Genomic DNA, 72,089 nt, shown 5'->3' with positions numbered 1-72,089 from the left:
GGAGGTTTAGAATGATCATCATCTTCCAGACACTCCAGTGACGAAGACAATATCGCCGTATTTTCTCGAAAATAGTGAGAGAGAAAATAAAGATATGATGTCAACGTATCTCCTTGTTCTTCCTTTCCTCAGACTAAATATTTTTCTCCACGTCAAGTGGGCATGTGAGCAGCACTTTGAGCAGAAATTTGAGAAGGAGATGAGTGTGTGGCCCCACCCCTGCTTATGTAGGTAAGCGGATGGGAGTGTGGCCAGATGAATGCTGGCATGTAAAGGTACATGGTGGAATTTTTTATTCAGTGTATATACGCTGAAGCGAGATATATGCAGACAGGTGCTGAGCGAAGCCATAACGCTACAGAACAAGATTACAAACATCACAAAACAAACTGGTCAGACTACTGCTTGACCTTACTCCTAAAACCCACCTCACCCCTGCCCATTTTGACAACCTAGGATGGCTTAGAGTAGACGACTTGCAATGGGCCTGGTCTACAAGATACACTACACCACGGTACCCATGTACATGTCGAAATACTTCCCAAAGGTCAGTGAATACCACGACCACAACACTTTGTATATCTTGTATGTCATAAATGTCTGGATGTAACAGTACTGTATATCTGTATGTTGTGTATGTCATAAATGTTATGAATTGAAAATGGGGGACCCTGATGTAAACAAGACGAAAGTCTTTCTCTGGTCTGCATCCCCTTAACAATTGTGTGTATTGAGCCGTACTGTATTGTACCCATTCTGCAATCTGTTAATAAAATTTCCAATCAATCAGCATTCTAGTCTTTGGATTACACACGCGCACGCACGCACACACGCACGCACGCACACACACACACACACAGACACACACACACACACACACACACACACACACACACACACACACACACACACACACACACACACACACACACACAGCTAGATAACTTGAGAACTGTTGGACTCTTACTGAACCCTGCATGGACGGTGGCGCAGTGTGTTATTATTAACCTCTATACTGATCTTTTTATTCTCTATTTTATTGTCATTTATATCACTCTGGCTGTACCTCCCCTCCCCCTCCCCTCCCCCGTGCTGCTACAGTGTGACTCCTGATTTTCCCCAAGGGGAATAATAAAGGAACATCTTATCTTATCTTATCTTTAGAGGGGGAGCTGAGGTGAAACCAGTTCAGATAGGAACCTAAACGTCTTCGCACCCCATTGTTGTGCTTCAACACACAGTGTATTTATGCCAGGTGCTGCAGAGAACATCCAAATTGCAAATTGGGTCAGTTTATTTGTCGAGACCAGGAAAAACACCTTCATAAAAGTGTCAGATGGAGTGACATGCTAACTCAAAGGTCACCCAGGTTGCCTACGAATCACAAAACACTCAAAGCCTCTTATAAGTCAGTGTTTTGTAATAATAATGATAATAATAATAATAAATTGTACTTATATAGCGGTTTTCTAGAACTCAAAGTCACGTGTAGTAAGTTCTCATTTGAAATGTCACTCATGCCCTGGAGGACTGTAATTTGTCTTTGGTTTGAGAGGTTGTCTCTTTTGTAAAATACATTTTCAAGAGCTCATGTCAACCATTTAGTCACTGAAACCTGGATGCACTGTTTCTTTTTTATCCACTTTTTTCTCCTTATTTTCTATTTTTCTCCCATCCCAATTTCGTGTTTCCAATTCTCCCCTCCCCTGTCTTGAACGTTGCTTGCATATGCCCCCCACTGGTCGGTTGTAGGGAGGATAGAAGCCTTGCATCACGTGTCCCCTCCGGTACACGAGGAGGCAGCCTGTCACATCTTTTCACCTGCCAGCGCGGACTCTCATTGGTAAGGTGTAACGTGTGGGAGGCTCACACTACCCCCACCATTTTTTGTCTCTGCTGTGCAGGCGTCCCCCAACCGACCTGTAGGAGTCGCTGTCCACAACGTCTAGATTACCACCCATCGACTTCCACCCGCTGACTCTGCCAATTGAGCCAGTATGACGGCCGGCCCAAGCCGGAGGCAGCGCCGACAGCCGGATTCGAACCCGGTGTCTCTTGCGTTGGTGACGAGCGCAATGTCCGCTGCGCCACCCAGCCGCCCCTGGATGCAAATCAAAATCAAATAAAATGTATTTGTAAGGCCCGACAACACACGTTAATGTCCCCATGGGCCGTACATGTCTTCTTTAAACAAGTCAAGAAGAAACATAACAATAAGTCAAGAACAGAACAAGAACACCATAAGGTCCAACAAATTTAAAATAAATGCAAATAAATGAAAGAATGAAAGAATGCACGCACTCACAGACATACCCCACGCGAAGGTAAGGAAAAACTCACTAAGACCTAACAATAGGGCAAAATGCTCCACAGGCAGTGTGGAGAAGAGAACCCTTAGAAGGGTGTTACGATGGGGTAGGTTAGAACACAGTTTGCAGAAATGGAACGGAATGGAGGAGGCAGAGACGAGGATTGAAGCTTGGAGAAGGGAGTTTACTGTAGAACCAAGGGCAATACAAAGAACATACAGAAACTACTTAACATACTTCTCAAAACAAAACAACAAACACTAACACTTACTAGAGGATGACAGCACAATACGGCGTGGACAGGAAACAGGGAGGGAGACAGGAGGAATGTCGCCACAAGGAAGGGAGGACAGACAGACACCTAAATACCCCAACTAATTAACAATCAAGAACACCTGGCCAACACAGAATCACAACACAACCTAGACAATAAGCAATGACAACTAAACACAACTAAACACAAAAGCAACTCATAACAACCCAAAACAGTGCACCACATCACACCAGGGAAGGGAAAGTCAATGACAGCACACACCAGGACACCACATTGATCACACTATTAATTAAGGTTAAAACAGTAGTCAGGATGTCCAGTGTACTGGACCGCACCGTCTGCGGATGGCCACCAGAGGGTAGGAGACCAATGTTAGGTAGAGAGCCACTGTTGGGTGGAGGGCACTGCCCAATGTTAGGTGGAGGGCACTGCCCAATGTTACCATCCTGCCCAGTCCAGCCAGGACCGGGCCTAGGAACGTGACAGTACCCCCCCCCTCAATGGTGGGCTTCCAGACCCCCGAAAACAACGTCCATAAGAGAGGAGAGGACCCAGGGAGATGACCCGAAGACCAGGGACCGGGAGGCCGAGCGAAAACCCCAGGAGGGGCATAGCAGCCATGTTGGTTGAAAACGGGCGCAGATGCCCGGAGAGGGGGGGTGGGGACGGGAACAGAGGCCCGGAGAGGGGAGGCGGGGAAAGAAACAGGGAGCTGGAGAGGGAAGCCGGAGCTGGGAGCAGAGGCCCGACGAGGGGGGGTGGGGATGGGCACCGAGACCCGACGAGGGGGACTGGACCTGGGAACCGAGGCCCGACGAGGGGGACTGGACCTGGGAACAGGTGTAGAAGCCCGGAAAGGGGAGCTGGACCCCGGAGCCGGATCCCGGACGAGAGGCCCTCCAGCCGCCGGACTAGGGACCGGTTCGAGAGAGCCGGAACGGAGGTGCGGCGGCGACGACCCCCAGAGCAGGATCCCACGCAGGCCACGGCGAAGACCACGGCGAAGACCACGGCGAAGACCATGGCGAAGACCACAGTGAGGACCAGGACGCCGATCACGGCGCAGAGCTGGACCAGACGGGGAGCCAGGATCCGTCGAGGAGCCGGGAGCCAGCACAGCAGCCGGACCAGGTGTAGAGGCCGGGCAGGGCGTGGAGACCGGACCGGTCTCGGCAGCGAAGCGTGGTGTAGGATCCGGGGATGAGGAGTCAGGACCCAGAGGAGAAGCTGGACTGGGCGTGGAAGCTGGACCAGCTGTGGAGGCCTTGTTAGCCATACTAGCCTCAGGGGCTAGGCTAACTGTGGGCCCTGGACTCACTGTGGGAACTGTGCTAGCTGGGGAGGCCTGGCTAGCTGCCGAGGCTAAGCTAACAGTCGGGGAGAGCCTAGCAGCTCCTGTCCTGATAGCCCTCCTAGGCCTGCTAGCTGAAGAGACCTGACTAGCTGCAGGGACAATGCTAGCTTGGGACATCTGGTCCGTCTCAGTTACTAGGCTCACCCTGAACCTGGAGCCTAGTTTAGCAGTGGAGACTGTGCTAGCTGGGGACATCTGGTCCGTCTCAGGTACCAGACTCACCGTGAACCTGGAGCTAAGGTTAGCAGTGGGCGTCTGGTTAGCTATAGTAGCGGGGCTAACATGCGGAGCTGTGCTAACTGGGGACGGCCGGTTAGCTATAGGGACGGAGCTAACGGGCGGAGCTGTGTTAGCTGTGGACGTCTGGTTAGCTGTATGGGCGGAGCTAACGGGCGGAGCTGTGCCAACTGGAGACGTCAGGCCATCTATAGTGGCGGAGCTAACAGGCGGAGCTGTGTTAGCTGTGGACGTCTGGTTAGCTGTATGAGCGGAGCTAACGGGTGGAGCTGTGCTAACTGGGGACGGCCGGTTAGCTATAGGCACTGAGTTAACGGGCGGGTCTGTGTTAGCTGTGGACGTCTGAACAGCGATGGACATCTGAACAGCCTCAACGGCTGTGGGGGGCTCTACGCTGGCCATGAGCCTGAGAACAGTCGGCAGGCTAGCTACCCTAGCCTCCGGCTTATACTCCTCCATGAGGGCAGTAATACGTTCAGCCATCTCCCACATCGCTGGATCCAGTGTCGGATTCTCCGTGGCGACCTGGTCGATCTTCTGGAGCAGGAACACCCACTTGGCCGGTGAGTAACGCTTCATGTCACCGGCCATCAGGCTCAGGACGACCCGAATGGTATCGCTTGCCCTTCCTGCTGCATTCGTTACTGGTGGCGACATTCTGTTACGATGGGGTAGGTTAGAACACAGTTTGCAGAAAGGGAACGGAATGGAGGAGGCAGAGACGAGGATTGAAGCTTGGAGAAGGGAGTTTACTGTAGAACCATGGGCAATACAAAGAACATACAGAAACTACTTAACATACTTCTCAAAACAACAAACACTAACACTTACTAGAGGATGACAGCACAATACGGCGTGGACAGGAAACGGGGAGGGAGACAGGAGGAATGTCGCCACAAGGAAGGGAGGACAGACAGACACCTAAATACCCCAACTAATTAACAATCAAGAACACCTGGCCAACACAGAATCACAACACAACCTAGACAATAAGCAATGACAACTAAACACAACTAAACACAAAAGCAACTCATAACAACCCAAAACAGTGCACCACATCACACCAGGGAAGGGAAAGTCAATGACAGCACAAACCAGGACACCACATTGATCACACTATTAATTAAGGTTAAAACAGTAGTCAGGATGTCCAGTGTACTGGACCGCACCGTCTGCGGATGGCCACCAGAGGGTAGGAGACCAATGTTAGGCAGAGAGCCAATGTTAGGTAGAGAGCCACTGTTGGGTGGAGGGCACCATCCTGTTACCATCCTGCCCAGTCCAGCCAGGACCGGGCCTAGGAACGTGACAGAAGGGCCATTCAAGGGGGGATCTCCCTTCTTAGATGTCGGTGATAGTAGTGTTGCAGACTAACAGTTGGTAAGCATGCACTCAAGTGTGTAGTGAAACACAGATGAGTGCATGCAATAGCAACTGAACATTTTGAAAGATTAAAGATAGAGCTGATAGCGATACCAACTGAACATTTTGAAAGATTAAAGATAGAGCTGATAGCGAATCTATTTGAGGCACAGGGGCGGCGAAAAGAGGGTTGCGTCCTCCCCGTCTTAATCACGGGACATTCAACACTCCGGTCATTGCTCCGAGACAGCCGGAGACAGGGAGATAGGGGGCGGCGCAGAGAGGGTCGCAACCTCCCCGACATCATCGCGGGACGTCCAGCACTCCGGTCACCACTACAAGACCACCGGAGACAGGGAGACAGGAGGGCACGCAGAGAGGGTCGCATCCTCCCGGCCTTCATCACGGGACGTCCGACACTCCGGTCAGCACTCCAGGACAGCAACTCACAGGGAGACAGGGAGACGGGACAGGCGTTAGACAGCTCGCGTGATTGTAGTGGGCGGACATAGCAATAGATACAAGTGGTAAGCATATATGTGAATAGAGTAGATATATGACGTAAGCATATTATGTGAATAGAATAGAAGTACTTAACCCAGCAATGAAACCGCGTCGACGGACCAGTTGACAAGACCACGGACAGACGACGGTAAGTAGCTGATCCATGGCCTCGGTGGTGTATGTAGAGCAATCACTGCAATCTTGGCCAAGACCCCGAGGCATCCATCACCTTAGTCAGCACTAGGAGACAGGCACTCAGAGAGATGGGGGAGGGAGGGGGGGGGGTAGGGGGGGGAGGGGGGAGAGGAGTTAGAGAGTTCCCATGTTTGTGGTGCTGCAAAAAAGCAGACATGGGGAAAATAGACATCCTAACTAAACTAGACAGATTAATCTAAAGGTCAGTCCCCGACCAGGTGAGATCAGGGTAGGTTGAAGGAGAGAGAGAAAAGATGGGTCTTAAGCAGGGATTTAGGGCAGACAGTGTAGGGCGGACAAAACTGGTGTGATGTGATCAAATTGTCTAGTTCTAGTTAGTATCCGTGCAGCTGCATTTTGCACGAGTTGAAGATTTTTGATGCTTGAATTAGGTAGGCCTGAAAAAAGTGCATTACAGTAGTCCAAACGTGATGAGACAAAAGCATGAATCAGGGTTTCAGCAGCAGCCAGAGTTAAAATGGGGCGTATTTTTGCGATATTACGAAGATGGAAGAATGCAATTTTGGTGAAATTTTTTATATGTGCATTAAATGAGAGGGAGGAATAAAAAATGACTCAGAGGTTTTTTATGGTGGAGCTCTGGGATACATGACAAGTATCAAAGTTGAGGTAGATGTCCAATACATACATATGCTCTTGCTCGCTCTACCCCCCCGGACCCCCATTTGGATAATCCATCCATTTTCATTTGTTTCTAACCAGGAACTACAATTCATATGCTAGCTTTTATTCTCTCCACCACTTCTAACCAAATTGCAATGTTAGTTTCACTGATACCTAAAATTCTTGCTGTAGATATCTCTAGATAAATCACATCGAGATAGGTAAGAATCCATACCTTCCGGCAAATTTTTTCCGGTTGAATCCATCGTGAAGCTATCAGCTTTTTAGCAGCTGTAAGACCGGATAAAACTAGTCTCTTTAGCTGTATACGGGCTGCATACTGAAAGACATCATTCAACAGCAATACAGAGGGATGTACAGGTATATTCAGAAGTAAGAATTCTGATAATTTCAGGGTCACTTCTTCCCAGAATTTCTTAACAGGTGGGCAATCCCAATACATATGCATAAATGTACCCTCATCACCATTTGTACATAAAGAACATATAGAATCTTGTCTAAGTCCCATTCTGTTCAATCTTATAGGAGTCAGGTATGTCCTGTGAATATAATTAAGATTAATTTGTTGATGATCCGGGTTGCGTGATGCAATTTGAACGTTTGCCCAGACTTCTTGCCAATCAAAATCTACTTCCAAATCGGGTATATCCCTCCTCCATACTAAGTCTAGGGGAAGGATTTCATACGAAGACGTTAGTAAGTGATGATAAAAATCAGATACGAATCCTCTCGATGTCTCTCTTTCATAGAAGAATTTGTGATATCTGTGATGCTCAATTGGTATTTTTAATGGGACTCCATGAGCCTTCAAACATTTTAATAACTGTGCGTAGAAATAATATGTGGAACTGGTGAGGTAAAATTTTTTATGTATATCATGATAGCTACAAAAACCCCGTTTGTTGAAAACATCTCCCAATGTATGTATGCCCTGCTTTTCCCATTTGGGGTATCTGATAGGTCGTTTCCCAATAAGGAGTTCATTGTTATTGAATAGGGGAGTATGGCTATGCCAATTATGTTGGTTAGTATATTTTTTTTGTGTTTCTCGCCATAACCGAATCACATGTGTAATAAGAGGGCCAAATTTCACTTCGCATTGCTTAATTGATAGTTTGGTGTATACTATGTCCTGCAGTCTATGTGGTGCTACTATCTTTTCTTCTAAGTTTCTCCAGGATACTGATGCTTGGGAGTCAAACCAGGTTGTCAGTGGTCTTAAAGAGTACGCTTTAAAATAGTGGTAAAAGTCTGGGAATGCTAATCCACCGTCGGCTTTGTTTCTCTGTGCGGTGAATCTTTTTATTCTTGGAGGTTTATTATTCCAAACAAATTTATATGCGGTGGAGTGTAATTTTTTCCAGTAACCATCAGGAGGGGGTAGCGGTAACATTGAGCTAATGAAGTTGATTCTAGGTAAGACATTCATCTTAACTATTGATACTCTGGCCTGTACTGATTTTTTAAGTTTGGACCACCTGTCAAAGTCGTAATTGATCTTATCTTGGACTTTTGTGTAATTGTACTTCACCGTTTGGTTTATAGTAGGGAATACCTCAACTCCTAAACATCTGAAGTGTTTTACCATTGGTATTTTTCCTGGAAGGAGTATATTCTTTGCAAGGGCGTTAAGTGGTAGGAAGGCCGACTTTGGCCAATTTATCCTAAATCCCGATAGATTGCCAAAGTCATCAATCAACTTGAGAAGATGAGGCATTGAGGTGGTAGGGTTTCCCATGAACAATATTACGTCGTCCGCATATAAACTAATATGATGTTGTGTGCCCTTGATTGAGATTGGTTCTATGGATTGGGATTGTCTTATATACTGTGCTAAAGGCTCTAATGATAAAGCGAATAGTCCGGGACTAAGAGGGCAACCCTGTCTGTGCACCCTCCTTTCCAATAGAGAGCACATATCCAATGTGTGTCCACCTCCGCAAAACCAACAAGTCGTTGTACTAGATGAGCTTCTCTCCATCTTTGTTCCAGGTTCCTCTTTCCTTTCAATTGTTGCAATGGTGGTAGCATAGCTACTTTCCTTTGCCCTTGTATATGGTTGATTGCTGGACTTCCTCACATCCTTAGGTGCTGCTGCTGATGGTGTGTCCTGTATATTGCCAAACACTGGATCACTTGCAATTTTCACCTGTCGTTCAACGAAGTCAACAATGTCAGGAAATCTAGCTCTATGGCCACGCCTTTCCTGCAGGTCACAGGCCACAGTTCTCCATATGTCCCTGTGCTTGTAAGGTAATTTTCTAATGATGGCTAGCATGTTGGCAGACATGTCCAACTCGTACATCATTTCCACTTCTTCCATGGCATTGCAGCATCTTCTCAAAAAGAGACTGTATGCTTGCAGAGCTCTGACGTCTTCTGATTTTATTGGTGGCCATGAAAGAGCCTTTCCCATGTAGGCAGAAGCAATTCTATGTCCATTCCCAAAGTGCTCATGTAGCAAAGCCATATGAGCCATATGCTGACAGCTTCTGACAAGCTCACGAGGCTGCCCCCTAGTGAACTGTTCAAGGAAGTACAGGCAGTCCATATGGTTGTCAGTCTTCTGTTCAATACTGTGCTCGAATGACTTTATGAAGGTGTGAAAATGTAAAGGGTCACCATCGTAAATTTGAATGTCTCTTTTAGGCAAGAATGAAAGAGACTGTTGTTGGACTAGCAAAGCTGTTATTTCATTCTGTTTCTCTAAAACAGTGATTATGTTGCTGCTGCTGATTGCTTGTTGTGGTGCAGGGTGAACGCTTTGGTGCTGAATCCGTGGCTGTGCTTGAGGGCACTGTAACGTCCTTTGTCCCTTGACCCCTGTGTGTCTTGACAATTCGGGTTGTGGTTTTAGATTTTGATCTGTGGTTGTAGCGGTTTGTGCTTCAGTACTGAGAGTCTGAACATTCCTTTGTCCTCTTCGGAAATAAGAGCTCATGCCATCAGATACAACAGACATATTAGTTGAAATACGAGATCCTCCAGAGCCTCTTAGCACATTGACTTTAGCCGCTGCTGAGGCTATTTCCATGTCAAGTTCAAGTTGCTCCTTCTTCTTTCTTAGTTCCTCCTTTTTCTTCCTTAGCTGTTCCTCTTGCTCTTCTTCCTCTTTCCTTCTTTGCTCCTTTTGCTTCCTTAGCTGTTCCTCTTGCTCTTCTTCCTGCGTTCTTAATTGTACCCTTTTCTTCCTTAGCAGCTCCTCTTCTTCTTCTTCCTCTTGCTCTATTGCGTGCTTATCTTTTAATAGCCTTTGTTTTGCAATTAGAGCGGCCATGTCAGATTCAGCTTTGCGTGCGGAAGACGTGGTTGAGATGTTAGACCTAGGCCCAGCAGAGCTTCGATAGGCTGAACCTCTGCTTCCAGAATTTGACACACTGTCACTTGGTTTGATTTCATCATCATCAGCTTTAATTACATCACAGTGTTCATCGGGTATTTCAACAGGAGTTACTTGCTGTGTTACAGGTATGGGGAAATCATGTACACAAACATTGGCACTTGTACTGTATTTTTGTCTCCCAGTTTCAGAAAGCCACTGCCTTACATCATCCGTGAATCCCTTTTTGCATTTTAATATTGTTTCAAACCATTCGTTTTGTTTTTCATGTTCCTCTTCAGAAATTAAAGAGATTACGGATTTGTGTAACAGAGTGGTATCTTCAACCATTTGGTTCAAATTGTCCAATTCAGACTGCACCTGTGAAGCATTGTCATTATCGTCCATAAGCTGCTTTAATACCTTCATAAGACCTTTCATTTTGCGAACATTTGCGTGACGTTCACTATGAAGTGTCTCCAATTTATAGGCCATGCCTTTGGCAGTGAGTTTAATTTCTCTTTTCTTCCCATCCGTTTTTGATGAGCCATTAGTATCAACAATTGATCCTCCCGATGCCATTTTTCAATGTGCTCAGGTGCAATTATTCAATAATCCACAGTCCTCTTTAATGAACAATCAATCCATCAATCAATTAGCTGCCGCTTAGGCCGCGCAACGTCCATGAGCGCAAGACGACGCAGCCAGTCAACAAACCGATCCCCAATGGACGAGCAAAGTAACTAATTCACACTGTGTTCTTTAACACGAAAGGCTTCACAGTTGAATAAAACAATTTACTTAGCTTCTTATTGCTGGTCTGCGTGTCAGGCATTCAGAAGTGATGGCGCGCTCCTCCAATGCAGCGATGATCCGAGCGTCTCAGTGATGCCCTCAAGATCAGCGCCCCGAGGCAACTCGAGGAATCCGTAATGTCAATATTGTTGATTTCCTTTTATCAACGCTTTTGTTTGCTTGCTTAAGTATCTTTTGACTATGTTGCGGCAGTAGACTGTCATAGACAGATAGTGCCGAGGGGCTGAGCGATGGAGTTCAAACAATTGACGCGCGACATGAAATAACTCCGTTCCACGTCCAGGAAATACTTTTAAGGCATTTATTCTTTCGCTTCATCATGAGACAAACAAAATACAATTTGCACTTTGCGGTATTGCGTTATTGCGGTCAAAAGATAATATGCTCTCCTAACTCTCACCCCCTCTCTCCGTGAGCTGTCAACCTCTGTGAACTGTCAACGTGAAAAGGTGAATGAAATTCCATAAGACGCTCCCATTAGCGCCACACCCCCGTGAGCACGCCCACCACCTAAAGTGACCGTACAACTAATAATACAACAAAACTAGAATACTGAATCATAATAAAGAGACCTCCATTACGGCGCCTACAGCGGCGTTAACGTTCGCCGCTTGTATTCTATTTACCTCGTCGTGGAGTCTGGAGAGCGCGACGTTGTTACTGGCTTGCGGTGGAATATACACTCCGATCAGGACGATCGCCGTTAACTCCCTCGGGAGGAAGAAAGGACGACACTTGATGGTTATATATTCCAGGTCTGGGCAGCAGTGGTTGGATAATTCCTTCACGTTAGTTGGATCGCTCCAATTGTTGTTAAACATGAAGGCGATACCTCCTCCACGTTGTTTACCGGACTCTGCTGTACGATCCTTGCGGTGGATAAAGAAGTGTTCGGCCGGTTGGATAGCGTGGTCTGGGACGTCCGGCGCCAGCCACGTCTCAGTGAAGCAGAGAACGTTGCAGTCTCTGACGTCTTGAAGGTATTGAATCCTTGCTCGGATATCGTCCAGTTTATTGTCAATTGATTGTACATTGGCTAGCAATATACTGGGTAATGGCGTTCGGTGTCGTCTGGATCTCAGCCTGTTACGGATCCCAGCTCTTTTCCCTCGCCGCCTGGATCCTTTGTTCCTGGGATCAGGATCTGGTCCCATTTTCCTGAGAATCTCCTCAGGCCATTGTTGCGGTTCATTTACAGGTCATTTACACCTGTATTATTAGACCAATCCTTTAGTGCATTAGATGCTTTTTTCTGCTCATTGGAAATAGTGGGATAAGATCTATCCATCCCGGGATCCCAAATGGCATTAAAACCCGCGCCTATTATAAATGAGTATTCAGGAAGGTCTAACATTTTTCTAGTGAGTGTAGCGTAGAAGTTAGCCTTGTAAAGATTTGGGGCATATGCCGCTACCAGCGCTATTTTCCTGCTTCTGTATATAATTTTAGCTATGGTTATCCGACCATCTGTCTCAGACCATACGTCCTGCAATTCAATATTCAACTTCCTTTTCACGACTATAGCAACTCCACGGGATCTCGTTCCAAAGGAAGAGTGGCTAATGTTATGGTATATGTTGTCTGCTAGCCTTACTTTATCTTCCACTAAAAGGTGCGTTTTGCTTAAAAGAGCCACATCCACCTGTTTTGTTTTTCATCAGTGTGAGCACGCTTTTGCGTTTATTTCGGTTGTTTATACCCCCAGTGTTCCAAATCATTATATTCAAACTAGCCATAATCTATACAAGTTGTTGTGTATTTGTTTGTAATTCGTCTGGAGTACAAATTCACTATGGATATATATCCAATCATTGAGGTCCTGTTGAGCGCCGAGCTTAAAAACATACATATATATATATATAATCCCCTGATCCCCCCTCCCTTAAAGAGCCATACAAGGTACCTATTTGATACCTCCTTCGCGTACAACTCCATCCTATCTTGCACCTCCGGTCAGCCCAGAATGAGCAATTTATCCTAAACTTTCCTATGTAAATTACCATAGAATCTAAACTTTTAATTCTAATTTAATAGAATGTCACCTGTGGCCAAGCCACTCTCCCGTTAATGTAATTAAACAAAATGAAAAATATACCTCAATTAGTATACTCATTTAAACCTCCTTTTTTTTTTAAACCTTCTACTAACATGTATTGGTTAGAACATTTCAGAAATAAAGAAAAAGAAAGAACGATGTTTAGAATTAGATTATCGAAATCCAAAAAATCAGGGAATAACTACTTAATTTTTTTTTTAAATAACTTTGCATGTTTACACATCTAGATAACAAGGAGGTTTTTAAATACTTGTATGCAGATCGTCCCCCGTCAAGAGTGGTCATTAATCTGTTATGGTGGTCGCTGTTCTTCACATCTATTTCATGTACAAGTCTCATATCGTTGTTAGTTTCTAGGGCCATCATTGAAAAAGGCATTGTATTCCAGAATGCTGTCAGCCGATCATGACTTGCAGATTGTTGTTGTAATGATCAAGTACATTCCTCGTGTCATAGAACAATATCAATCCAGTGTATTCCAGTATATTCCATTATGACACATAGCCTTCAAGAAAAAAAAGAAAATAGAAAATTCTAGAATGTTCCAAAAAGTCGGTATCAAATCATGACCTGCATATTACCATGAATCTATATATATAGTGTTTAGCGTTTTATATTAAATTATTTATACCTCAATGTTGTCAAAAGCTTGTATGATGCCGTTTTTGATGTCCGTGCGATTGCAAAGTTATCCAAAAAAGATGAATCTTGTCATCCACTTTTTGTATTCTTCATGTAATCTTCTGCCGCCTCAAGCGAACGTAGCACGAATCTTTTTCCATCTCCCTCCACAATGGAAAGATTAGCTGGATAACGTAGGATGGGATGGAGACCTTTCTCATAGAGCTGATGCACCACATCCTTGTAACGGGCATGTAGAGTTATATAGCATCCTTGCACATGTCCTCATAGAACGACACTTTTTTCCCTTTATATATCAGTTTTCCCCATTTCTTGCGTGCTTCTGATGATCGTTTCTCTTGTTTCAGTTTCACGTAGGCTAGCAATGATCACTCTTTCTTTGTTGTTGTTGTAGTTTACGGTGCCTATTCTGTAGCGTTTGTCCACTATCGGTTCTGTAGGTAGGATTTCAGAACCTAGAATTTCGACTAGCACTGCAGCAAACCCACCCACTCATCCAAACCCACTATACGGATATTAAATCTGCGGGAGTGACGTTCGATTTCGAGCAATCTGACCGTGTTTTTCTCGTGGTTGTCATGTATCATCTGCCAAAGCTGTTTGTCCCCCACTTGCATCTCCTTCGATACTCCGGCGATATTATCATATAGATCCTTATTCTTCTCCTCTTGTTTCAGTAAGTATTCGTTCACAGTATTTTCAACTGCCGTTATGCGATCGGTTTGTACTACAGCCTCTGCCCTGAGGTCTTCAAATTTAGCTTCTATAGCTAACTTAAATGCGTTAGCATTAGCTTCGGCTCTCTCAACAGCCCTATCCGCTCTGTCAGCTATATTACCAGCCCTGGCGTCAGCATTATCAACCTTGTCGGTTAAGATCTTTATCAGAGTGGTCAGCGTTTTGAAATCGGGTGAAGTATTCTCCATGTCTGTCTCGGATGAGGTCGTAGGATCATTGGATGCGATGGTATTGTCGGGCGCTTTATTCTCAATCTCGTCCGCTCTCTCCTTCACGGAGCGCGTCACCGCAGCGTCTACCGTTAGAGTGTCTGCTTCACGTCTCTTTGTAGGATCTTTCTTTGCTGGCATGTTGATTCTTTCTGTTGATATAGTTAGTTGAAGGTCTTAGTTAATATATACGTCGAGGTTTAAACACATTAGTGTTGTAAAAAGTAGGTTTTTAAGCGAAATTAACAGAAACGGGAGCGGAGCGTGTGACCAATGCGACCGTCACATGCCGTTGTCAAACCGGCGGCTCATGTAGGATTCTACACTGTCTGGGCGAGAAACCGTCAGATCAATTTGAAATTTGATAACGTAGTGGTCTGAGAGAGCAGGAACATAGGGGGAAACGGTCAAATTTGACACAGTGAGACCACGGGCTAGGACTAGGTCAAGGGTGTTCCCACCACTGTGAGTGGGTTGGTCAACGATTTGAACGAGACCGACAGAGTCAATGATGTCGGTAAAAGCCTTATTTAGGGGATCTAGAGTTTTGTTGGAATGAATGTTAAAATCACCAACAATTAAAATGTTATCTGAGCGCGTAACAAGCTCAGAGATGAAAGTTGAAAACTCATCTAGGAAGAGGGTGTAAGGGCCTGGGGGGCCGTAAAGGACAGCCATTACAAAGGATGCAGTGGAGGTAGGAATCAGACCGCCACACTTTCTGTTGGGTGGAGAGGGACGCAACAGGAGCACCTCAAACGAGGAAAACTTACAGTTTGCGTCGGATGTAAAGTTGTGCTTAGAGTCGTAAATTAGAGCAACTCCGCCTCCTTTCTTGGAGGTGCGTGCGATATGGGAGCTACTAAAATTAGGGGGTGAAGCCTCGTTTAAGGGCAGAAAGTCATTAGGTTTAAGCCATGTCTCAGTGAGGCCCAATAGATCGAGACTATGGTCTGTTATCAGTTCATTTACCAAAAGAGCTTTGGTTGGCAGAGAGCGGATGTTGATAAGGCCAACCTTCACGCACTCTGTATACTTAACAGCGTGATTTTCAGCCATGCGGGTAGGTTTAATTGCAATTAAGTTGCCATGGTTTATCGCACAAGGACGAGCTGGGTAAAGCGGAGCGTAACGAGATATTCTAGTTTTGATTGGATATACCGGATTAAGGATAGAGAAAGAGAGTGGGGAGCCTGCACTGTTTCTAGAGAGTGGGGAGCCTGCACTGTTTCAAGTTTCTTTATTAGTTGTCATACAGAAATACAGGATACTTTTGTATGAAATGCTTCTTTCTGTTTTGCTCCTGAGAATGTGCTAGGTAAAATAGATAATTATAAAATAAGTATAATAAGTATAAAATAGAAAGTCAAGTACTTAAACAGTGTAAACAAGACAAAATTTTCAATATACATATGTACAACATATGATTAACAGACTGTTAACAGATTAACAGTCAACGCGGTTTCATTGCTGGGTTAAGTACTTCTATTCTATTCACATAATACGCTTACTTCATATATCTACTCCATTCACATATATGCCTACCACTTGTATCTATTGCTATGTCCGCCTACTACAATCTCATGAGCTGTCTAACGCCTGTCCCGTCTCCCTGTCTTCCTATGACTTGCTGTCCTGGAGTGTTGACCGGAGTGTTGGACGTCCCGTGACGAAGGCCGGGAGATTGCGACCCCCTCTGCGTGCCCCCCTGTCTTCGGAGGTCTCGTAGTGGTGACCGGAGTGCCGGATGTCCCGCGATGATGTCGGGGAGTTCGCGACCCTCTCTGCGCCACCCCCCTTCCCCCTGTCTCCGGCTGTCCCTGAGCAACGACCGGAGTGTTGAATGTCCCGTGACTAAGACGGGGAGGACGTGACCCTCTTGCGCCGCCCCTGTGCCTCAAATAGATCCGCTATCAACTCTATCTTTAATCTTTCAAAATGTTCAGTTGCTATCGCTATTAGCTCTATCTTTAATTTTTCAAAATGTACAGTTGCTATTGCATGCACTCATCTGTGTTTCACCACACACATGAGTGCATGCTTACCAACTGTCCGTCTGCAACACTACTATCACCGACATCTAAGAAGGGAGATCCCCCCTTGAACGGCCCTTCTAAGGTTTCTCTCCTCCACATTGCCTGTGGAGCTTTTTTTCCCTATTGTTAGGTTTTAGTGAGTTTTTCCTTACCTTCGCGTGGGGTATGTCTGGGAGTGCTTGCATTCTTTCATTTATTTGCATTCATCTAAAAAATGTTTGGACCCTATGGTGTTCTTGTTCTGTTCTTGACTTATTGTTATGTTGTCTTCTTGACTTGTTTAAAGAAGACCTGTACGGCCCATGGGGACATTAACGTGTGTTGTCGGGCCCTATAAATAAATTTGATTTGATTTTGATTTGATTTTGATTTACAATATACAATGCAGAGTAGTTATAATACAATATAAATGGGATGAGGTAGCTTGTGGTGCCACCTTGTGGTGGTAAGGTAAGGTGCAAGGCTTGGCTGTGTGCAATGAGGTATGAGTTGCCAATAAATATAAAGTATGTTAGTGTCTAAAGTGTGTAAAGTGGGTGCTACAGTGAGTTGTCCATTTAAAGTGGGTGTGTACGTGTGGGTGTGTGTGCTGTGAGTGTGTTTGATGGTTTGTTACATAGTGTTAATTGTCATTGAGCATCCTGATGGCCTGGGGATAGAAGCTCTTTCTGAGTCTCTCTGTGCTTGCCATGAGACTCCGGTATCACTTGCCTGACCGCAGCAGTTCAAAGAGACAGTTGTTTGGGTGGCTAGAGTCTTTTATTATTCTCTTAGCCTTATTCTTGCAACGCTTGTTGTAAATGTCTTGGAGAGTGGGAAGCCCACCTCCAATTGTGCGTTCGGCTGAACGGGCCACTCTTTGTAGTCTGCTACGGTCTTGTGCGGTGCTATTCCCAAACCAGGAGGTGATATTGCCAGTCAGGATGCTCTCTATTGTGCATGAGTAGAAGTTCTTAAGGATCTTCTGACTCACGTTGAACTTCCTTAGGCGCCTAAGGAAGTAAAGGCATTGTCGTGCTTTCTTGACTACACTGTCAATGTGTGTGGTCCATGTCAAGTCCTCGGATATGTGGACTCCAAGGTACTTAAAACTGTTCACTCTCTCGACCGGTGCCCCGTCGATGCTGAGGGGGCTGTAGTCCCTGACCCCCGACCTCCCTGACTCCCCGAAGTCCACTGTTGTCATAACCAGTGTATAAAGTAAACCATACTTTTTTTTTTGTCACTTTCTTTTTTTAACGAGACCATGGCACTGCCTCAATGGGACTATTCAGTCAATAAGATTAATTGCAAGGCACTCTTTTGTTATGCAATTTCAGCCTTGCATATGTCATCACATTTCCTCTGCATGATTAAAAAACAAGTACCTTGCACCTTGTTAGAAGTGACACTCACATTAGAGAAATGCAAATGCTTAATCAGTGCTGTTTCAAGGTCAGCCACTGGGGTAATTTACATTTCACATAACTGTTGCCGAAACCAATCAATTCCCGGGCCTCAGCCTTCACCGTAGCTCAATGTGACAGCAGGTGCCAAGAGAAGAGCAAGACTTCTTTATTTTGGTGTCAGACTGACTCGCTAGGTATTGTTGTGAGGTCATACTTCCCCACAGTGTTGCCTCCAGATCAGATACACACAATGAACTCGGAACACTCTCCTGGGTCAGTGTCATCTATAAAATATTGTCTATAGCAGCTTCAGACTTTATACTTGATTACATCACAGGTTTGGGTTTTAGCGTTCTACTAGTCTTTGGATTAGACACACACACACACACACACGCACGCACGCACGCACGCACGCACGCACGCACGCACGCACGCACGCACGCACGCACGCACACACACACACACACACACACACACACACACACACACACACACACACACACACACACACATGTTTAATTATGTCCACATGAACAGAAGTACAAGGAAGGCTCATACAAAGGACATAAACACAGTCAGAAAGTATGAAAGAACAGCCAGTTACAAAGTGCATGGACGGCAGAACGCTGTTACATACAGTATGGCTGAACTACTTGTCAGACACATCGGACACAAATCATGGGTAAAGGAAACAATGCCTCCTCCAAATTGAGTGGTTTCCTATAATAGCTGATACTGAGCAGTACCTTGCTAACTGCTTGGCCTTCCTTTTGGGGAGACCGGCTATTTGTAGGCCCCTCACACACACGCATGCACGCGGCACGCACACACACACACACACACACACACACACACACACACACACACACACACACACACACACACACACACACACACACACACACACACACACACACACACACACACACAGTAAAAAAAACTTAAAACCAGGTTCTCAAACATAAACATAAAGACGGACAACACGCTCATCACAGACAAGCTGGATGTAGCCAATTACTTAAACACTTTCTTCACAAACATAGCCACAACACTGGTAAACAAACTACCCTCCCACTCAGGGCAGTATGGGGTAGAACACATAGTAGCATACTACAAGAACCTAGGCGTCCACAAAGACGACTTCAAACTGGAAATGGTAACTACAAAAACTGAGCGCCCTCCAACCGAACAAGGCCACTGGCCATGACAACATCCCCTCCAAATTCCTCAGAGACTCAGCAGCCGCCATCACCCCAGTCATCACACACATAATAAACCTCTCCATAAAACAGGGACACGTCCCCAAGGACTTCAAATTGCGAGAGTAACACCCCTGCACAAAAAGGGGAGCAAATTAGACCCATGCAACTACCGCCCTGTTTTTTTTTTTTTTTTTTTTTTTTTTTTTTATTATTATCTTTCTTCCCCTCCTTTTTCCCGATTTTTTCTCCCATCCCACCCTTCCTGGTTGTTGCGTACTTTCCCCTACTGTTGGTCCGGGAGACCGGAGACTGTCACATGCTTTCCTCCGACGCATGTGCAGCCTGGGGCAGGCCAACCTGGCCGCGCAGGTTCTCACCGGGGAGAGTGTAGCGTGTGGGAGGCCACACTATCTCTCCTCAGATCCAACCCTCGCTGAGCAGGCGCCCCGACCGAACTGTAGGGGTCGCTGTCCACAACGCCCAGGACCCACCCTTCAGCTTCCCACCCCCTGATACAGCCAATTGTATCAGCGTGAGAGGACAGCCAAGCTGATAGCAACGCCGGGAGCTGGATTCGAACAGGCGAATCCTAGTGTCTCCCGGTGTTGGTGACGAACGTAATCTCCGTGCGCCACCTGCCCCCCCCTGTTTCTATTCTTACATCCATCTCGAAAGTCATGGAAAAAATAGTATACGAACAGGTCGAAAAGTACCTCGCGGAACAAAATCTAATCTACTAATCCCAATCTGGTTTCAGAACATCCCACTCCACTGACACATGCCTTCTCTATTTGAACGACCACATCAAACAAGAGGTGGACGCGGACCTTTTGGTCATGCTGGAGCTACAAAAGGCCTTCGACACTGTCAATCACACCATTCTGATTGACAAGCTAAAAGCAATTGGTTTTGATAGTCTATCAGTGAGCTGGATACAATCCTACCTGGAGGGGAGAGAACAGATGGTGGAGGTAAACAGTACCCTATCCCCCCCCCCCTCACAGTGAGCTGTGGTGTTCCACAAGGAAGCATACTAGGACCGCTACTATTCCTAATTTATGCAAATGACATGTCGTCAGCTTGTGACTGCAACTTGTTCCTGTTTGCGGACGACTCAGCCCTGCTGGTCTCTGACAAGAACAAGTTACAGGTTGAAAAAGCCCTCAGCTCGGAACTAGCTAAAATCTGCATATGGCTCGCCGACAACAAACTATCATTACACATGGGCAAAACAGAGTCCATTCTCTTCGGTTCAAATAACAAACTCAGCAAGACCGACGGCTTCTCAGTTACAGTGGGTGACAATATTGTCACAAGGAAAGATGAAATTACCTACCTGGGTTCCATCCTAGAGGCTAATCTTTCCTGTGACAAAATGGCATCCAATGTAATAAAAAAAGTCAACCAACGAACTCGATTCTTGTACCGGATCTCCTCTCTGGTAAACAAGAATACCCTGAAGACTCTGGCAGGAGCACTCATTCAAGGGCACTACAACTATGCTTGCACCTCATGGTACCAAAGCACCTCAAAGGCACTAAAAAACAAATTACAAACATCTCAAAACAAACTAGTCAGACTACTGCTTGACCTGACTCCTAGAACCCACCTCACCCCTGCCCACTTTGACAACCTAGGATGGCTTAGAGTAGACAACAGAGTACAGCAACTTGCAATGGGCCTGGTCTACAAGATACACGACTACACGACCAAGGTACCCATGTACATGTCAAAATACTTCCCAAAGGTCAGTGAATATCACGATCACAACATCAGAGGGAGCTCCACAAATCATGTTAAACCCAGATTCGGCTCAAACAAGGGACTAAACACGTTTCTCAATTTTGCCACATCAATGTGGAACGCCCTACCCAAAGCTGTAAAGGAATGTGAATCACTACCCACTTTCAAAAGCACTCTCAAAGAACACCTACGGGAGACTGCAAATCGAAACTGGCCCCTACAAATGTCCTAACCCAGTTGTACAGATAATTACCAAGTATGGCTTTGTCAGTATTCCAATGTACAGTGTACAGTGTCGTCGTCCCCCCTACCCAACCCCCCCCCCCCCCCCCCCCCCACCTCCAATGTACAGCCCCCCACCCACCCCACCTACCCAACCTCCTCCAATGTACAGTTTCTACGTCAAATGTATATACACTCTTTTTCTGGACACTTTTTGTATCACAAACAGTACTGTATTTACAAATCTGGTATGTCATAAATGTATAGATGTAGCAGTACTGTCTATCTGTATGTCGTGTGTGTCATATATGTTATGATGAATTGAAAATGGGGGACCCTGATGTAAACAAGACGAAAGTCTTTCTCTGGTCTGCATCCCCTTAACAATTGTATGTATTGAGCTGTACTGTATTGTACCCATTCTGCAATCTGTTAATAAACTTTTCAATCAATCAATCAATCAATCAATCAATCAATCAATCACACACACACACGCACGCACACAACTCTGTCAGTCCTTTGTGCCAGTAGCCAACAGGCTCCACAACCATGGGCTGGCTAGGTATGGTCGTGAGGTCACACCTTCCCACAGTGTTGCCTGAAGACCATCTACTCCATCTATGGGGAGTCAAATATCCAAAATATAAAACAGATATAGAGCACTGGATATATAACAAACCCACCCCCACCACCACTGAAACAGGTGCCAGGTGATGCTGGTAAATGTCTGCTCCCATCAAGCCTCGAATGCTATTTACCGTTAGCCCCCCCCTCCCTCTCCTCCTCCCCGTCTGGCAGCCACTGTGTGACCTCCCAGCTGAGGCTCTGGCAACCAATATGGAGCATCAGGTGTGAAATGGAGATCAAATATTAATTTTGTACAAGGTCTGTTTTTTTTTGGTATGGCAGTCTGAGACAGAGACCTGTTGCACAAGTAGCTCAGGCGTGTGGTCTATAGGGACAGGGTTGAGTTGGACTCAAGAACGTCTGCATGGATAGAGGTAGGCTATACTGGGGCCCACCGGCATGGACTCCTCATGGGGCCTTGGAATCACAAGCAGTGCCCCCTGCTACTAGTCACAGAGGATGTCCACACCAGCTCTTTTGGGGGGAGAGATACAGTATATTCAGTATATCAACAAACCAGGGATGTCTTTGACACATGTTTGCTGTCAAAAAATGTGCTTATCCTCAGCTGTGCTATGTGTGTTGAGTTAAAACGGCAATAATTCTGTTTAGAGTTTGGATTTAGGAACACCTTGAAGAAAGGATCTACGGACATAGCAAAAACACTCCCAACTCAGCAAATTTAGTCAGTGGAGATAAGGGAAGGGGTTGGTGCAGTTTTATAGTTTAGAATGAAAAGGTATTATATGCTGACATGGCAAAATGTTGAGCTCCTGTTCCTCTCTATTATACATGTTTTCTAGGCCTGCTATGCCTCCCCCCAAACTCTTCTATTTATCAAACAATAGAATAACTTCCCATTATTGGCAAAAAGGCATAATGGTACATTCTGAGGGGAAAAGACCAATCCACTGCATCAATTTCTTAACTTTTCCTCAATAAAAACAATTGTTTACTCCCCCCCCCCCCCCCCCCCCCCCCCAGAATCTCCACACACAGGCTGGCAGAGAAGAGTATATAGCTTAATTGAAAAACCTGAAATAGAGGCTCTCTATTAAAACCTCCTTGCTCCAGCAGCCTATCAGGAGCTAGAATCCTCTGGCTCTGTTCCTCATATATACCCACTGGATAGCCGAAGGAGGGACAGGGACACAATTATCCAACTGCACAAAGATGCTGCATAATCATGGATCTGATTGAATGGGGACTTGAGTATATTAATAGGCAAGCACACAAGTGGTGAGTGTATCCTTGGCTCAATGATCCTTGAGTGTTTTTAAAGCACAGTAATGATGTGTGTTACAATTCCCCACAGTATGCTTGTCTTGCGGTGTGTTCATACCCAGATTGTATGTAGTTCAAATTCCTGCATTTTGCACAGTTTTGTCTTTATACTGTAGGCCTTTAGTGACAGCTAAAATCACAGAGCATTACCAGCTTTTATTTGTGGCCCAGCATTGCTCTCTACTGGTTGCTGTCATGCATTACAACAGGGAATAGTCAAGTCAAGTCAAGTCAAGAGTTTTATTTGTCACGGCATACAAGTACACAATGAAATGCGGGTGGTCTTGCCCGCAACGATGTGCAATACAATAGTAATAACATATAATAGAATCCAATAGAACAACATTGTGCAATAAAACAAGTAAACAGAGTAGGGCATATCGGTATATGTACATAAGTTATTTACAGAGCACGGTAGGACATGCTAGGTCCTGTGATAATGCAATACACTGTTAGCTACGGATGAGGCACTGGGTCTTTCTGTACATGCTATTTTTATACAATCTCAGGTTATACTATACTATTCTTAAAGTGACCTTTCCTTAGTGGCCATAAGTGTGGGCGTGTGCAGCATGAGTGTGTGCTTGCTCATGTTAAAGTGGCTGCTAGTGTGTGAGCGTGTACAGTGTGTGTGTCGTGTGTGTGCTCATGTGTGCTTGTGTGTGGAGAGTTCAGTGTTCAAGGCTCTGATGGCCTGGGGGAAGAAGCTGAGCCGAAGTCTCTCTGTCCTAGTAGCTGGTGTTCGCAGGCGTCTGCCTGACCTCAGCAGCATGAACAGGCTGTTGTTGGGGTGGTGAGGGTCTTTCATTATTCTGCAGGCTCTGGATTTGCACCTCTTGTTGTATAGAACCTGCAGGGGTGGTAGTGCAATACCCGTGGTACGCTCGGCTGAGCGCACCACTCTCTGTAGGGCCTTCTTGTCCTGTGCCGTGCTGTTTCCATACCAGGCAGTGATGTTTCCAGTCAAGATGCTCTCTACAGCTCCGGAGTAGAAGGACTGGAGTATCTTCCCAGATACTCTGAACTTCCTTAACTGTCTCAGGTGGTAGAGGCGCTGCTTCGCCTTCTTTATGACTGAGTCTATGTGTGTTGTCCATGTCAGGTCCTCTGATATGTGGACCCCCAGGTACTTAAAGCTGCTCACCCTGTCCACGGTAGCCCCGTTTATCCTCAGTGGTGTGTGTGTCTCCTGCTGTCCTCTCCTATAATCCACGATCAGCTCCTTGGTTTTACCAAGCCTTTCTTTTTAGGTTTCCAGTGCAGTGACAGTGAGTACACCTCAGTAAATCTATCATAAACATAATACAAATCTGTATCTCTCTGTCTGATAGTTTACAGCTGGCATTTGATCACATTCCCTATAACACGTCTCATTTGAATCAGGAGCAACTTCACACAGTCAGTGAAGTTTCTGTTGTCAAAGGTGTCATCTACCAATTGTTGTGACAAAATGGCATCCAATGTAATAAAAAAAAGTCAACCAACAAACTCGATTCTTGTACCGGATCTCCTCTCTGGTAAACAAGAATACCCTGAAGACTCTGGCAGGAGCACTCATTCAAGGGTACTAAGACTATGCTTGCACCTCATGGTACCAAAGCACCTCAAAGGCACTAAAAACCTAATTACAAACATCTCAAAACAAACTACTACTGCTTGACCTGACTCCTAGAACCCACCTCACCCCTGCACACTTTGACAACCTAGGATGGCTTAGAGTAGACGACAGAGTACAGCAACTTGCAATGGGCCTGGTCTACAAGATACACTACACGACCAAGGTACCCATGTACATGTCAAAATACTTCCCAAAGTTCAGTGAATACCACGATCACAACACCAGAGGGAGCTCCACAAATCATGTTAAACCCAGATTCGGCTCAAACAAGGGACTAAACATGTTTCGCAATTATGCCACATCAATGTGGAACGCCCTACCCAAAGCTGTAAAGGAATGTGAATCACTACCCACTTTCAAAAACACTCTCAAAGAACACCTACGGAAGACTGCAATTCGAAACTGGCCCCTACAAATGTCCTAAACCATTTGTACAGTAAATGACCAAGTATGGCTTTGTCAGTATTCCAATGTACAGTGTACAGTGTCCCCCACCCACCCCCTACCCCCCCCCCCCCCCCACCTCCAATGTACAGTACGCCCCCCCCCCAACCCCACCCCACCCACCCAACCTCCTCCAATGTACAGTTTCTACGTCAAATGTATATACACTATTTTCTGGACACTTTTGTATCACAAACAGTACTGTATTTGCAAATCTGGTATGTCATAAACGTATAGATGTAGCAGTACTGTCTATCTGTATGTTGTGTGTGTTATGATGAATTGAAAATGGGGGACTGTGATGTAAACAAGACTAAAGTCTTTCTCTGGTCTGCATTCCCTTAACAATTGTATGTATTGAGCTGTACTGTACTGTAGCCTACCCATTCTGCAATCTGTTAATAAACTTTTCAATCAATCAATCAATCAATCAACCAAGCCCCTTTCGTGACTGTGATGCACGCCAACAAGGTTTGGCCGAGTGAATCCACAGTCCCTTGCTCCACCATAGGAAACTATGTGGATTCACTAGAATTGATTGATTGATGTCCGTAGATCCTTTCTTCAAGGTGTTCCTAAATCCAAACTCTAAACAGATTTATTGCAGTTTTAACTCAACACACATAGCACAGCTGAGGATAAGCACATTTTTGACAGCAAACATGTGTCAAAGACATCCCTGGTTTGTTGATATACTGAATATACTGTATCTCTCCCCCCAAAAGAGCTGGTGTGGACATCCTCTGTGACTAGTAGCAGGGGGCACTGCTTGTGATTCCAAGGCCCCATGAGGAGTCCATGCCGGTGGGCCCCAGTATAGCCTACCTCTATCCATGCAGACGTTCTTGAGTCCAACTCAACCCTGTCCCTATAGACCACACGCCTGAGCTACTTGTGCAACAGGTCTCTGTCTCAGGCTGCCATACCAAAAAAAAACAGACCTTGTACAAAATTAATATTTGATCTCCATTTCACACCTGATGCTCCATACTGGTTGCCAGAGCCTCAGCTGGGAGGTCACACAGTGGCTGCCAGACGGGGAGGAGGAGAGGGAGGGGGGGGGGCTAACGGTAAATAGCATTCGAGGCTTGATGGGAGCAGACATTTACCAGCATCACCTGGCACCTGTTTCAGTGGTGGTGGGGGTGGGTTTGTTATATATCCAGTGCTCTATATCTGTTTTATATTTTGGATATCTGACTCCCCATAGATGGAGTAGATGGTCTGCAGGCAACACTGTGGGAAGGTGTGACCTCACGACCATACCTAGCCAGCCCATGGTTGTGGAGCCTGTTGGCTACTGGCACAAAGGACTGACAGAGTTGTGTGCGTGCGTGTGTGTGTGATTGATTGATTGAAAACTTTATTAACAGATTGCAGAATGGATACAGTACAGTACAGCTCAATACATACAATTGTTAAGGGGATGCAGACCAGAGAAAGACTTTCGTCTTGTTTACATCAGGGTCCCCCATTTTCAATTAATCATAACTGAAAAATAATTCAGGCAATCTTGTGAGATAGCTGTCATCAGCATAGGCTATGCTGCATAGCCATCAAACTGCTGCTGCAGTGCTGAGTAATGCCAAGGAAGGTGTGAGGACTCACTACCTGCGTTTCTGAGGGGAAACAACAGGGCAAGTCAATACCTGCACCTGCTTTTGTTTCTAAGCTCTTTGTTCTGTCTCAGTGACACTGGGTATAGGAATGATGACGTCTTTCAATTCCCCAGACACGGAGGACACCACAGCTCTCAGACGCCTTTACTAGTTTACTCCATTATGTGCGTATTGGTGTTTTCTTCTATGATTGAGTTGAGTTGCCAGTAGAAATGCCTACTGCTTCCAATAACTAAGCTGCAGTGTAGACTATTCGAGCAGCTCACGTACTGTGATTATGCCACCAGGCTGCAGTGTCACAGACAACGTTAAGAAAGAGAGGGATATGGAGGTTGCGAATTATAGGTCTAATGTGTATTATGAAGTGATACTTGTAGTGGGTGTTAGTAGGCAGGCAGGGGAGGAACAAAATCATACAAACTCTCTGTTCATTGAATAGGTTAAAAGATTAGACGTGAATTGCAAGCGATTGAGCTTTTTTCAGAACTGCTCACTAGCATTCTGTCTAGCAATTCAATCGAATAAAGCAAGGAATGCAAGCCTGCCTTGCCACTGAGAAATTCTTTAGTAAGAGCAGGGATTGAGAAAAAAACCTAAACAAAGAAATCCATCCAAAATCCACCAGACGGGACAACCTCCTTTCCCAGCCCTTTTGGCCGAGGCAAGTCTGTCATTGGTCAATGCTTCAGGGTCGGCCTTAACTACTGGCTGAATCACGTGTCAGTTACAATACAGGCCAGCCCATTTGTTCCGCTGTGTCGGGATCTGAAGAAGCGAATCAAGTCAAGCAAATTATCTGACAGAAGAAAAGTTCATGTTGGAGTGTATGAAGACTTCAGAAGGACATATGAAGGTAAATGTTTTGCACATGTTGTTTCTATGTTAGCTATGCAAAGCCCGATCATCTAATCTGCATAGTTGTATCGTTGTTCATCCACTTTTTGATCTAATATATATATATGTAGTAAGGCTGTTGTAGGCCTGACAAAAAAAATCCATCTACTTCTACTGGAATTGCCTGAATGATGCAAAGTGATGTTTAAATAGTTTTTCTTTGAAGTATTTTCTTACATCGTGATTTGTCCACACTTGACGCATTTTCACAGACAAAACTACTCAAAGTTACATGCTGAGGATACAGGGTATGTCATCTTCTGTTCTGAAACCTTTTGGCTGTTAAATAAATATGTTTATATACTGCGCATCTTAATGTGGGATTCCAATTCCAATCGGACGGAGATACATTTGGGTATAGTCTAGCCTAAAAAAACACATTCACATGTGGTCTCTCTGTTATGTTTTGTTGTTATCTTAGTTAAACTATTGTAACACTGGAAGAACTTGTGGTTGTTTTCTGTAACTTTTTTTGTTAATATTTTGTTTTGTTTGTTTGTTTGCTTTTGTTTGTTGATCATGATGCAATTCTGTAACTGGTAGTGGTGTTTTTCTTCGTTGTTGTTGTTGCTGTTGTTGTTGTTGTTGTTGTTGTTGTTGTTGTTGTTATTGTTAGGATCACATAACAAGTTGGAGGCTGTAATCCAGGCATACTGTATGCATACATACACTGTGGTCACCCGTTGTGATTAACAGTAGGCTATAAGGAAGTAGATGAGATCTGACTGACCTGTATCCTACCTGGTCCCCCTGGTGTCCCCTCATAGCATTGTAAAAGGGGTTTTATAGCCCGTGACATTTGTCTACATGCAGTGACTGAAGGAGGGGTTTGTTTTGACGTTGCACTGCCTGTTTGCAACTGTTTGCAACAAGGGTGGTCTAGAAGAGCACGTTGAAATGATCCTACAATTTGAATGTTGCTGTGCAGTTTGATATGCTACATAGTGTTGAAACAAATTAATTACCATCTGTAATGGCCTATACCGTTCCACAGACATTACAGTAGGCATAACTGTCCTGTGTAGCCAAGTGGGTGCAGCGTGACATTCACACTGCCAAGGGGAGGGCTTTGAAGACCACTATGCATAACATTGGCCATCAAGTGGCATGCTAATGGCTTAAGGTCTTCATGGACAGCGCCAGTGAGATTTATTAGGGACAGAATTATAAGGAAAATGTTTAGGCTATAGGGACATTTTTACATAATTGTACTGTTTAGAAATAACTCATTCACTATGGAAAAAAACCGACTAACAGATTCTTGGTCAACTAAGACCAAACCGATCTGTTAATAGAAGTATGAGGGGGTCGGGCAGCCCTAGTGCTGTTAGTTGGAGAAAGGAACTTGCATAAACTCGTAATCTGGGTGCACATGGCCGTATACAGGGTAGTATCTGTGGTTAGGGCATGCTGTTAAGTGTTTTTAATGAGTTTACAATGTTGCAAGCTAAAGACACATGGCTGACTAGGCTTAAAACAAACAGGGATAAGGGGATTATACACACAAGCCTCTCGTCATAGGAAGTGAAGCTAAGAGAATGTGTGGGAATATTTGGACTTCCCATTCTATGGCTTGGTGTGTGTTCTTTCAAGTTTAGGGCATCTCACTCAGGGATTATGTGAAATAGCCTGTACAAAAAAGTAGCATGGTATTGTATGAGGGTACCATGATATTACCGTCAAATCGGAATCACATTATTGACGTCATTAAAAGGTGTTAAATCACGCATTCCTTGTGGCTCCGCAGAGCATCATATTACACATTATGTTCAGTCAGGAGCCCTTGTTGAGTAGGCGGATGGCCTCCAGGAAGAAGCTGTCCTGGTGGCAGGAGGTTCTGGTGCGTACAGCTCTCCATCTCCTGCCAGAGGGGAGGTTCTGGTGCGTACAGCTCTCCATCTCCTGCCAGAGGGGAGGTTCTGGTGCGTACGGTCCTCCATCTCCTGCCAGAGGGGAGGTTCTGGTGCGTACGGTCCTCCATCTCCTGCCAGAGGGGCGGTTCTGGTGCGTACAGCTCTCCATCTCCTGCCAGAGGGGCGGTTCTGGTGCGTACGGTCCTCCATCTCCTGCCAGAGGGGAGTTTAGTGAAGAGGTGGTGACCAGGGTGTGTCTGGTCGGAAGCAAACTTACCACCAGCCCTCCTTTAGTCTCTCAGGGTGTAACTGATATGATGATAGATGTGATCTTCTCAGCCAAGTGGATCACACACTGCAGCCTGGTCCTGGAGGAGACTGAGGGGAACCAGCCAGTAATGGAGGTAGTGATGGTGATTTCAATGATCGCTCTGTAGAACTGAACCAGGATACGAGGGGAGATGTTCAGCTTGTTGAGTTGTTTCAAAAAGTACATCCTCTGTTGGGCTTTTAAAAATGTTCGTTATTGCGGCGATGTTGTCGTCCCTTTTGAGGGAGTTGGATATGGTGGCCCACAGGCACTTAAATGACTCAAACAGTTCCAAAGCTGACACATTCATTTCCAGGGGGAGCGAGCAGACTGTCTCTTCTCATCTCCACTGTCTTTTGAGCATCCAGCATCAAGACGCCAGCTGGGCCCTCTTTCATCATTGTTGGTGATGAGGCCCACTACCAGGGCCGTTTCTAGATTTTTGGGGGCCCTATGCAAAATGTTGTTTGGGGGCCCCTATCTTGTGAAACTATGGTGGGGGGATTCCAAACCCTCTAAGGTGGGCATGTATTTAACATTTAAATGCATCAATCTGGTTCACTTTAAGAGGAAAAGAGGCTAGATCCGTGATTTTTTCCCCCCTTAAATTTCGGAGTTACAATATTGAAATTTAAATGGAACTATTTAAGATAAAGTTAAAGTTAAATAAAGTTTGAAAATGCAACTACATCTTTGTCAGTAAGCTACTTAGTTTTTTGTTTTGTTTTTTATTATAAAGAAACGCCCACTTGCGGTCATAAGCAGTAGCCTATCGGTAAAATGTTTGTAAATTATTTGTTACATCCCTACAGGATATATATACAGTATATTATAAATATTTTTCCTTGAGCATATAGGTGCTTTGACTCAACGCACGAGAGTGAGAGACTGGTCATAAATTTTTTTTTATTAAAAAAGGCAAAAATGGCAACTTCGGGGGCCCTATGCAACCGCAAGTCTGCATACAGCAAGAAACGGCTTTGCCCACTACTAGGGTGTTTTCTGCCACCTTAAAGCGGAAATACCACAGCTAAAGCAACATAAAACTCATTTACCAGATTGAGGCATAACTGATTAATTCTCTCTTATGTGGCCAAAGTGATCTCTGCTCAGAAACATTGGCCACAGAATTGTAATTATCATGCTAATTTAGTATTTGACATCATAATGACCCATCATGGCTTAACCCTCACTCAAAATGGGTGGGTCATTTGAATTTCCCGATACTTCGATCATCTCTCTCAATCAGCTTTCCACTCTCTCTCACTAGGTAACAGAGTAACCAGAAGTAAATACTCACCCCTTCCTCTCCTTGAGTGTGTCTGGTAGGAGTGGCAACTTTGTCAGACACCCGCGGTGTGGTCCTTCGTAAAGCTGGAAGCTGGAGCATGCACGCACAGTAGTTTAGGGCTATTTCTCTGGTCTGACGATATGTAGCTAGCTGTGAGCAAATTTTACTCTGTAGTAAAAACGATGGTAAATAAATACAAGAGAGACCTAGAGTGGAATTCCCCTTAAAAACAACTTGATGGAGGGTTCATTGTCAGCACGGCCATTAATGTACAGTGAGTACAGCAGGGGAGGCGGCACAGGAGTGGTACGGGCCTAGTCGAACAATCTGGAAGGAAGTCAGAGATCCAATGACTTAATGGAAAGCAGAGTTCGGCTAGTTTGCTGTGGAGCAGCTCCGTTACGATGGCGTTGAAAGCTGAGGTGAAGTCTGCAAACAGAACCCAGGCGTAGCTGTAGTGGTTTGGGCTCGTCCAGGTGTTCGTAGTGGAGACACAGGTTTAACTGCATCATCCATCAATGAGGAAGGTCTTAACGAGCGTGACGATGACACACATTCATGTAGGCCTACTCTGGCCCTGGCGTGCTAACAACACAGCACACACACACACACTCTCACACAGTGATTACAGTAGTGAAATTAGCAGCAAGCCTGTAAAGCTAAACCAAGGGAGGTGTGTGTGCTGTATTTTAATTAGCGTTTACCCATGTGGTCAGGCCACAAACCATGGATGCTGGTGGTAAAGGCACTAAAGGCAGAGCACTGAATGTCTCATTTCTGTGAGAAGGCTACTACACTACAGGGATACGGCTATAGAAAAGATTTTGAGGAAGGAAAATCTTTTGGCGATCCCACATTAATCTCATTTCCTTGTCTGTTGTGGTTGCGTCACTGTAACTGTTCACTACACGCAAATGGCGTTTTGATCATAATTAAGAAAAATCAACGTCTCGCCCGTCTCAACCATTTCTGTGCCAGCGTCGAAGAGGCGTTCACATTCAGAGCTCTCGGGTTGTTGATGTTATCACAGATGCCTGTGTGGGAAAGAGTAGGGTCCAGTAGCTACGGCTCAGATATGAAATCCACACACAGCTCCCATCTCTCATTATGTAACCAAACCAACCCCTCCAGATGACTGCATGATGTGGAAACTTGTGGCCACCGCAGACTGAGAGCTCCAAGCAGAATCCAGCGTAGGCCTGCGCCGAAGACGACGGCTAGTTAAAGCACGGATCACAACCCCAACAAACGTAGAGTAGAGGGAGGACGCAGAAGCCGGGGCACGTGACACAGAACGGCTCTGGTGTTTAGACCGAAACGACATCTTAACAGATTGTTTGTAACTGTTTTAGCGCTGAGATCATCTCTCCATTTCAGCAGTGGAGTGGAGTTCCATCTACAGACCCTCTGCCCTACAGTAGTTAAAGGCCCTCTGCCTACACTAGTTAAAGACTAGAGCCATATGAAATCCGTTTTATTATTTTCCAAATTCCATTTTATTTTTTCCCAAATTCCGTTTTTTCCGTTTTAATATTGCAGAATTCTGTATTTTGCTTTTTACGCTCATTTTACCATCAGAAATTGTGTCTAATAAGTGGGAATGAATAAATGTCCACAATTCAATAAGATATAACAGTCTTTTTTAATGTTTTTAAGTGCTGCAACTCAGAAACACAGTTCAATTTTACACAATATTTTTCAATTAATATTGTGACAAAATAAAAATACATATTTCAAGTGTAAACAATAGATACAGCTAGCTACTACTGACATTATCACAATGACAACGTCAGTAACCTAGCTATATCTATTATATTGTGATGAAATATAGTAATGCATAATTTAGGCACCTTTAGTTTAGTTTATTTCGATTATAAAGGACGGTGTATAATGACAATCGTTTGCATTAAACAAATGGATGGGTGCACTAGATTTAGCAAGAAGCTATCATTTCCATCTATAGTCCTATGTACTGTAACGTTTCATAGCTATTTAAGTTTATTTAGATTGTAAAGGGCAGTGTATAATGACAATCGTTTGCATTAAACAAATGGATGAGTGCACCAGATTTAGCAAGAAGCTATAATTTCCATCTATAGTCCTATGTACTGTAACGTTTCATAGCTATTTAAGTTTATTTAGATTATAAAGGGCAGTGTATAATGACAATCGTTTGCATTAAACAAATGGATGAGTGCACCAGATTTAGCAAGAAGCTATCATTTCCATCTATAGTCCTATGTACTGTAACGTTTCATAGCTATTTAAGTTTATTTAGATTATAAAGGGCAGTGTATAATGACAATCGTTTGCATTAAACAAATGGATGGGTGCACCAGATTTAGCTAGAACTTCTAGAAGCTATCATTTCCATCTATAGTGTTTTGGGAAGCACGGTGTTTCCCCTTGTTTTTGACATGCCCTTTCGAGACCAAATGATCATCGCACGTATTTTTGCGGGTCCAATCACAGTATGTTGACAATATTTACAAAACAACTTATCGCCGGAGGCATAAAAATCATTCGGATACTGCTCTGCTCTGAATTTAGGGTTTAGTGTGGTATTTCGTAGCTTTTTGGATGCTGTTAATACCGGAGCAGCTACACGCTTGGACATTGCTGTGTTGTTGTGAAGCAGTGTGGAAGTGACGCGCGCGGTGTAACACGCTTTAGCGTCCCGGTCATGTTTGCTTTGCACCAAACGTTCCACCGTTATCCCGAAAACGGAATTACAGTCCAAATTATGGCAAATTCTGCAATATTCCACGTTTAACAGGTAATTCCATTTTTATTGCTCAATTCCGCGATTCCGTCCGCGATTCCGTGATCGCGGATTTCATATGGCTCTATTAAAGACCCTCTGCCTACACTAGTTAAAGACCCTCTGCCTACACTAGTTAAAGACCCTCTGCCTACAGTAGTTAAAGACCCTCTGCCTACACTAGTTAAAGACCCTCTGCCTACACTAGTTAAAGACCCTCTGCCTACACTAGTTAAATACCCTCTGCCTACACTAGTTAAAGACCCTCTGCCTACACTAGTTAAAGGCCCTCTGCCTACACTAGTTAAAGGCCCTCTGCCTACACTAGTTAAAGACCCTCTGCCTACACTAGTTAAAGACCCTCTGCCTACACTAGTTAAAGACCCTCTGCCTACACTAGTTAAAGACCCTCTGCCTACACTAGTTAAAGACCCTCTGCCTACACTAGTTAAAGACCCTCTGCCTACACTAGTTAAAGACCCTCTGCCTACACTAGTTAAAGACCCTCTGCCTACACTAGTTAAAGACCCTCTGCCTACACTAGTTAAAGACCCTCTGCCTACACTAGTTAAAGACCCTCTGCCTACACTAGTTAAAGACCCTCTGCCTACACTAGTTAAAGACCCTCTGCCTACAGTAGTTAAAGACCCTCGGCCTACAGTAGTTAAAGACCCTCTGCCTACACTAGTTAAAGACCCTCTGCCTACACTAGTTAAAGACCCTCTGCCTACACTAGTTAAAGACCCTCGGCCTACACTAGTTAAAGACCCTCGGCCTACACTAGTTAAAGACCCTCTGCCTAGTACCCTAGTTAAAGACCCTCTGCCGACACTAGTTAAAGACCCTCTGCCTACACTAGTTAAAGACCCTCTGCCGACACTAGTTAAAGACCCTCTGCCTACACTAGTTAAAGACCCTCTGCCTACACTAGTTAAAGACCCTCTGCCTACACTAGTTAAAGACCCTCTGCCTACACTAGTTAAAGACCCTCTGCCTACACTAGTTAAAGACCCTCTGCCTACACTAGTTAAAGACCCTCTGCCTACAGTAGTTAAAGACCCTCGGCCTACACTAGTTAAATACCCTCTGCCTAGTACACTAGTTAAAGACCCTCTGCCTACACTAGTTAAAGACCCTCTGCCTACACTAGTTAAAGACCCTCGGCCTACACTAGTTAAAGACCCTCTGCCTAGTACCCTAGTTAAAGACCCTCTGCCGACACTAGTTAAAGACCCTCTGCCTACACTAGTTAAAGACCCTCTGCCGACACTAGTTAAAGACCCTCTGCCTACACTAGTTAAAGACCCTCTGCCTACACTAGTTAAAGACCCTCTGCCTACACTAGTTAAAGACCCTCTGCCTACACTAGTTAAAGACCCTCTGCCTACACTAGTTAAAGACCCTCTGCCTACACTAGTTAAAGACCCTCTGCCTACAGTAGTTAAAGACCCTCTGCCTACACTAGTTAAAGACCCTCTGCCTACACTAGTTAAAGACCCTCTGCCTACACTAGTTAAAGACCCTCTGCCTACACTAGTTAAAGACCCTCTGCCTACACTAGTTAAAGACCCTCTGCCTACACTAGTTAAAGGCCCTCTGCCGACACTAGTTAAAGACCCTCTGCCTACACTAGTTAAAGACCCTCTGCCGACACTAGTTAAAGACCCTCTGCCTACACTAGTTAAAGACCCTCTGCCTACACTAGTTAAAGACCCTCTGCCTACACTAGTTAAAGACCCTCTGCCTACACTAGTTAAAGACCCTCTGCCTACACTAGTTAAAGGCCCTCTGCCTACACTAGTTAAAGGCCCTCTGCCTACACTAGTTAAAGGCCCTCTGCCTACACTAGTTAAAGACCCTCTGCCTACAGTAGTTAAAGACCCTCGGCCTACACTAGTTAAAGACCCTCTGCCTACACTAGTTAAAGACCCTCTGCCTACACTAGTTAAAGGCCCTCTGCCTACACTAGTTAAAGACCCTCTGCCTACAGTAGTTAAAGACCCTCTGCCTACACTAGTTAAAGACCCTCTGCCTACAGTAGTTAAAGACCCTCTGCCTACACTAGTTAAAGACCCTCTGCCTACACTAGTTAAAGACCCTCGGCCTACACTAGTTAAAGACCCTCTGCCTAGTACCCTAGTTAAAGACCCTCTGCCGACACTAGTTAAAGACCCTCTGCCTACACTAGTTAAAGACCCTCTGCCGACACTAGTTAAAGACCCTCTGCCTACACTAGTTAAAGACCCTCGGCCTACACTAGTTAAAGACCCTCTGCCTACACTAGTTAAAGACCCTCTGCCTACACTAGTTAAAGACCCTCGGCCTACACTAGTTAAAGACCCTCTGCCTACAGTAGTTAAAGACCCTCGGCCTACACTAGTTAAAGACCCTCTGCCTAGTACACTAGTTAAAGACCCTCTGCCTACACTAGTTAAAGACCCTCTGCCTACACTAGTTAAAGACCCTCTGCCTACACTAGTTAAAGACCCTCTGCCTACACTAGTTAAAGACCCTCTGCCTACACTAGTTAAAGACCCTCTGCCTACACTAGTTAAAGACCCTCTGCCTACACTAGTTAAAGACCCTCTGTCGACACTAGTTAAAGACCCTCTGCCTACACTAGTTAAAGACCCTCTGCTGACACTAGTTAAAGACCCTCTGCCTACACTAGTTAAAGTCTCTCTGTTAAAAAGCATCCCAGCGCTGCTTATTAGTGGAATAAAATACAGCTGTGATCGTGTTTCAAAAAGCATGGCCTCCTGCACATGTTCCCCTGGTCCTAACGCGGTCGTGGATGTTTGAGGTGCGGACACCGCGAGGCTTGTCAGTAGACCCAACACAGCTGGGAGATTAGGGTGCATGGACACTACAAAGAGACCACAGTGCATTTCAAACAGCCTGTACTCCAACTCTCTCCGGGGGCCCAGCATAAGGGGAAGACATATTAGCACAGTGACACAGAGAAGGAGAACTCTTTGAAATGCTATAGGAGACAAGGATTTTGATGAGGAAGACAAAAAACATCCATTATCAGTTTGCTGGGCTCATAATGTGGATGATGACAACCGGAATAATTTGGACGTGCTGGAATCTGAAGTGTGGTTATTATTTGATCTGATCTCTTTCTGTATCTGGCGGCCACATGTATAGGCTCGTCTCTTGGGCTTGGGTCGCCTCATTGAGCTGAAGTGTTTGTCCAAATGCCACTCAGAAAAATCAAATGAACTATTTTTTTTTTTTTTTTTGGTCTTTTTCCCCCTCCATTTTCCTCCGATTTTCTCCCATCCCAATGTTAGTCGTATGCCAATTCCCAGTCCCTTCCTGGTCGCTGCGCACTTACCCCCCACAGTCAGATCATCTGGGAGAGTGGAGGCTACCACGTGCTTCCTCCGACACACGTCCAGCCAATCACCGCTTCTTTTCACCTGGCAGCGCGGATTCTCATTGAGAGGGCGTAGCGTGTGGGAGGACCACACTATCCCCCTCACGTCCAATCCGCGCTTAGCAGGCGCCCCGACCGAACTGTAGGAGTCGCTGTTTACAACGACCCGGACCCACCCCGCCAGCTTCTCCCACCCTCTGATACAGCCAATTGTATCAGTGCAGACGGCCAGCCAAGCTGGTGACAACCCCGGAGCTGTGAGCTGGATTCGAACAGGCAAATCCAGCTCAGCTCCGGGGCTGGTGACGAACGCAATCTCCGCTCGGCCACCTAACCGCCCAAATGAACTATTTTAATGGGAGGCTCAGTATTCACTTATCAAGTTCATACTGTTGCAGCTATTAACATCCATCTAGGCTTTAGCAGCAGCTTATGATGCCTGGTAAAAGCATTGAATCCTTTTTATGAACAGAGGATTTGGGCTTGGGACAAATGTCCAAATTTTTTTGCCTGGGTTGTATTGTAAGGAGTGCTCTCTTTCTTAGATCCATACCCACATTCAAAACCGCTCTTAAAGAGCACCTACGGGAGGCTGCAATTCGAAACTGGCCACCGTAAATGTCCAAACCCCCCCACCCCCACCCCCTCCTAATAGACAGTCTCCTCCCCACCGCATGTATATATTCTCCCCCCACCGTATGTATATTTCTCTCCCACCCACCCACCCCCTCCTAATGTACAGTCTCCTCCCCACGTATGTATATATTCTCTCCCCACCGTATGTATATTTCTCTCCCACCCACCCACCCCCTCCTAATGTACAGTCTCCTCCCCATCATATGCATATACTCTCTGTCAGGATCTATGGGTAACAGTCCATTCTCTTCGGTTCAAATAACAAACTCAGCAAGACCGACGGCTTCTCAGTTACAGTGGGTGACAATATTGTCACAAGGAAAGACGAAATTACCTACCTGGGTTCCATCCTAGAGGCAAATCTTTCCTGTGACAAAATGGCATCCAATGTAATAAAAAAAGTCAACCAACGAACTAGATTCTTGTACCGGATCTCCTCTCTGGTAAACAAGAATACCCTGAGGACTCTGGCAGGAGCACTCATTCAAGGGTACTATGACTATGCGTGCACCTCATGGTACCAAAGCACCTCAAAGGCGCTTAAAACAAAATTACAAACATCACAAAACAAACTGGTCAGACTACTACTTGACCTGAACCCCAGAACCCACCTCACCCCTGCCCACTTTGCCAACCTAGGATGGCTTAGAGTAGACGACAGAGTACAGCAACTTGCAATGGGCCTGGTCTACAAGATACACTATACGACCGGGGTGCCCATGTACATGTCAAAATACTTCCCAAAGGTCAGTGAATACCACAACCACTACACCAGAGGAAGCTCAACAAATCATGTTAAACCCAGATTCGGCTCAAACAAGGGACTAAACACGTTTCGCAATTATGCCACAACAATGTGGAACGCCCTACCCAAAGCTGTAAAGGAATGTGAATCCCTGCCCACATTCAAAACCGCCCTTAAAGAGCACCTACGGGAGGCTGCAATTCGAAACTGGCCACCGTAAATGCCCAAAACCCCCACCACCTCCTAATAGACAGTCTCCTCCCCACCGCATGTATATATTCCCTCCCCGCCGTATGTATATTCCCCTCCTACCCACCCACCCCCTCCTAATGTACAGTCCCCTCCCCATCATATGTATATACTCTGTCAGGATCTAGGGGTAACAGTACTGTATATTTGAATACCGCCTATGTCACAAATGTATCAGTACTAAATACCTATATGTCCCTATGCCATAAATGTCATGTATGTTATGTATGTCATAAATGTCTATATGAATTGAAAATGGGGGACCCTGATGGAAACAAGACAAACGTCTTTCTCAGGTCTGCATCCCCTTAACAATTGTATGTATTGAGCCGTACTGTATTGTACCCATTCTGCAATCTGTTAAATAAAGTTTTCATTCATTCATTCATTCATTCATTCATTCATTCATTCATTATGTCATAAATGTCACTATGAATTGAAAATGGGGGACCCTGACTACTAAACTAGACAAACGTCTTTCTCTGGTCTGCATCCCCTTAACAATTGTGTGTATTGAGCCGTACTGTATTGTACCCATTCTGCAATCTGTTAAATAAAGTTTTCATTCATTCATTCATTCAGATGCACGCTTAATTGTGTCCAAGTTAGTAACTTTATTCAAAATCGGAAAACTGTTTCCCTACAGGACACTAGTTTTCTCTCTCTGTTACTACGGCTAATTACTGTGTGTCTACAGAGAAACCCTCTCAATATCACCTCCTGAAATAGTTTATTATCTAGTTTATTTGTTTTTCTGTGTCCCTTCTCTTTGTCATTATAAGAGACAAAACTCTCCACACATTTTCTTCTCTCTTCCGAGATGCTGAATGCATATCCACCCACACACATACTGTACACAATGTTGTATTGGCCTGGATCAGAGGTATCGGAATCGGATATCTGAATGCTATGGATGTTAGTAGCGTCTGGAGGGAAGACTTTCTTCCAGACCTGGTGAGATGGAAGCAGGATAGATCTTTTGGGGGGGATTTAAAAAGCAGAGGTTATGAAACAATATATAGGCTATATTTGCCCTGGTCTGTCTGCGTGTGGTTATTGTCATTGTCAAGAGTAATAATCATGATCCCATGCAGGGTGTAGGCCTACATTATGAAAATGTCCAATCAATCAATCAATGCTATTCTTTCATCTATTTCCCCAGCAGTCCCAGCTGAACATGGAGAGTCTGAGCAAACCTGAGCTGCTGATGTTGTTCAGTATACTGGAGGGAGAGCTGGAGGCCCGGGACCTGGTCATACATGCCCTAAGGGTAGGTATCTATGGACAGTATGTACAAATCAGTAATGATAATATAGGCCTTTGAGTAAAAATACATGACGTATAAATGGGACCACTGGGTGTACTATGATACATACCTGAGCAGCAGTGCCTGCATGGCAATTGGCAATTAAATGAATCACCATGGTTACAAATTACAGTCCTAGGTGACTCAGGGGGCTAGCGGAGCAATGCAATATACTGGTGATATTGTTGTTTTTGAATCTAGTACACAACCTTTAACCCTTTCACTACCACACTACAGAAGGTTAACCTTTCACTATCACACTACAGACGGTTAACCATCTGTAGTGTGATAGTAAAGGGTTAACCTTCTGTAGTGTGGTAGTGAAAGGGTTAACCTGCTGTCATGAGGCAGTGAAAGGGTTAACCTCCTGTATTGTCACCGTGAAAGGGTTAACTGTTTGATAGTGGGGCAGTGAAAGGGTTAAAAGAGTCAACACTTGGACCGCAGGAAGACTAGCAGTTGCTGATGTCTCAGCTAATGGGGATCATAATAAAACATACAAATAAAAAGGGATTTGCATGCTTTTCAGTAAGATTTGGGTTCAGGTTCGTAATTCTGAGTGGAAATACAGTAGACGTGACTGTCTATGATCTGACGATTCTTCGGTCCTCACTGCCAGGATAGGAACTACTGTAGGTATCATTGTCATTTGAGAGGTCACTTCAGGCACGGACTGTAGCTGGTTTCAGGTGAGGTAATCAGAACCTTGGTGGAAATGTATCGTAGTAGGGACTGCTGGCCATTGATACTCTAATACTAATTTTAGGGCAATTAAGTTTGGCCGAGGCCCACATTTTTTCCAAGCAATTGTATGGGGGGCCGGAAACAAAAACAATGGCTAATTTAATATATTGATAGTGAAAACATCTCTGTGACAGACCACCTTATAACTAAGACATACATTTGTGGCAGAGGCAGAGAATGGACAAAATAAACGAGCTGCGCATAGGTGGCATAATAAACTGTAAACGACATACACATTTGCACTGAACATTATACCTTTGTCTGTTTGCCATTTTATTATAAAACCAGAGACAAGCACCTCTCTCTTATCGGCCTATCTTACATTACGCGCAACCAATGCCTCTATCTGACAGCCATTTCTGTGGAGCGCACTGGACTATTGAGAAACAATAGGAATTTTCCATTGGTTCTCCCAGTCCACGTGACCATTTCTAGCATTTCCATTGGCTATAGTGACAGACATAGATATATGATAAATTGATAGATACAGCAGATTAGATGCAGTCCAGGGAAAACAACCAATCTAGATATTTCAAGATTCTATGCTTTACATCTGCGCATTCTCTGAGAGATGCACAAAATGTTTAGATGACAATCGATTCCGATACAATAAAGCAAGTCTTTATCACACAAACAAATCCAAAGATATTTAATGTTTTACAAAACATGTCTAGTGTTGCGCCCGGCTTTAGAGGGTTAAAAGCCTAATTGTATTTTTTATTTAGTTAATAAATGTCTCGTTGTAATTCCTTATATACCTAATGTAGCGCATCTTCTTGAAGCAGATTCAGCTTTTTTTGCTCTGATTTGACTTCAGTTTAATTGCATTGTTACTGTTCACATGTGTGGTGCCGTCAAAGTCATATATATATATTAGTAAAGATAAAGTTTGAATGACTTACTGAACTGGTGTTTTAATTTCACACCACACATGTGACTTTTTTCATGTTGAGCAAGCGCTACATTGCACCTCACTGCCTACCTGTTATTCACTCTCAACATGGATAAAACAAAGTATAAGCATTCTTTAGGTGGTGGTAGTTTCTATATTTGGACATTATAGCTAACATATAACCTAGCCTAGTTGGTCTGATTTTTATTTATTTATTTTTTTTAATTTGTTTTAATATTCTGAGGGGCCAGATATTATATATATTGAGGGGCCAATTTCAGCCTGCGGGCCGCCTATTGCCGACCTGTGTATCATTTAGAATTCTTTATTGATCAAATCCGACGATGTAAACTAACCTTTTTACAGCCACAAAATACAGCAAATAGAATTAAGAACCCATATGTACCTGTTGTCAAATACTAGTACTTTTCTCAAGAGCTCAGTCAATCACCTAGAGAAAGAAAACACATCTGTAGCCTATTTCTTATTATTCTTGGTGGGGCTATCCATTTGTTTTATGTTTGGATCAGCGATTGGGCCTTTAAGTAAAGGATCTGGAAACCAAGGTATTGGATACAAAGCTGTTGAGAGAAGGAGAGAGGAAATGAGGTAAGGCTAGTGAGATTTAACCCATGTGACCCTGATGATGGCTGCCGTTCCCTGTTGAAAACGGACCCCATACCCTTCATGTCTACGGATAGAAAGATCAAGCGTCCATATGCCTCAGTAAGGTTAATATTATTTCAGATCAATACTTCTAAACGTTCTAGCATCAATGTTGTATGGACTATTTACGTTTTTGGGTCCTTAGGCCTCGTCTCCACTGCATTGCCGCTTCTATCCATTTTAGAACAGTATTTGAGACGGTGTGCTCCAGTTAAAGGTGCTGTAAGTGATCTTTGTTCTACATGTTAAAATAAGTGTTAAGTAGCTCTACATTCCGGCAGCCATCAGTGTGTGGTCTGTAACATGGGTCTCCCAGTCCCTCCGCTCTGCAGTAAACATTTTCTGGTATCCCGTTCCCACTTTACCCAATCAGGAGAGAGAACTCTCACTGCAAAATTTGTCTTGACAAAAATAAGAAACAACCTAGTTTTAAGGAGATATGTGCTTGAAACAAGTAAAATAATCAGCCAGTGCAGTAAACAAATTTGTTTGGTAAAATTGAAATAAGTAAAAATATCTAGGGTTCTCTCTCCTGATTGGATAAAGTGGGATGGGATACAAGAGAATTGATGTTGTGTTTAATGCAGAGTGGATGGACTGGGAGACCCATGTAACTGACCAGACACTATATCAGTGATGGCTGTCGGAATGTAGAGCTATTTAAAACTTATTTTAACTTAATTTTCGAACATGTACATTTAGTTATGTTCTCTTTAAAAAAAAATTGTTTAATTGTTTTTTCTTTCCATTTCATTGCTAGAGATCAATTATTTGTTTTTGTTTTATATAGTTTGTATTTACATGTTTGAAATAAAGATTTCAAATAAAATCAAACTAAATAATTCCACTTACAGCATCTTTAACATGAACATGAGCTCCATTTGAAACAGCCATACTGTTGGCATACTACTGTATGTCAGCTAGCCACGTAGCATAAAGCCTCTCGTTACCGAAGTATGTGTCACTTGAGTATTGTCTGGGACCGCTTCCCTCTCACGTCTTAGTCATGCTGCTTTCTTTAGACACGGTGTCTTAGTAATGCTTGATGTGTTTACATGGTTGTCAGGAAGATGTCATGTCACTCAAGTCAGTCATGACCGTCTGTCCGGAACAGTGAATCACACAGTTCACACAGTTTATTGCACAATTACATATATAGAACTGAAACATTAAGAACTCATATTCCACTTAAAACTTTACATCCCAGCTTGATTTTGAGCTTTACAGCAATTCTACCTATTTGGAAACATATTCTGTTTCCTGGTGTAAAATGCACCATTGCAAGAACAAACTAGAGTGAGCCAGCAGCCCAGCGAGCAGTGGTGATGGTTTAAAAGGCCCTGCTGCTGAATGTTCAGGCGTTGTGTCTAGACCACATTCCTGCACTTCTCCTGGGATCTGGCCATCTAAGGCAAGAGGAGTTACAGCACGCTGGGCGCCCGATGACTCAATGTGAGCGAGACTAGGACTGAACAAATAAACATTGGCCTCAACTGGAGCTCCAGGGATATGTGCCCATGCTGCTTTCATATGGCTCCAAACCAGCGCAGACTGTTAACCCATTCACCACTGGGATTTGAATGGGTGTTGAAGTATTAACTGTTGCAGTGCTTTCATGGAGGGGAAGAAGCTCTGCCCTGTAGTAGAAAGAAGCACTCCTTGATCTCTATCGGAGAGCTAATTTATCTTTGTGTAGACTCAACTTGAAACGGGGTAGTGTAGTGTAGTAAAGCCTGGAATAGGCTGGTAGCTGTTGCTACTCTATACATCAGACCGGCACATCCTGGTACTTTGGCTGTTTTCACGGCCGTGCCGACCTTTGGGGCACAGACACTGTTCCTATTGACCGCCATTGTATTTGGCCTGTATAAAACACTGGTCACCATTGAGCGTTCACACCACTGTGAAAAGTTAGGTTTTCAGGTTTTTCCCCCAGTAAGCTGCAGGATATCTCCTAATTTCCTTACCTGTGACCTCATTTATAGAACCTTGCTTAGGATTTGCATGCTAACAGTGGCGGACGTACGCAAGTTCCAAAAGGTACGCACAATGATATTCTGATTTATAACAAGGTGTGTATGCATGTCCCACGCCAGTTCCCTGTTATAAATCACCATGCTCACATACCAACCCACAAACATGTCATTATATGGTACAGCTACGAAACCCAATGGCATTATATGAACCACGATTGATTGATTTTATTTATGGATATAGAATCAATATAAACTATGCCTGACTGAGGCATCGAACATGGCATCAGTTTAAACGTAGTCCTAAAAGGATGATGTACAGTAGTCTACCATCTAGAATGTCAGACTTTTATTTATAGTGATTTATAAATAGCCTATATAGCCTTTAATAATGTATGTGTCTGTGATTGGTATCAGTTGGTGATTGTTCTGTTAGAATAGAGACTCAATGGTTTGTGCCTATGGGTTACCGTATTTGACATTGTGCCGTTTGGAGAGCTAGGAGGGACTCTGCATTCAAAGTGAAAGTAAAAGACACACGTAAACACGACTCTAGCCTAAAGCTAACATCGGTTTGCTCGTTCTTGAACGTAACACGATGTATTTACCATTTCCTTGAAACTGGCTTTCTCCACAAAGTTAGGCTAAAGTTATGTGGTAACGTTATATACATGGTAAGAGCATATAGGTTCACAAAATGTTACCTTTTTGATAGGCTACAACAATGCGGTGAAGCAAGAGAACAAGGTAAAGAGAAACTGACTATAGTGCAACATTCATAACTCAAATAAAAATTATTCAATATTGTTCTGTTATCGGGGACACATGAGGGCTATTATCGTGGCCATGTGCACTATATGATAATATCGTCCCATCGCCAAAGCATAACACATAGCCTAAATAATCATATCATGTCCACATTATTTATGAGAATCAATTTCATAACATTGTTTAGCGATGACAGATCCAATTGAGTATGATTCCCAATTGGACTGTGCAACATATTTGAGGGGTTTTGCAATATCGGATATATGTATTGTTCACAATGGTGTAAATTTCAAAACATTCTCGGGTTTCACCCTGCTGCCAGTATGTTTGCAGTTTCTCATTTAGCCAGAACTGTTTGAGCTCGCTTGGAGGTAAGCCCATTCTCCAGTCAAGTTATTATTATTTTTTAATCCTGAAGTTTGCTCAGGAGTACGGTGTAGGCATTATTTTGTGCGTACAAGAGCTTTATAAATGAGGTCCCTGGACATTTAATATTAACTGACCCAAATCTAAGAGGTATTTCTTGGCAACGATGGTCTTCACTGTGATTTATATCTACGGTAGGCGTTTTATCCTGAAGTAGTTTATGAACACCATCTAATCCCTGTTTATTCCCAGAGATGTTTCCCCCCAAAAGGGGCGTGGTGCGACCAAAATAGACGTATTGCTGGTCTGATGTATTGTACAGGGAAAATTATAAAATTATATTACTGTGTAAAGATTTCAGTTTTTTCCCCTAATGGTCATGTTTCACTGCATCCATTGACCATAATCACATGGCAGACATTACAGGCTCAGGTCCCCTTTTCCCCTAACTTATTTTTTTATTCAAAAAAGGTTAGCAAGATTAAATTAACATGCCTGATGCCTTCCTAAGCAGCTGCCATAGTGTTGAGGAGTCAGCCATGTTGTTTTTGTGGTGTCCGGGCTGTCAGGAAAGCATCTTCAATGAGGTCCAATTTTCATCTACATGGGGATTGCATGTGAATCCCCAAGTAACTGGAAAAGGAGGCCCACTCGTGCTGCCTCGAGGCTGGCTCACTAATTAGCCTGTGTCACTGCCACACTGCATGGCCTGTGAGAAATGTACAGCTTAAAGCACTAATTGCCGTCCTTGTCATACTGCCGGAGAAAGCATTTTTCTTTAAAAACCTTTGAGTCTCCTCCACTTATGTTGATTTAGTTTAGCTTGTTTTATTTGACTTTAGCCTACTTTATTTGGTTTGGTTAACTGTGGCAAAAAGTGTCAGATCTGTAGTCTAATTTCAAGGTTTTATGAGGCCAAGTCCTTTCTGTCTCATCAATGGGTTAGCTTTAAAGACCAAGGACAGGATGTAAGGTTAATGATGTGGTGGTTCTATGCTCTGTTTATACTCAATTATACACAACTATCAATGGCATTCAAAGGATCCGCTGCATTTCACCCGTGTGACTCACTCCTGCAGCTGCTCACTTCTCCTCATGCTGTGGCTTTCAGTTAGTCTCTGGCAATGCTTATGTTTGGCTCACACAGCCCTGCACTCAGCCAGTGTCTTGGAAACGTGATGACAGGCCTTTATTCTTAGTTGAAAAGGGGAAGCGAAATGTGGAAATCAGCCTTTAATTAGCGGTTGGACTTCCCATGGCATCATACACCAGAGGTGCGTTCAACAAGGCATTATGTTTGCAAATGTCAACGTAAGTGCACATGTTTGTTTCTGTTTGAGATTAAATGTCTGCAAATGTTAGTAAACAAGTAAGTCCCATATGGCTGCCATGACTACTATTGTACTGTTTGTTCAAGTTGGGATTTGTTTCTGCTCTCCCTTTCATTATTGTTGTAGCTTACCTTTTCAAATAGCATAGTAGACATTAAATGGACTGCATTTATCAAGGACACTTCAACACACTGCCAGTAGGAGCCGGAATCGAACCAGGAACCTTCAGATTACCAGACTACCGCTCTACCTCCTGAGCCACTGTCGCCCCATTAGCAGCAGATCAAAGTTAAAATGTGTCTTTTTTATAAATAGTTAGACAGGTTTACCATCTTTTTGTCAGTCCCTTTCCTGCCACAGTGTACTGCCACTGCACATTGGTACCCAGAGGTGTGAATGGCTTTCCTCCAGAGTGCAGATCTGGCCCATTCATGCATTCACCTGCAGTGATTGCCAGTCTCACTTATGTGAACACTAGTGTGGTGATGAGGAGGAGGAGGGCGGTGTCTACATTACGTGCCTTCAAAACAACATAGGTACGCAATTATTTAAAATCATGGGAACCCTGGTCCTCATTCTTAAACGGACATAATATAAAACATACCAAGGATTCCCTTCGTAACTCTATTTACGTACTTATTTGGCATTCTTGAACGGCTTGGTATTGTAAATTCTTTGTAGGAATTACGTACTCGAAAAGGTAGTTGTAAATCGGAAGACCGGTGTGCGCCCGTGGTTTCAACAGCTTTCTCTGGCACAAGTCATTGGGGTTTGCCGATACTACAGACATCCATGGAATTAAATAATTATAATGATAATTAATATGACACTATTTGTATCATTAACAATTTAGTTATACATTTATAGCCATGACTCAACAACCATGTCCGAAAATAAACAAATAAATAAAAACTAAACTGATCGCCGCAGATATAGCTATAGTAGAATATACTATTAATATTCCATTCACCGTCTTGTTATTCTTTTTTTTTTATCCACTTTTTCTCCTCTTTTTCTATTTTTCTCTCATCCCAATTCCACTGTGCCAATTCTCCCCTCCCCTGTCTTGAACGTTGCTCGCATATGCACCCCACTGGCTGGTTGTAGGGAGGATAGAAGCCTTGCATCACGTGTCTCCTCCGATACACGAGGAGGCAGCCTGTCACATCTTTTCACCTGCCAGCGCAGACTCTCATTGGCGAGGTGTAACGTGTGGGAGGCTCACACTACCCCCGCCATTTCCTGTCTCTGCTGTGCAGGCGTCCCCAACCGACCTGTAGGAGTCGCTGTCCACAACGTCCAGATTACCACCCATCAACTTCCACCCACTAACTCTGACAATTGAGTTAGTATGACGGCTGGCCCAAGCCGGAGGCAACGCCGACAGCCGGAGTCGAACTGCGTCTCTTGCGTTGGTGACCACTGCGCCACCCAGCCGCCCTCCGTCTTGTTATTCTTATATTATTTATTGTTGGTTTTATTTATTTATTACATTGATTGCCACATCTAAGAGCCAGTGTAGAAATGGCTTGATTGTACTTAAATGTTCACTCTGGTTGGATGCCAAACTTATTTTCGTTGTATTGTACTTGTGCTGTATGGTGACACAACATTTGAATCTAATCTAACCTCCTTTTGAGATCATTCGCAAATGCTTCTGTGAATAGCATGGTGGATGGCAATTCCAAACCTCGCCTTATAAGGAGCTGGCAGGGGGGGTGTCTGTATGCAAAATCAATCAACGAGAACGCACATTTCAGTTTAACTCATTGAGCGGCAAAAACGAGATATCTCGTTTTTTTCCCCTTTTTCCCTTTTTTGATTATTATTATTCTGGGCTAGTTTAGTGTGGGGCCCCCCACGCTGCAGCCAGAGCACTAGAGAGCAGCGACTTTTGGAGACTATTATGAAGAAGAGAAGAAGATCACACTTATGGATGATAACGTGCATTTTCACCAGACTACATTGGACTCAGCACTTCTGGTAAATCATAAAAATACTATAGTCAAACCAGCCGAGGAGGTAGCATTATTTGTCGCAGAGTTGAGAGCTCCCCAGACTACTACAGCCAACTAACGTTCGGCAATGGCGACCGCCTAGAGCAGGGGTTATCAAACTTTTTCATACTGCGATCCCATTTTATTTTGGAATTTTTTTGGCGACCCCACACGTGTATCGCGTAATTTCAACATGGAAATAATGAATATCAAAATAAAAGCACACGTTGTTGGAACTTGATCATCCATATTTATTAGCAAATGTGCTTGTACATTTGAACATAGTTCCATGATACATGGCTGTGTTGTGCTGAGAAAGAGGCGCAGATCCGTTTCTACTCTGAGGCGAGATCTGTATTTATTTTTTATTAATGTCAGAGCCGAGAATCCCGCTTCACAGAGGTATGTTGATGCAAACGGGACAAGCTTTCTCAGCGCAGCATTACACAGCACTGGGTAGTCGTTCCGGATTGATATCCAAAACTTTGCGAGGGCCTGTCCAGTGAACTTGACTTTCAGTAGCTCGTCACAAGAAAGATTGATCAACGCCTCCTGCTCAGACAGTGGGAGGCCTGTTGCATCATGCGCAATGAACAGGATCTTGGATCCAGTTGTTCAAATTGTCCGTGCTCTTTCTTTCTGGGAAATAATTCCGAAATTGATCAATGAGCCCTTCTATGAGTTACAGATGATGGGCTTCAAATAATTTTGTGCTACATTATGTTCCTCCAAAACAGGGTACAGGGCAACCAAAAGCTCTCTGCAAGTGTGTGGGATTTCCCAGTCTTTGCGATCCAATTGGCAACAATAAACAAAGCATATGTAGTCCTTTTTCGTTGACTGTTGTTGCAGTTTTTAGCACAGTTTTCTCTGCTCTAAACCCGTAGTTTTATTTCTGAAAGAAAGCTAACGGTTCCGTTTTAAATTCAGGATACTTAGTTTCCAAGTGCCGCTGTAGTTTACTTGGTTTAAAGCTCTCGTTAGCAAGGATCTTGTAACACAAAATGCACTGTGGTCTCGGGTCATCTTCTTGGCCAGTCCAAGTAAATCCATATGCCAAGTATTTAGGATCATAACTTCTTTTACTCCGTTTCATAGTAGTGCTGCTATCGCTACTACTAAAGTCTGCCTTTCTCTTGCCAGCATTTGGAACACACACACGTGACGCGCCGCATCTGAGTACACATTGACTCACAAAAGACCAGATGATATACCTGCGCAGGGCTCGCGCATGCACTTCGCAGCACTTTGCGCTCCTCTGACTCACAAAAGACCAGACGTGGCCTCAGTGATTATACCTGCGCAGGATGTATGAGATGTGTATTGAAATACTGTTTCTCCGTTGATGCAGGGGCGAGACATGGCAAATACACACAGCGGCCAGCTGAAAAATTCTATCCGAGTTGGGATCGTGGATTTTCGCTTGATCTTTTTTTTTGCCAATGCGCTGTCACCTACCCGCGACCCCAATTTGGGTCGCGACCCGTAGTTTGAGAACCGCTGGCCTAGAGCGAACTATTGGAGATTATTTTGAGGAGGACAAATGGTGACGATCCATCCATAACATAAGGTATTTTCAAACAGGCTGTTTGGATGTACGTTCCTGGATGTAACGTTACCCTGGTGTTGCTAACGGGCCAACTAACATTATATTTATTGATGCTGTTCTGACCTAAGAAGAGTGGACAGGGTTTTGGTGGACCTGCTGACAAAAGGTAACATCTATTTTACCAAACCCCCATCATAAAACATGCCTTTATAATTTGTAATCCCAGCGTAGAAACATTCCATATAGTCGTGTTTACCTTTGACCTGGAAATAATATAGGTTTCAGGCGAACAACCCGCACGAAAATACGCATGCTGCACAAAACACGTCATAACTCGCGTTCCAGAAAAACGAGACTGGATTATTTTGAAACGGGATGAATAGCATGGGATAGCGCACGAACAAAGGCATGTAGAAATAAAAAATGTTTCCCCTGTTGGAGTATAAATAGTGTCTGTCAAATTAGCCATACTATTGTCTCCATAGCTATAATATAGAATATACGATGGGTCTGCAAACATCGTGAAAATGGTCAAAAAAGCTGGCTCCAAGGAGTAAAGATGTAAAAACAGCGTGGCAGTCAAAGAGTTAAGAATGAATGACTTATTTCATTCAGCGGAGCACAGCTGCGAACGTTTCCCCCCACTTACGTAGACCGTTTCACACGTTCAGGAATCCGGAGGAGGATTTCCGTAAATCTGTTGGTATTAAATTTTTACCAAGATATTTACCAAGGCAACACATTCGAGAATGAGGACCAGGGTGAACAAGCCAGTGCCTGTCCTCACATTATTCCCAGACAACCAGCCCCGACCTATTGTGCAAAAACAATAAATAAGCTGAAAATGTTGACACACATCAGAGACTATAGCAGGCCTACTGATCTGCACGATACATGAAGCGTGATATGTTGGTAGATGAAGCGTTCCTCGTGATTCTGAGCCAATCAAGCGTGGGGAAAAACTGGGATGTAGACAGCTACTACTCATTTTTTTTTATCCACTTTTTCTCCCATTTTCTATATTTTCTCCCATCCCAATTTCGTATCATCCAATTCAACCCTCCCCTGTCACGAACGCTGTTTCTTGCCTCCCACAAGCCGGCTGCAATGTGGACTAAGTCATACATAGCACAAGTCCCCTCCGGTACTTGAGGTAACAGCAGTCGCATCTTTTCACCTGCGCAGCTCGATCTCTCAGTGGCGAGGAGTAACCCGTGGGAGGCTCACGCTGCCCCAGACACTTCCTGATTCTACTGCGCAGGCGCACCAACCGACCTGTAGGAGTCGCTGTCCACAACGCCCGATCCCCACCCATCAGTTTCCCACCCCTAATACGGCCAATGTGTATTAGTATGAACGACCAGCTAAACTGAAAGCAAATGTGGAGCGCTGGGCTCGAACTGACGAGCCCAGCGTCTCCAGCATTTCGTGGCGAGCGCCTTGCCCACTACGCCACGTAGCCGCCCGACAGCTACTACTCATAAAAGTTTAAGCAAAGCACAATGGCAGGTGAACATTATTCCCATCGATCATTCATATTTGTTCAAAACCATGCCTGTTGGACACAATGACAACCACTAAAGTGCAAGGCAATAGGGAGGTGTCGTCTGACGTCACTGGTTGTTCCACCCTTATAGGGATTTATCATTGGGAAAATGGATTATCGGCTATTGTAACAATTCTGCCGCATGGAAATTGAAAGGCTTTCCATTTTTGCACAAAATTAGTTCCCTTCTATCACTAACATTGTTTAAGCATTTTTGGTTGAAATAAAATGTGGTGATTTGTTTATGATTATTTGCGAATATTTTCATGTTGAGCTATAGATTGTGGATGAATAAGCACAGAAAGGTACACAATGCAAATGTTAATGCTTTATTTGTTTTAAAACGAGACGATTTAGAAATGGGTAATGGGGAAATACATTGCATGGTTGGACAGAGGGTGTAACATGAAAAACGGCAATGACGTAACCACTACACCGCCCTATGTCGGGTAGGCTATATGTGTGCCTTGCCTTCCACAAACAGATGCCTGATGCAGATCAATCAAGATAGTATGCAGCATAGACTATAATAGCTTCTAGTGAGAGTAAGATGGATACTCACCTGAGAAAACGAATGAAATTATATCAAATATGACCTTGAACTGAACAACATCGAATTGAACAAAGTCGAATGTGCTAAGCCTAGCATAAATGAATGAATGCAGATATGAATGATTTCTACAAACACATTTCAAACCAATGCAATGTAGATGATGTTATCTCTTATTCTACTCTTCTCCTGAAAACCCGCCCCTTTAGCTTCCTCTGCGGTGAGCGCAGCTCTGATTGGCCCATGTGAAACCCTCATCAGCGCAGAGCTTGTAAAGTGGATGGCTTCCCCGGCTGCTGTAGCAGAGGCTTCTACTACTTTTAGTTTATTTGAGGTTTGTGGAACAGTGACCTGGGCAGAAGCTAGGTCTAAGCTAGGCAGCTGTTGCAGTTAGTTGAGGTATAATGTTTGTGTGCAGCATGGTACATTAGTGGAGGTCTGAGTGGCCGAGGGACAGTGGAGTTAGCTGTTAATCATTAGTCACGTCAGGAATGTGTTTCATGTCCACCCACCCCTCCTTTCACTCCCTCCACCTTCCTAGGACCACTGGAGGATGATGGAGAGGCAAGGCAAACAGCCTCCCTTTGTGCTACGGATGTGCAAGTGGGTGTATTTTTGCGTGTGGGTGTGTGTGTTTGGGGTGTGTGCGTTTGGGGGGGGGGGGGCAGAGACAGAGAGACAAGACAGACAACGTCTGTGTGTTTGGGGGAGGTTGGGGGGGAAGAGAAAAGAGAGAGAAAAGACAAAGTGTGTGTGTGCGAGCATACTAAGAGCACACTGTAAGTGTAGGTGTGCACACTTGCTGCAGTGCCGTTTTAACAGGGTTAAATATATAATATACTGTATATATGGGCGGCTGGGTGGCGCAGCGGACATTGCGCTCATCACCAACGCAAGAGACACCGGGTTCAACTCCGGCTGTCGGCGTTGCCTCCGGCTTGGGCCAGCCGTCATACTATCTCAATTGGCAGAGGTAGCGGGTGGAAGTCGATGGGTGGTAATCTGGACGTTGTGGACAGCGACTCCTACAGGTCGGTTGGGGACGCCTGCACAGCAGAGACAGGAAATGGCGGGGGTAGTGTGAGCCTCGCACACGTTACACCTCGCCAATGAGAGTCCGCGCTGGCAGGTGAAAAGATGTGACAGGCTGCCTCCTCGTGTACCGGAGGGGACACGTGATGCAAGGCTTCTATCCTCCCTACAACCGGCCAGTGGGGGGCATATGCGAGCAACGTTCAAGACAGGGGAGGGAAGAATTAGCACAATGGAATTGGGATGGGAGAAAAATAGAAGAAAAAGTGGATCAAAAAAATATTATATACTGTATATATTTAATAAATTCTGGAAAAATATAACTGTTCATTTTCCAGACGTGGAAACGCATTGGAACTGGATGTGAGATTTTGGGAACGTGCCGTTTAGGATAGTAAGATCAATCCACTAGTGTTCACTGGATCACACACACAGCACCCTAGTGGCAGCACAGGGTGGTCACTAAGCACCAAACTATGGCCACATTTGAGAGGCATTTTTTTATTCTCTGGGGAGTTCCGTGCTTTTCCTGTTTCACCCCCGCACCCCTATTTGATCTGCCTCTGCGTCGTCCCCAAGCGGGCCGGATCAAAATTGACAACAACAAGGATTCACAGCTGCAACCGCTCCTTTAGTGCTGTAGGTCAGCGTTCAACAAACTATTTCATGTAAAAAAACTAGCTTCTCTCAGGGGTCTCCATCTAAGAAGAGTTTTTCCGTTACCGGCGGCCTACAAACTATTATTTCAGAGTTCCATGCTTGCCGGGGTCGACAGTGGCTCAGGAGGTAGTGCAGTCGTCTGGCAATCCGGAGGTTCCCGGTTCCATTCCCGCTCCTCCTGGGCAGCGTGTCGATGTGTCCTTGAGCAAGACACTTAACCCCTAATTGCTCCCGATGAGCAGGTTGGCACCTTGCATGGTTGCCTCCGCCGTCGGTGTGTGAAAACTGTGAATGGGTAATATGTAAGTAACAAATTGTAAAGCGCTTTGGATAAAAGCGCTATATAAAAAAGCAGCCATTTACCATTTACCATTTGTCTAAATGGCACTGAAGTAATACTGTTTCTCATTTTACTGGGGAACCTACCCAACCTGGCTTCCTTGCTTTGGGAACCAGTGCACTATATGAAAAAGCCTTCAGTACGATCCGAGTATGGACTGCATTTCGATGACTTGGTCTCCAACCATCCATTCCGAGTTTCTTCAGGGCGACAGTGACTCAGGAGATAAAGCGGTTGTCTGGTAATCGGAAGGTCCCTGGTTAGATTCTGGCTCCTCCCGGGCGGCATGTCGAAGTGTCCTTGAGCAAGACACCTGACCCCTAACTGCTCCCCATCGAGCAGGTCGGCACCTCGCATAGTGAACCTCCGCCGTCTGTGTGTGAATGTGAGGCATAAGTTGTAATTCGCTTTGGATAAAAGTGCTATATAGATGCGGTCCATTTACCATTTTTTAAGTTTTCAGGGACGTGTGAGGGAGAGGAAGGACTCATTTGATTTGTTAAAGCCAACCTCGAGGCAAATTCAATTGGATGCAGCGTGTTCAAGTTCAATTACGCTGAATTCAGTAGATTATGCCTTCAATCTAAAGAAATGTCCCTTCATGCCTCCCTATTTCCTTTCCTGCTGGTATCCCAGTCAGATGAATCTCTCTTCCAATGCTGTAACTAGTAGTCGAGAAGCTGTGACTTCACTATTCAATGGTGACAAGACCTACACGGTAGGAGGGCCTCCTCTGTATGTAGGAGCGGTTGGCCTGTATATACCTGCCTATATTCAAGATGCAAGATTGTTTATTGTCATGTGCACAGTTATACAAGTGAGTGCTAAAAAATAAGGTAGAAATAGATTCTTTTTTTTTAAGGATATAAGATATATACAAGGCACAGTGTGTAACATTGCACGTTCCGATCCAGTGTTTACAATATAAAATGGAGGTGACAATGGGTCATAGCAGCAGTTAAAAGTGTCTTTAGTGATTCACAGTTCGGGGGAAGGGTGACAGTGAGGTCACAGCAGCAGTCAGGTCAGAGTGTCTGCCTGGCACAAAAGAGGTATATCCTCTGTATGTAGGGGCGGTTGGCCTGTATATACCTGCCTATATCCTCTGTATGTAGGGGCAGTTGGCCTGTATATACCTGCCTATATCCTCTGTATGTAGGGGCGGTTGGCCTGTATATACCTGCCTATATCCTCTGTATGTAGGGGCGGTTGGCCTGTATATACCTGCCTATATCCTCTGTATGTAGGGGCAGTTGGCCTGTATATACCTGCCTATATCCTCTGTATGTAGGGGCGGTTGGCCTGTATATACCTGCCTATATCCTCTGTATGTAGGGGCGGTTGGCCTGTATATACCTGCCTATATCCTCTGTATGTAGGGGCGGTTGGCCTGTATATACCTGCCTATATCCTCTGTATGTAGGGGCGGTTGGCCTGTATATACCTGCCTATATCCTCTGTATGTAGGGGCGGTTGGCCTGTATATACCTGCCTATATCCTCTGTATGTAGGGGCGGTTGGCCTGTATATACCTGCCTATATCCTCTGTATGTAGGGGCGGTTGGCCTGTATATACCTGCCTATATCCTCTGTATGTAGGGGCGGTTGGCCTGTATATACCTGCCTATATCCTCTGTATGTAGGGGCGGTTGGCCTGTATATACCTGCCTATATCCTCTGTATGTAGGGGCGGTTGGCCTGTATATACCTGCCTATATCCTCTGTATGTAGGGGCGGTTGGCCTGTATATACCTGTCTATAGCCTCTGTATGTAGGGGCGGTTGGCCTGTATATACCTGTCTATATCCTCTGTATGTAGGGGCAGTTGGCCTGTATATACTTGCCTATATCTTCAGGTTACCTCCGGCTCCTGCGGTCCTCAGGGTATATCAGTCCTCACCATGCCGGGAAGGATACCGTCCGCTCTAATCTCTTGATCCTCTTTTCTTGAGACCTAACTAAGGAGCCTCGTCGCCAGCTAGCCTCGTGACCCTCTCACTGCATTGCCTTTCCACAGCGCGGCCCAAAGGCAACGTCTAAACCTGCTGTCGGTGGCCTCACAGCCCCTTTATGTATCTGTTCCGATGTCGTGAGTTAAACAGAGACCAGACCCGTCTGCCTTCGCCCAGGACTAGTCTTTTAGCAGCTGTCCCGCGAAAGACGGACACCATCTGTCGCTTCCTCCTGCAGCACTTCTTCCATTTCTTCTCTTTTCATTTTTCCTCTTTCTTCTTCAATTCTTTATTTCTCCCTCTCTATTTCTGTCTATGTAAAAACTCTCTCTCTCTCTTTCTCCCTCTCTCCCTACCTACCTCTCTCGCCCCACCTCCACGTCAGTCCTCCCCCCTTCCCATTCTGTAGCGTGGCTGATGTTGATCTTGGCATGTAGTATTCTGGAGCTGCATCTCATTTCCTGTTTGGAGGGCAGCTAAGGGAGGATTCCTGTAGCCCTACGGGGAGGGAAACGACTCATGTAGAGACTGAAACCATGACAGCCTGGGATTATAGTCTGCAAGGTAGCTGTGGAGGACTCTCGTTAGATCCCAGCATTAAAGAAAACCAATGAGCCTTGATATTTAACACTTTTATTCATATTGTCAAAGCACATCTCGTTCACACTGCAAGGTGAATGATATAGGTACCCATTAATAGGCTAGTGACAATGCCCCCAAAATCTTGAGATACCCCTACCAGAGGTACAACAAAACACAACAAAGTGTTTCCACATCTCTAAATTCTCCCATATATGAAATGGATTATTGTATGAAAATACAATACGCCCTTTTTACACACCAAACCAAAAAAAGAGCTAAAATAAAGCCTGGGAGTTGAGACATATGAACTCATATAGATTAATTATACAAGCTGAGCTCTGAGCGCTTTTAAACTTAACATGCTAGTAGTCAGGATATTCCCTCACCTAATATTGATAATATTGATTCATATAGGAAATATAAGCCTACAAATTAATATCTATGCAGAATGTACTCATTCATGTAAGCATTCATAGTCAGGGAATTACATTATTAAATGCATGAGGTGTCCCAAACCAAAGTAAATGAAACATTGACAAATGATGGCTCCAATCTAACGCCAGGGGTGAGAAGAATACTGACACCTTCAACTCAAGTAAAAGTAATGATACTACAGAGAAAATTCACTTGTTCCCATCTTGCTTTGCCTATTGGACCTTCTGTGTGTGCATACTGGCTCACACTGAATGACATACACCAATCACCTGCCAGGACTCCACCCTTCACCTGCTATAATAGTTGTCAAACGCTGGAAATCACCCTCCCCATTCCACGCATTACTTTGCACCACACATGAATTCATCATCTTCAATGGTGACTTCAAGAGAGTGAAGAGTGATGTAGAGACGTCCCAGCGGCTCTTTTCTGGGCCAAAGTGGTCCTTAACCCTGGCAATCTCCATCTCCGCTGCCTGGTGTGCCTAGATGAGCCCACATGCCTTGGCATCTAGGCACACCAGATAGAATTTCCACGTTGTGTGCCAGGAGATCCAGAGCGCCCATGGCTCGGTCTCCTGTACTCCGATGAGTGGCTCCAACATTCATCGGAATGTTACCATCCAGGAGGAGCAAGACGACATGGCCGACTCCCCTGGCTCTCTAGCTTATCCGCCTCTGCTGCATCGCCAATGAGACAGCTGTGAGCTGACTTCCCAGAGCTGATCAAGGCTGCTGCGTTGACGGTGAAGGGGATTCTCCTTCCAGTGCCCCGCTTGGCCCAGAGCCAAGATCTCATGGGGATAAACGTGCTGGTTAGAGCCGACCTGCCATATAACAATGTCTATCTATTTAACCATTTTTGCAGTCAAATATTTTCCAATATGGGAGACCTTGATTTTATTTAATTTTATTCATGGAAAATTGCAATACTAAAGAATCCAAAGTATGACATAAAGTGTGAACACTTAATTCCATCATGGTCCCAAAGATGTTTAAAAACAAACAGACAAACATATAACATGTAATCACTAAATAATCACCCACATTCACTATGTGCCAATGACCTATACCTGGGTACCACCATTGGTCACCTACCTCCCATGGCTAAGCGATGGTATTGTCTGCGAGTCATGTTTTGACCCTCCTTTTAAAAAGAGGTTGGCTAGCTATGCTCTTTATCTGTGACGGCAGCCTATTCCAATTTGCCGCTCCACTGAACTTATTGGCGCTCTTGCCCAGGTTTGTTTTTATACCTTAGAGATGAGTAAAAACAATGTTGTGTTTTGTTATGCCTCCAGTAGGGGTATCTCTAAAACGACAGCCCTTTTTGACAGTTTGTCACGATGGGTACACTTTTTTAAATTTTTTTATTATTTTTAAATTATTTTAACCCAGGCTCTATTTAATTAAATTGTCTGGCATGATGTTGACTAGTACAGGCCATCATTTCCCTGATTGCTTTAGTATTGATACACTTGGCACTGTGCTGCGTCCTCTCAACAGGCTTCAATCCAATCCAATGGGGAAAGTGTCTTAGCCTTCAACAAACCATGATACGTCATACGTGTCCTTTTTCAGAATCTCATAGATGTGTTGTCAATGTGTTCTACTGTGGACATGGTTGAAAACCGTACATTGTATCAAACATTATAAAGAGTTTCCTAGGCCTTGTCCAAGGAACATGAATAAATGGGCAACTTGTCCCCAACTGCTCCTGATGAGCAGGTTGGCACGTTACACGGTTGCCTCCGCCATTGGTGTGTGAATGTGTGAGTGAATGGGTGAATGTGAGAGATGAGTTGTAAAGCACTTTGGATAAAAGCGCTATATAAATAGCGAGGGATATGACTTGTATTGGCATCTGTTTCTGTACAAGGAAATGATTGGTGATCTCCCTACATCACTTCATTACTGGACTGGAACTCTGGATCTCATCACACTCTCTCTGGTGATTGGCTTTTATACACTTACGGTCCCCAGAATTTGCACTGAATCAAGAAAACCTTTGTGCTTTTAGCTTCTGTGCCCCCGACACATGGAACGTTTTGCAATGCACTTTAAAACTCAATTCTTTAGTATCTATTGGTAAGTTTAAATCGTTAATAGCAAACCATTTCACTATATAATTTTAGTTTTTTGTTTTGCATATATTTGTTTTGTAATGTTTTAAATGTGTATGCTCATTTGAGTAGTGGAAAATGGGTAGGATTAAATAAGTGTATACTTCTTTCTACTCCTTTTCGAACATGTAAATTGAGTTATGTTTTATTTATTTATTTTATTTATTTATTTTTAGATCAATGATTTGTTTTAATTTTATATTGTTTGTATTTATTTACATGTTCGAAATAAAGATTTCAAAACAAATCAAATCAATTGCTTTTAAATATCTCTAAATGTTTAATTGATTGACTTTCTGTCTCAACAAACTAGCTGACTAACTACTTCCATAATTATACTGGCCCCCTCAACTCAATATCTCTCTCCTCTCCTTTGCTCTCCCCTCCCCAGGCCCAGCGTAAAGACGTGTACATCCAGGAGCGCTATGGTAGGTACGACCTCAGCGACCCCTTCCTGGCCCTGCAGAGGGACGGGGAGGCTGTGGGAGCTCAGACCAAGGACCCTGGGGCTGCTTCCTCCGCTTCCAACCCGCTGGTGGTTCTGAAGCTGGTGGTGAGCCACTGCAGGCGGATGCAGGAGAAGATGCTGTCCCAGCTGGCAGCAGCTGAGAGCAGGCACAGGAGGGTAGGTCAGGGGTGGAGGTCTGGGTGGGGCTCGGTGGTGGTGGATCTGAGTTTAGGCTTTAATGCCACAGAATGAAATCAGTTGTAAAGGCAAAACTTGTCAAACATTTTTAAGCCGTCCTTTAAAGTGCTGTTGATGATGTTTTTGAGCTACTTCAATTACTATCACAGTGTATATTTGACTCTACAAGAGTACATTCAAAGCTTTGGGCCCAAATACATACTGAGGTGACGTTGAATGCACTTTTATAGAGGCAAATAATATGCTGCAATTTCACCAAATTGTGGAAATGAATAAGCCAAACTAGAATTAGCATTATTATAATCCATTATTTATGGTGACACAATACTTGATGTACAGCATGACAAGGCATTTTAATTGCATCATTTACAACAATACATTGTTGTAAATTATGATTTCCATTGGATCTTCATTGGTGAAAACGCATCTAATAGTCAAGCATTCAGCTGTATCAGACTGGGTGCTGCTGGGTCCTGTGAGACTCTTTGAGTCTTCAAATGACCCCCCCCAAAAAAGAGAATCCTTTCAAAATGCAATTAATTTAGATGAGATCAACTGTGCTGCTGATTTTCATGATTTTTATTTACAGTGCACTAATAACTATTGCCTCAAAGGACTGAAATCAGATCACGTTTCTCATGTTTTCATTCCCGTTCCTCTGTCTCCCCCTTGTGTCGGCATCAGGTCATTACAGATTTGGAGGAGGAGAAGAGGAGACACGCAGAGGATACGGCGGAGGGCGATGATGTCACTTACATTCTGGAGAAGGAGAGGGAGCGCTTACTGCAACAGGTGCCCTGTCCTTATAGTGAGAATTACATCGCAAACAGTGGCACGAAACGTGACGGGTCAATGTATTAGTATTAGCGATTGATGAATAAGATAACATATTCCTTTATTGATCCCCTTGGGGAAATGCGGGCGTCATAGCAGCATGGGGGAGGGGGGAGAGGGGAGGTACAGGTATGGGCATGGTAATAGTAGATAGACATAAATATAGGAAATACAATTAGAAATACAATTAAATCTCAAAATTATCAATTACTAACATGGGCACTTTGATCGTAGCTGGAGTTCGAGCGAAGCCAGGTCCGTCGCCTGGAGAAGGAACAGAGAAGGATGACGGACCAGCTAGAAGAAGAACGAGCCCAACACAAGCAGTTGTCCTGTGCCCTGGCCAAGGAGTGTAAGTGGGCCAGCACCCACGCCCTGGAGGAGGGCCACAGGCTCACGGAGCTGGGCCGCAAGCTAGAGAAGGTAGTTTCTGTTAAGTATTGAAATCCCACATTCCATCTGTAGTAATGATGTAACATATTGGAGGCGTTTGTCTGCATCATCATATACGTGAGGTTGACTCAACTTCATTGTGACTCAGGAGCAGGAGGCCTCCCAGGCCCTCGGGGAGGAGCTGGTGGAGGAGGGGAGGAGAGCCCTGCGGATGGAGGCCCGGGTGGAGGAGCAGCTGGCTGAGTTCGACACCGAGAGGGAGCAGCTGCGCTCTCGGCTGAAGAGAGAGGAGGCTCACTGCTGCCAGCTTCAACAGCAGGTATGGACATTACTTATACAGTGCAAGTATGCGCTTTTATACACTTATACTCATACATAGGGGTGTAACGGTACACAAGAAACCACGGTTCGGTACGTACCTCGGTTTTCGAAGTCACGGTTCGGTACGGGTTTTCGGTACAGTGGGGGGAAGTTTGGCTTCCCATGTTCCACTCAGGGGTGATGTAGTGTGCAGTAACTAATTGTACTTGTAGGGCTGTCAACGAATATTCTATATTGAAATTAATAATCGACTTGTAAATATATTTTTAAATAATAATAATTATATTAGATTGTGGAAAAAACAGCCCCCGGTGGGCGGTCGTTAGTGGTTAACATACCGTTGTATTCGTTCGGTAAACTACACAGCCCTTCGGTACGGTACGGTACACACTGAAATGGTTCGGTTCGGTACGGACACGTGTACCTTTACACCCCTACTCATACACTGACTGCACGCCTACATTCGCATGTCTTTGATGTAAGTCTCTGTTGTCGATGTCCTTTACATTCTGTATGAATGGTTCCATCTGGTTGCTTTAATGTTTCTTGTTGCCATTTACCCATTTTGATAAATTAAGTTTCTCTTGTTTCATCATTTTCATTTTATCTCGGGTAGATGAACTGCAATATGGACAACAACAAAAACTATAATAAAGTGTGTTAATGTTTTTGCTGCTATTTGACAACGAAACGAGTTGAAGTATGTTGAATAAGCGAAGGAACGTAGATAGCACTGCGATTCACCATTTATTTACGTACTGTGCTGCAAATGAAATATTTACGTCTTCCTTGAATTATATAATATGTATCACAGGATTCTTTATTCATTCTCTTGATTAATTGGCCAAATGTCTCTTCTCATGTCAGGTAGAGGACCTGAGGCAGAAGCTGGAGACGGGGAAGACTGAGGCAGGAGTGAAGGAGGAGGGGAAGGTGTCCGTGGAGGGAGGCAGAAAGGAGGAGTGGCCAAAACGAGTACCTCTGGTTAAGACGAGAGGAGAGACGATCAAGATGGATAACATGGAGGAGGAGGCAAACCTCCCGATCGCCCAGCCTAACGTCAACGGACACCACTCCCCACTGGAGACCAACGGGCACCACGGCCCCAGTGAGGATCACTGTGCCTCATCAGAGAAGATCTGCTTGGAGAACGGGAACGACGACGGCAACTCTATCGCCCCTGCCTCCCTCGCCTCACCCTGCAGTACAGACCCTTCTACTCTGGCCTCCTCCCCCTGCTCCTCCCCTGTCCTCGCTAAGTGTCCCCCAGACAGTCCCAGACAGTCCTCCTACCAGGCGGGCATCAACCAGCGCTTCCATGCTGCACGCCACAGGTTTCAAGGCACCGCTGACCCAGAGCCCCAGCCCCAGCCCCAGCCCCAGCCCCAGCCCCAGCCCCAGCCCCAGCCCCAGCCCCAGCCCCAGCCCCAGCCCCAGCCCCAGCCCCAGCCCCAGCCCCAGCCCCAGCCCCAGCCCCAGTCCCAGTCCCAGCCCCAGCCCCAGTCCCAGGCCAGCCAGCCTGCTTCTCCTCAACCCCCCAAGGACCTCTCCCCCTCACCGAGCCCCTCTCCCGAGACCAGCCCGGTCAAACAGCTGGCCCGTAGCACCGTCACCCAAGTCCTCTCTCGCTTTACCACTGTTCAGCAGAGCGCCACCGCGGCCAAACTTCCCACGGCCAACAACTCGCCCTTCGGCACGGACTACCGCAGCCTGGCGGCAGCCCCCTTGTCTCCCGTCATTGGAAGGGCTTCGGGAGTTCTCCCCCAGGGGGTCCGCTCACCTACCATCCCCAGGGCGGACAGGGGTAACCCTCCACCCATCCCCCCTAAGAAGCCTGGCCTGGCACAGGCACCTCCGTCCCCTGCCCCGGTACCTAGGTCTTCCAGCCACTTCCCAGATGGCCCTCTCTCAGGCAGCTGCGGCCTCACCACCAGCCAAGAGGGAGTCAAAGAACTGGACATGGTGGTGTCTTCTAATTAACCGCTTCATTGATTTGTAAATTAATTAGCTAGCTGCTGTTCTGCCTGTCACTATGGTTTAAGTAAACCGTATGTAATCATATGATTTGAAGATATTGTCTTATCTTTACTTTCTGTGCTTATATAAGCAGAGACTCTTCTAAACACTGTTAATGTATTTATTTGATTTTATATGTAGTTTTATGATATGCACTATTAAAGTATTGCTTGTTTGATTGTTTAGCTTGCTGAGATAGCCTTGATAAGACAACACAGTTGATAGCTTTGGGTTTATGTCATAGGAAGGTTTTAAAATGTGCCAATAATGCTGGTCACACTGTAATGGTAATGGCTATTAGTACAACATACTTTTTAAAGAGGATAATTTTATTTAGTCAACCATAAACTACAAAAGTACTATGCTTCACACCTTCTCGTCAAATATAATCCTTCTCCTACCAGCCTTTGGATCACATGGACCAAATCGCCCCTGGGCCAATGTATATTGTTGCTACAAATGAGCATAGCAGTTTTTTTTTTTTATATATATATATATACAGTATATATATATATATGTAAGAATGTACAGTTTATTTTTTACACTTTTTTTTACGTTACAATTATTACATTAATTCATGACAAATTCCAATAACTCGATATGGTAGTGTGCTTTACTCTACACTATTGTATTGGTAGTGTGGGGTATGTTGGCAAAGTTATTTACTCGTATTACTTTAACAATACAGATTAAGGATAGACTGAAGTCTTAAGCAGGAGATTGTATCTTCTGGAAAACAGTAGGTACTAGGTACAGTATTATGGGCACTTACATTGTATGCAATCACTGTTGCTGCTTGGAGTGTGAATGCTGGATGACGTTTGTATTATTCCTTTTCTAACTTGAGAACATGTGGATATCTGCAAGAGGAGGTAAACATTATTGTTCACCCATTATTCTTTCATACAAACATATGGTACTGTAAATATTTTATAGTTACCTGTGACTATGATGATGCCCTATCATAATACAGTGTTTTCTTGTTTATCTTTTCTGTTGCAGATAATATTAAACGAGCTGAATAAATTCTTCATGAAAACGATTGTGTCCCTTATTTTTCCTCCTGGCAGGAACCAGGAGACACTGATGTGAGATCTGATTTGTGTTTTATTTGTCCTCTTGAAGGAACCAGGAGGCACTGATGTGAGATCTGATTTGTGTTTTATTTGTCCTCTTGAAGGAACCAGGAGGCACCGATGTGAGATCTGATTTGTGTTTTATTTGTCCTCTTGAAGGAACCAGGAGGCACCGATGTGAGATCTGATTTGTGTTTTATTTGTCCTCTTGAAGGAACCAGGAGGCACTGATGTGAGATCTGATTTGTGTTTTATTTGTCCTCTTGAAGGAACCAGGAGGCACTGATGTGAGATCTGATTTGTGTTTTATTTGTCCTCTTGAAGGAACCAGGAGGCACTGATGTGAGATCTGATTTGTGTTTTATTTGTCCTCTTGAAGGAACCAGGAGGCACTGATGTGAGATCTGATTTGTGTTTTTGATAATGGTTCAAACTTGAAAAGTGATCCCCAGATAGCAGTCGGGGGCAATTTATTAAAAAATATATTTATTATTTTAACTCATAGAAAGCTGAGGTCTCCCTCATTTACAGCAGTGACGGGTTTACAATCAAGAAAAGACAATTAAACAAACACAAGTTACTTAACACAATACAAATTAAAATAAATGTTTTTAACAGTCACAAGTTGACACACAGTGATCAGAAATCATGGTGTGTTTGGTGCATCAATTGAAAAGGTTGATCTTCCGTGTTCAGAGCTCGTGCTCGAGGAACCCTGAGAAGCAGCCAGGTGCTGGATCAGGTCAAATGGGTTCCAAAATTCCATTCTAACCACATTGAGATATAACCGGAATATTTATTAATCACACTCTATGCACACACCCCATAATAAAAACCAAAGGGTACATTGCACACCCCTTAAACATTGTCTTCATTTCAGTCAGGGGTTCATTTAAACACAGTTTAAAATCAGTGTTTAGTCAGTAAAGGTAACATTCAGGGGTTTTGTCCCTTAATGTTACTTAGTCCATGCACAATTCTACTTAATTTCTTTTTTAGTTTACCTTAATTATTATTTAATAATAATGTTATTTTAAGAGTTTGTTGAGGTGTAAAATTAAAGGGGCAGTTAAAAAAGAAAAGAAAAAATCCCCATACCTGGTAATATCTATCCATCCAGATGGTTTTGGTGTGCTTTGCTGTGTTTTGGATTGATTGATTGATTGATTGATTGAAAACTTTATTAACAGATTGCAGAATGGGTACAATACAGTACAGCTCAATACACACAATTGTTAAGGGGATGCAGACCAGAGAAAGACTTTCGTCTTGTTTACATCAGGGTCCCCCATTTTCAATTCATCAGGACATATATGACATACATGACATACAGATAGTCAGTACTGCTACATCTATACATTTATGACATACCAGATTTGCAAATACAGTACTGTTTGTGATACAGAAGGAGTCAAGAAAAGGGAGTATATACATTTGACGTAGAAACTGTACATTGCAGGAGGTTGGGTGGGGGGGGTTGGGTACATTGGGATATTGACAACCATACTGGGTAATTTACATTGGAGGTGGTTGGGGGGGGGGGGGGGGCACACTGTATAAACAAGCAAAACTGTACATTGAGGGGGGGGGGGGAGACACTGTACAAACAAACAAAATTGTACATTGGACTATTGACAAAACCATACTAGGTAAGTGACTGTACATTGGAGGGGGTTGGGTTAGGATATTTACAGGGGCCAGTGTTGAATTGCAGTCTCCCGTAGGTGTCCCTTGAGAGAGGTTTTGAAAGTGGGTAGTGATCCACATTCCTTTACAGCTTTGGGTAGGGCGTTCCACATTGATGTGGCATAATTGCGAAACGTGTTTAGTCCCTTATTTGAGCCGAATCTGGGTTTAACATGATTTGTGGAGCTCCCTCTGGTGTTGTGATCGTGGTATTCACTGACCTTTGGGAAGTATTTTGACATGTACATGGGTACCTTGGTCGTGTAGTGTATCTTGTAGACCAGGCCCATTGCAAGTTGCTGTACTCTGTCGTCTACTCTAAGCCATCCTAGGTTGTCAAAGTGGGCAGGGGTGAGGTGGGTTCTAGGAGTAAGGTCAAGCAGTAGTCTGACCAGTTTGTTTTGAGATGTTTGTAATTTTGTTTTTAGCGCCTTTGAGGTGCTTTGGTACCATGAGGTGCAAGCATAGTCGTAGTACCCCTGAATGAGTGCTCCTGCCAGAGTCTTCAGGGTATTCTTGTTTACCAGAGAGGAGATCCGGTACAAGAATCGAGTTCGTTGGTTGACTTTTTTTATTACATTGGATGCCATTTTGTCACAGGAGAGATTAGCCTCTAGGATGGAACCCAGGTAGGTAATTTCATCTTTCCTTGTGACAATATTGTCACCCACTGTAACTGAGAAGCCGTCGGTCTTGCTGAGTTTGTTATTTGAACCGAAGAGAATGGACTCTGTTTTGCCCATGTGTAATGATAGTTTGTTATCAGCGAGCCATATGCAGATTCTGCCTAGTTCCGAGCTGAGGGTTTTTTCAACCTGTAACTTGTTCTTGTCAGAGACCAGCAGGGCTGAGTCGTCCGCAAACAGGAACAAGTTGCAGTCACAAGCTGACGACATGTCATTTGCATAAATTAGGAACATGGAGATATCTGCTGTATATATATATCTGCTGTAGATATGTCTGCTGTAGAGATATCTGCTGTAGATATATCTGCTGTATATATATATCTGCTGTAGATATATCTGCTGTATAGAGATGTCTGCTGTAGAGATATCTGCCGTCACTCCAATACAAATGGACCTGAATGGCACTCGGCTTGTGTGAAAAGCAGAGTGCAAAGAAATGTTATTCAAGATTATCCACAGACCTTGTTGTGAGCATGTATGGAACTAATAATAATAATGAGTGTACTTTGGTAGAAAATAATTCCAATATCTCCATTGTTTTTTGGTGTTTTTTTTTATTTCTTGGATGAGCTGCCCTTTTAAGGGACTCTTGTGTTTGGGAATATGTCTTTTCACATGTCCCTCTGAGACACACACACACACACATATGCAAGCAACATTACACATTTTATTAGAGGGGGTCAGAGCACAGGGTCAAATAATTTGTACAGGGATCAACATATTAGATGGAACCTGTGACCTTCCAATACTGGGTTGGTCCCTCCAATCATCAGGTCACCCTTACCACCCTTCATACTTAAAATATGATATTCCAATGACGGCTCAGTTTAGTAAATTTATATCCTTAGCCAGAAGTGTTTGCTCCACCCTCAAATCTGTGATGTTATTCCAATCTAGCATAGAATAACTGACGATGATGGATAAAGTGCCAGGATAATCATTTAAATGTGACCTCCAGTAGGGATGGGTACCTTTCACATTTGAACCGATACCGGTACCGGTACCGGTACCTGTGAATCGATACCGGTACCCAACGGTACCTTTTTTCGGTACTTTAGTCTCAAGAAATTTAATTTAATGTTTAGGTCTTTCATAAAAAAAAAATCCAAACTTCAAATAACTACAATTTCGACAGTTTTCGGCTTGTCATTGCTCCGACTGCTTTGTTGTTGAATCAAGTCAAATCCTAGGTAAGCATATATTGTGCGTGTGAACGTTGACATGAAAAGAAAAAAGTAAAAAAAAAAAAAAAAAAGTAAAAGAAAAATTAATAAAAAGATTTTTATTTTTATTTTTTTTTTATTTTTTTTTCGGTTTCTCACTTGATTCGATACTCGGTAGTACCGACGTGTTTCGGTTCGGTACCCCAAAAGTACCGAATTCGGTACCCATCCCTAACCTCCAGACAATAACACTACTACTGTATGATATGGAGCTTCTTTGGTTGTAAAAGTTATGACCGTTCTCTCTCTCTCTCTCTCTCTCTCTCTCTCTCTCTCTCTCTCTCTCTCTCTCTCTCTCTCTCTCTCTCTCTCTTCTCTCTCTCTCTCTCTCTCTCTCTCTCTCTCTCATCTCTCTCTCTCTCTCTCTCTCTCTCTCTCTCTCTCTCTCTCTCTCTCTCTCTCTCTCTCTCTCTCTCTCATTACCACTATGACATGCCGGTGGCTGTGGATATGTATATTCTGTAGAGCTGCCTTCTGTCCAGTAGGGGTCACTGTTGGATAAATACAGCAGCAATACAGAGCTGGTAATCGCGTGTATGATGTATTTGGTCCATATCGCCGATTCGCCAAAGACTGTATTCAATTTCAAGTTGCCTACATTTCAATTTGCCCTCATTCAAATTCTGGCTTGGGAAGATTTTGTACAAACATAGCCTAAGAATGTCTACCTGCTGACTCCAGGCTGGTAACATGTCTATCTGCACTGCAGGCTGGTGACATGTCTACCTGCTGACTCCAGGCTGGTAACATGTCTATCTGCAGGCTGGTGACATGTCTACCTGCTGACTCCAGGCTGGTAACATGTCTACAGTATCTGAAGGCTGGTAAAATGTCTATCTGCAGGCTGGTTACATATATGCAGACTCCAGACTGGCAGTGGTAACATAATGCAGACTCCAGGCTGGTAACATGGGGAGCATGTCTATGTTCCCCGGGTCCTATGTTCCCCGGTAGCGATAGATAGTCGGTTATGCTTAGAGTTTATCTTTAGAGCAGGGCGATAGACCACCAGCCCTGATTCCAAACTCTAACCTTAACCAACTTCGAAAGAGTCGCCAAGCTTAACCAGTTCGAAACAAGGCGGACATTAATAAAAATTTCAATCAATCAATCGGGGAATATAGAACGTGGGGAACATGTATCTGCAGACTCCAGGCTGGTTACATGTCTATCTGCAGACTCCAGGCTGGTAACATGTCTATCTGCAGACTCCAGGCTGGTTACATGTCTATCTGCAGACTCCAGGCTGGTAACATGTCTATCTGCAGACTCCAGGCTGGTTACATGTATATCTGCAGACTCCAGCTGGTTACATGTCTATCTGCAGACTCCAGGCTGGTAACATGTATGCAGACTCCAGGCTGGTTACATGTCTATCTGCAGACTCCAGGCTGGTTACATGTCTATCTGCAGACTCCAGGCTGGTTACATGTCTATCTGCAGACTCCAGGCTGGTTACATGTCTATCTGCAGACTCCAGGCTGGTTACATATATGCAGACTCCAGGCTGGTTACATGTCTATCTGCAGACTCCAGGCTGGTTACATGTATATCTGCAGACTCCAGGCTGGTTACATGTCTATCTGCAGACTCCAGGCTGGTTACATGTATATCTGCAGACTCCAGGCTGATTACATGTCTATCTGCAGACTCCAGGCTGGTTACATGTATATCTGCAGACTCCAGGCTGGTTACATGTATATCTGCAGACTCCAGGCTGGTAACATGTCTATATGCAGACTCCAGTCTGGTAACATGTATATCTGCAGACTCCAGGTGTTACGATGCAGGTAGGAATTGAGTTCCAATAGTAGAATGAAGAAGGAGACTGAGATGTGGTTTGCTCTTCTCGAATAGTGTGTTCTCTTTATTGCAAGAAGCACAAGAGCAAGGGAGGAAATGATAACAATAAAGACGCCAAGCGTCAACTGAGAATATACTTTAGGAAAATACTAAATCATAAAGCAGCAACAAGAGGGTCCAGCACTTGTTCTGTAGCCAACTGCACGCAGGTCTGTATGAAGCTCCGACAAAGGGACAGAGAACAGGAGGTTACAAAGTAGCCACATTCCTGACATACCACACCCATCAATTAGTGACAGCATAAGTGACAGCCAGTGACAGCAACCCAGTGAAGACCGTCAATCAGTGTAGTGACAGTCAATCAGTGCAAATACCAAGAACAGGGTGAAGTACTCCAGAAAGGCAGTAGGGTTCCCAGTCCTAGGAGAGGACAGAAACACAGAACGTTACAGTACCTCCCCCCGATGAACGGCACCTGACGTTCACCTGGGGGCCTCGGGATGCAGCCGACGATAATCGTCAATAAGGCTGTGATCTAAGATATCCCTTTGAGGCACCCAGGAACGCTCTTCTACCCCGTACCCCTCCCAATCCACCAAGAACTGAAACCCTCTACCCCTCCGCCTATAACCCAGGATCCTCCGCACCGTGTAGACAGTTTGACCGTCAAGGATGCGGGGCGGAGGAACCGCGGGAAGTGGCGGGGACAAGGGCGGTTAGAGGAATGGCTTCAACAGGGACACATGAAATGTCGGGTGAACCCGCATAGAGGCCGGAAGCAGCAGCCTGTACGCCACAGGGTTCACCCGACGAACCACTTCAAAGGGGCCTATGAAGCGAGGAGCCAGCTTCCTGGATTCCACCCGGAGAGTGAGATCACGGGTGGAAAGCCAAGCACGCTGCCCAGGACGGAAAACCAGAGCCGGACGGCGCTTGCGGTTAGCCTGCCGCTGAGCCTTCTGTAGCGCCGTCCGAACCCGGTTCCACGTCCTGCAACAGCGAGCCACGTGGGCCTGGACCGACGGCACCTCAGCCTCCCGCTCCTGTTCGGGAAAAAGAGGAGGTTGAAAACCATACTGACATACCAGTAGAGGAGGAGAGGAGGGTATTATGCGTGTACTCAGCCCACGCCAAACCTCCTACTCCACGTCGCCGGACAGTGGGCAATGTAGCACCTCAGAACCCCCTCCAGATCCTGGTTGACGCGCTCTGTCTGCCCGTTAGACTGCGGATGAAACCCAGACGACAGGCTGACGGAGGCGCCGAGGCTGGAGGCAAATGCCTTCCAGAACCTGGAGGCGAACTGAGGGCCCCAGTCAGACACAATATCCACTGGCAGCCCGTGGACCCGAAAGACGTGCTGCACCACAAGGTCAGCCGTCTCTCGAGCCGAGGGAAGTTTGGGAAGGGGAATGAAGTGGGCCGTCTTGGAGAAGCAGTCCACTACCACCAAAAACCACATAAAAATTTGCAAAGCCCAAAAACCGCTGTAACTCCTTGAGCGACGAAGGGCGTGGCCAGTCCAAGACTGCACTCACCTTGGCTGGATCCATGTGAAGATCACCCTTCGTCAACACAAAGCCCAGGAAGGAAACGGTGTCAGTGTGAAACACACACTTCTCTGCCTTAA

At 44.5% G+C, this 72,089-nt stretch overlaps 1 protein-coding gene across 1 annotated transcript; it reads left to right on the top strand.

Moving 5' to 3' along the window:
• Positions 1-27,602: 27,602 nt before the first annotated feature.
• On the top strand, positions 27,603-65,016 carry LOC311230277 (CTTNBP2 N-terminal-like protein). Its single transcript, XM_084316500.1, has 7 exons — positions 27,603-27,696; positions 40,127-40,234; positions 60,167-60,400; positions 61,106-61,213; positions 61,490-61,678; positions 61,797-61,967; positions 62,837-65,016. Exons 1-7 carry the CDS (start codon positions 27,658-27,660, stop codon positions 63,947-63,949), a joined length of 1,962 nt encoding a protein of 653 aa, XP_084172626.1. The 5' UTR covers positions 27,603-27,657; the 3' UTR covers positions 63,950-65,016.
• The last annotated feature ends 7,073 nt before the right edge of the window (positions 65,017-72,089 follow it).

This window comes from Notolepis coatsorum (assembly GCF_963971535.1).
Source record: "Notolepis coatsorum genome assembly, chromosome: 6".
Classification (NCBI taxonomy): domain Eukaryota; kingdom Metazoa; phylum Chordata; class Actinopteri; order Aulopiformes; family Paralepididae; genus Notolepis; species Notolepis coatsorum.
The sequence above is the reverse complement of the archived record's forward strand: the minus strand, read 5'-3'. Positions and strand labels throughout refer to the sequence as shown.

What these genes read in the sequence shown, in the direction of transcription:
- LOC311230277 (XM_084316500.1), top strand. Translation starts at nt 27,658, where the DNA reads ATGTTGGAGTGTATGAAGACTTCAGAAGGACATATGAAG. An exon ending in CTGAGAGCAGGCACAGGAGG is followed by an intron (nt 60,401 to 61,105) that starts GTAGGTCAGGGG and finishes TGTCGGCATCAG; the next exon opens with GTCATTACAGATTTGGAGGA. An exon ending in GGGAGCGCTTACTGCAACAG is followed by an intron (nt 61,214 to 61,489) that starts GTGCCCTGTCCT and finishes CTTTGATCGTAG; the next exon opens with CTGGAGTTCGAGCGAAGCCA.